This window comes from Microtus pennsylvanicus, chromosome 10, assembly GCF_037038515.1.
Source record: "Microtus pennsylvanicus isolate mMicPen1 chromosome 10, mMicPen1.hap1, whole genome shotgun sequence".
NCBI classification, from domain to species: Eukaryota; Metazoa; Chordata; class Mammalia; order Rodentia; family Cricetidae; genus Microtus; species Microtus pennsylvanicus.
In genome coordinates, this window is record NC_134588.1 from 102,360,174 (window position 1) to 102,431,647 (window position 71,474).

Genomic DNA, 71,474 nt, shown 5'->3' on the forward strand with positions numbered 1-71,474 from the left:
TGCCAGCCCTGCTGCTTGCTGCTATGCCTCTGCCCATCATGATGGACTTTTATCCCTCTGTAATGCTGAACCCAAATAAACTCTGCTGTAACTTGCCTTGGTCCTGGCGTTTGATCACAACAACTGAGAAGTAACTAGTAGAGCCAAATCCAAACCCATGAAATTGCTCTATTTTGTGTGTGTGCATGCCTGCTCGTATATGGGCGTGTTCATCACTGAGGGTGTGTGTGGAGGTCAGAAGTGAATATTTGGGTATATTTTTTTTAAAAAAACTATGTGTATGGGTGTTTTATCTATATCTATCTGTCTGTCTGTTTATCTATCTACCTATAGATATCACATGCAAGCCTGGAGGCCAGGAGGTCCGAGGAGGGCACTGGATCCCCTGGGACTGGAGTTGTAATGGTTGTGAGCTATACAGTATAGGTGCTAGGGACGGAATTCAGGCTCTCCAGAAGAGCAGCAAGTGCTCTAACTGCCGACCCATCCCTCTCTCCAGCCCCTGGGATATCTTCGTAACTCACTTCTCTACTTTGCTTTTGGGGGGTAGGGTCTCTTAGTGACCCTGGAGGTCACTACTTCAATTAGATAAGCTGGTCAGCGAGCCTCCAGGATCTGTCTGTCTTTGGCCTTCAGCACTGGGGTGACATGCACACACAGGGTTTCCTGCCTGTCCTTTTAAATGGGTGCTGGGCATCTAAACCCGGTCCTCATGCTCCACAGCAAGCACTTTGTCAGCAGAGCCATCTCCCCAGCCCTCATTTACAGCTCATAAAGATTTTATTATTTTGTGTGTGTGTGAGCGAAGGGGTCCTTAGAGGTCAGAAAAGGGTATCTGAGCCTCTTGAACTGGAGTTAAATTTGGTCATTAGCTTCCAGGCATAGGTGCTGGGGACTGAACTCAGAATCTCTGCGAGAGTGGCAAGCATTCTTTAACCACTGAACCATTGCTCCAGTTCCCTCATTTATGTTTTATATAAACCTTAGACACATATCCAGAGGTGATAGTAGAAACATTTTTTAATACAGTTGCGTTTTGAAATTTCCACTTGTGACATATTGGTATCAAGATTTATTTAATTTGGGGGCATTTTGGATTTTCAGACTAACAATGCTTAACCTGTGTTAGACACGAAGCAGTACCTGGGGTGGTTAGCCATGCTCACGGCACATTTCCCTTCTGGTGTCCTACCTCCCTCCTCAGTAGGATCACACTCAGTTCTGAGACTAGACCTGCCAGGGATTTCTAAGAATGAAACATGATTGCTCAGCTCGATGAAGGGGGAAATGTGACAGTCTTTGGTGTGGTCACACACAGTAACAATTAGAAACCATCAGTTCCATCTGAGGTGTTGCTAGTGGTCCATGGCTAATACACTGGGTATATATACAATCATGACCCTCGGGCCTAGCCAGAATACTCTTCTGATGAAGAGCAGGTATTTGTGACATCACAAGGCAGAGGCAGTTTGGAGAGCACAAGGCAGCTTTAGAGAAGGGGGTCTTGTCTAAGTGCAGACAGGGAGCCTATGACTCCCCTGTCCTGCTAGTCACCTCTGTGTGGCCAGTGGAGGCCAAGCCTGAGTTTTGAAAAGATGTCTGTGGCCAAGTTCCAAGGTCAGACACGGCTATATCATCTCCATTCTCTGGGCCTCTAATTGCCTTATGGGTAAACTGATTTCAGAGATTCAGAAACAATACAGACTCTATCTTTAAAAGAAAGACTGTCTTGTGGTCTCTTGAGTAAAGAATTTCCAGATCTGTAGATCTAGACTCGTATCAAGGGTGGAGTTGCGGGTGTGGTCACAGAGATCCACAGCAGGTCTCCCCTCTCACTCAATGTCCCACCTCTTCTAGATCATCCTAACAGAGGCTCTCAGGTCCTGGTGGAGTGATCTCTGGCATCCACATGGCTTCAGATTAAAGCAGTCATGGCAGGTTCTAGAATGGTGTCATCCATTAGAAACAGGCAGTGAGTAAAGTCATGTGACATGGTCTACTAGTCACATTGGAACTAAAAGATGATTGAAATTAAGTTTAATGACATGCCATCTAACCCAGCATATCCGAAATGTCAGCAATCCACACATTAATACCCTTTAAATGTTCCACAAGTTTTCAGAACCCAAAGTGTGTTTTCAACTCAGTGTGTCTCAGTTCCAACTAACCACCTTTCGAGTGTGCAAAGTTACAGTGAGTGGCCACTATAATAAAACAAAATGACAGGAGCAAGAATTCTTCCCACTCATTTACAAAATGTGCCCTCATTACACCATTAGCTCAGAAAGGTGTCTACCCTTTGAGGAGGACTGAAGCTCTCAGCAGAAAGGCCTTCAAGGCTACTTCCTCCAGGCGCTCCTCCTAGCCCTGCCCCAGAATGACTCCGGTGACATTACCTCCCTACCTCCTCGTTTCTAGTCCTCAACACATTTCCTACTTCTTACTGATTGAATATCACCTTTATTGTGGGATTTAATTTTGCCAAATTTCCTGGAAACCTCTCCCCAACTTAATTACAGAATCTCCTGGAATCTCCCAAAATCAGGATGATTTTGAAGGGCTCACCATTCTGCCATCAGACACCTGATGAACATTAGAACAAGTCCACCTCACACTATCTGCTTTCTGTCTCGGATCTTAGCCACAGTTAACTTCAGCCTTCCGCTCGCACACAGCACAGGGCTCTGGTAGAAACCCAGGGTCCTTAGAGTTTGTAGGAATTAGGCTACAAACCAACACAAACATGACAAATCCCGAGGGCAATGAAGAGGCTTCACTCTTCCTAGGGGACTGAACACAGCAGCAAGGCTTGGCTGTGCATTTGACACAGGTTGTACTCATGGCCCTTGGCTGATTCCATGTATTTAAACTCCAGAAAGTATTTTCACACTCAGGATCAATCAAAATCACCTCTCTCTGTATAAAAGCGTTGTAGAATAGAGAGGGTAAAAATCTCCCTGATATCTGACTTCTTCCTTGAGTATAAGCTATGCAAACCGTGCTACCTAATTTAAAAAGCCTCTATATCTTTGCACATGTTAGTAATCTAGTAATTACTCTATGATTCAGGTGTGATTGATGATGACTAGTTTTGTCAGTAGTTCCCCCCCCCCTTTTCTTCCAGCTTGGATGACTTACATTTTTATTTAACCAAATTGCAATAATATCTAAGGTTGAAACTATAAAACAATCATCTCATTAAATCTCTCTCACATCACCTCCTCCTCAGGGCTTTGTGAATGGCAGTTCACAGGCTTTTTTTTTTTTTTTTTTTTTTGGTTTTTTCGAGACAGGGTTTCTCTGTGGTTTTGGAGCCTGTCCTGGAACTCTTATAGACCAGGCTGGTCTCGAACTCACAGAGATCCGCCTGCCTCTGCCTCCCGAGTGCTGGGATTAAAGGCGTGTGCCACCACCGCCCGGCAGTTCACGGGCTCTTAAATACCTTTAGGCAGAGGGTCCCTTCTAAAGCAAACTCACCCCTTCCAATGCTTTCTGTCTACATAGAACCTCCTCTTACTCTCCCCCAGTTATTCACACAAGTACCTTTTTACCTCCCGCCACAGGGAAATTCACGTTTTATAGGTACACATATAAACACAGGGAATCTGACTGGACAGACAAAAGTCAGATTCAATACTTAGAACTCAAAGCGTGAATGGGGCCCTCCACCGCCTCCAGTAACTGTACTCAGATAGTCCCCGACATTTCAACTACAAGCACCTACAAAGTCTGGAAACTTCTTTTCTGGCCTCTATGAAAAGCACATACAGCCTATCTCGCTATCCTGACCTTACTGGTTCTCAAAGATCTAAGGACCAAATGGTGTGTCCTGGACACTCATGAGCTGACCTTCAGGGGTATGTGTGTGGGTATAGGTGTAACAAAGGGCTACACAAAAATCTTTTTGGCTGCCGGGCGATGGTGGTGCACACCTTTAATTCCAGCACTCGGGAGGCAGAGGCAGGCGGATCTCTGTGAGTTCGAGACCAGCCTGGTCTATAAGAGCTAGTTCCAGGACAGGCTCCAAAGCCACAGAGAAACCCTGTCTCGAAAAACCAAAAAAAAAAAAAAAAAAAAAAATCTTTTTGGCAACACCAGTATGCACTCAAGGGAGATCAGTCAGTCCATAGAGGGCCAGCCAAGGTGAGGGTTCTGATTCTAGATTCTAGATCGACACTTAATTCAGTGGCAAAAGAATGTTTGGGGTCTAAAGCATGCCTTCGAACACTTCTCGTTCGTTAGTAAGGACAGCTGAACCTTCCACAGAGCAGATAATGTTTTATTCCACTACAATTACTTCACATATTGGTCTTCTTCTCTGAGCTAGGAGGGGGTAGGGAGGTATAAAAAGCTCTATTGCTTCAGGATTTTTTGATCTATCTTCGTCATAGTTCATCTAAGCTTTTCCACTCCTTTGAATTCCAGGGTCACTCTTCTGCAGGTTCCCTGATATTTTTCTGCCGAGGCACGGGCAGACTTGTTCAGTTTCCCATTTCTCTTCCCTGGACACGGTCTGCGACCAGGGACCCCTCTGATGGCCAAAGATCGGGGAACAGGGAGACCAGGCGTTGGCTCCTCTACGCTCCTCAAGCGCCGCTCATTCTGGCTGTTCATCCGAAACTCGACGTCCTTCGCGCTTGCAGTTCCAAGCTGGCGGTCCTTAGCTCGCGGAGGGTCCTGCACCACCAAGGGCCGTCGACGGCCCAGCACCGTGGGGCGGATGGACTGCGAGCGAAAAGACACCGCGATCTGGGAGGAGGGTGGGGGCCGGTGCCGGGGCTGTGGCGCTTGCTGGACGCACGACTGGCCCGGCCACGCCCAGCCCTGCGGGCTGGCTCCCCAGCGCCCCCTGTGGCCCCTGGAGGGGAGCCAAGCCTCCTTCTCCGCGTAGCTCTCCCGGGTGCCACCTTCGGGTTCGTAGTCGGGCTCCTGCGAACAGGCTGGGGACGGCGGGGGAGTGACCGGGGCACGGAAGTAGGGAAACAGGAGCACTGCGCGCAGCCTCCGGGCAGGAGAGCAGTAGGGCAGCCGGAGAGGCAGCGACATCTGCGGGCCGGGCCAAGCGGGGCTGCGGGGAGGCCGGCCCTGTGCGCGCTCACGTCCCGCGTGGCGCTGTCACGGCCATGGAGGCACCCGGCTTCGAGTCGCCCCCGGCCTCGGGAAAGTTGGCCGGACACTTCGGAGCCTCCACCCCGAGTCACGTGGTAGAATGGAGACCCCCCGCGAGGCCCGTGTCCACACCGGGTGGCTTGGGAGGGTCCGGTACGCAGAAAGAACCAGTTTCAGCCGGAGCGGCCAGCGCAAGCCATTGACACTTCAGTCCCGGGAAGGGTTAACCGGGTCCTACCGCCTAGGTTTACATGTAAATAGAGAACTGCTGGTCCGCGCGGGCCCGGGCTGGCTCTTTTAAGTTTTTGATTGGTTGCCAATGACATCACCACCCGCGTTCTAACACACCAAACCCACAAGCGCGTCTGAGCGGGCCGCCTTCCCGCGGTGAGGCCACGCCCCTTTCTCCGCCCTCTCGGCCGCCTATTGGCCACAGGCCACTGTGAGGTAGCGGGCGGCGGTCTCTGTATCCTCATTGGCGCAGTGCGACGTCGCTCGGCGGAGGCCCCGCCCACTCCGAAGCTTACATTTACGCTGTAGCAAAAGAGAAAGTAACTCTGTGTTGCTGCTGGGGATCAATGAAGCTGAGTGAATGGGGGCGCACTGCGCGAGCGCATAGCTGGAGCGGGCGCCAGATGGTGGAGGGCTACGCTTATTGATGAAGTAAGTGGAAGTCATTGCGGCCACTCAGAGCCCGAGGCTGGAGGGTCCCGTGTGGTTTGTGTGTGTGTGTGTGTGTGTGTGTGTGTGTGTGTGTGTGTGTGTGTGCGCGCGTGTGTGTGAGAGAGACAGAGACAAATCCACATCAGGTAAGGAAGGTCCTAAGGTTTAGGCTCTTGGGTCTGGTTGCCGTGGGATAAAGAGAGGAAATGAGTTTTGGTTCGGTTAAGATGCTTTGTGGCAGTTTTCAAAGCCTAAGGCTTTGCTGATGCTCAGCGGTGGCCAGGAAGGGGGATGCTAAGTGCCCCAGGAGTGGGGAAGAAACATTCTCTAACCACTTGGTTTTTTTTGTTTTTGTTTTTGTTTTTTCCTCCAGTCCCCGTTTTGTGGTAGAAGGGAGACTAGCGAGGAACAGAATAAGGGGAAAGCGCTATTTTTGTGGGAGGTTTCCCCTGGCCAGACTGGATGGCTTTGGAGCTATCTGCTGCAAGGATGCAGATCTCGGTGCACTCTGTGCCTGTGTGCAAGCCGCGCACGCACTCAGTGTGGAGGTGCCGGTCCCAGCCTGTCTCTGGGAGCACATTCTTGGGTCCTGCTCCTAGGGAATGGGCTACTGATCCCCGACGTCCCCTACAAGATACCACGATAGCAAAGACTTTGACTGCATTCATGGTCTAACTGGGACACAGTTAAGCTTCTGGAATAGTACTCGCCCTGAAAAAAAAAAATACTACGCAAGGGAGGCAGACAAGCTAGGAGGGAAGTGGGGAGGGAGGGAGGAAAGCAAGAGGTTGAATCCTTTGCTCCCATCCAAAGGTGGGTGAGAGAAACCTGAGTCAGTGGGGATATACCGACACGGGTAGGTACGTGCTCCTGTGTGTTCTTGTGTGGATTCCGCCGGTGACACTTTGGCTCGGTGTCAGAGAACTGTGACGGTCATGAGTAGACCGATGATCCATGCATGTTTTTCCAGACCAATTTTAAAGTTCGTTTAGGTGAGTGGCTCTTGCTTGGGGTTTGATTTCTTTGCTGTGTGCATGTCTAGTAGAGGAGTCAGAACGGCTGTGCCTAGGAAGAGGGAAGTGACCCATTGCAGGCACCCTGGGGGGTGGCAGAGGTAACCCTGTGGGCACCACTTCCCAACTTCTTAATTGGTCTGTCTGAGGTGAGGGACAAGTGGAGTTGCCCTCATGGAATCCATACTGTCTCCAAGAAGGATATCAGTATAGGACTGAAAAAAAATCTCTTATTAGCCGGGCGGTGGTGGTGCACACCTTTAATCCCAGCACTCGGGACGCAGAGACAGGTGGATCTTTGTGAGTTCGAGGCCAGCCTGGTCTACAAGAGCTAGTTCCAGGACAGGCTCCAAAACCACAGAGAAATCCTGTCTCAAAAAAACCAAAAAAAAAAAAAATCTCTTTTATTTGTCACTTAAATGGAGATACAAAGTCTGTACCACCCGGATGAAATCCAAACCCTTCTTTGCTTAGGTGCTTAGGGGTGCAGCACAGGGAAGGGCGAGCAACAGTGAGAGGGGGCAAGGGAGAGAATGGGTCAGCCTGGGGTTCCCAGACCTGCCTGACTCATTTGGAGACATGGTTTTAGGACAGTTGTTCACATTGAAAGGGGGATGTAGGACTTGATTTAGAAGAGGCTCGCAGAAGACATGTAAGCTTTGAATAGGGCCGTGTTTAGCTTTTCGAAGGAGCTACTAGAACTGGAAAGCAAGCAAAGATTTGTGGCTAGCCTTGCCGGCTGACTTAGGGAGACACATTCCTGATTTGCAGAAAGTTGACATCTGCCCCGATGTAAATTTAGCTGCCATGCACTTCTGTGCATCTCTGTGAGCCCTGACAATGCGCTCGCTTATCTCTTTGCCTTGGCCATGGGTAAAGAAATGAAATAGAGTGCAGGGAGGACAAATGCATCCATCACAGGTGTAATACCCATCACAGGTGTAATACCCATCACAGGTGAAATATCTTTCTGCCCAGGAGCAGAGGCTCAGAGAAAATCTGCCTGGTTCTTTGTACCTTTACCTTCACTAAGGCTGAACTCTGATTAGAGTCCATGAAAGGATGTCCATTACCATTTCTGGCATCACTTCCAAATTTAACCTTCAACTTAGTATAAGCATGGATGGGGGTCCCTCAAGGATGCATCCTCTCTGAATAGATCAAAGTGAATTTCAGGCCTTGATAATACCATGACCAAGGACACCTAGGAGGACTCTGACTTTGCTCAGAGATATGCAGAAGTCTTTCCCAGGGATTGGATGAGACTGCCTTTTGTGTCACGTGACTTTATTCTTTCTTTCCTTCTTCCCCTTCTTTACAGACACTTGAGTTCTTCTTGAATTGCCAGTTTTCAGCCTCCTCATGCCTCCATCTCCTTTAGACGACAGGGTAGTAGTGACACTGTCTAGGCCTGTCCGACCTCAGGATCTCAACCTTTGTTTAGACTCTAGCTACCTTGGCTCTGCCACTCCAGGCAGCAGTAGCCACCCTTCCGTCATTGCCACCGCCGTTGTGACCCTCAAGGCTGCGAATCTGACGTATATGCCCTCATCCAGCGGCTCTGCCCGCTCCCTGAATTGTGGATGCAGCAGTACTAGCTGCTGCACTGTGGCAACCTACGACAAGGATCACCAAGCCCAGACTCAAGCTATTGCCGCAGGCACTGCCACCACCGCCATAGGAACCTCGACCACCTGCCCTGCTTACCAGATGGTCAACAGCAATGAGAACACAGGCTCTTTAAGTCCATCGGGTGGGGTGGGTAGCCCTGTGTCAGGGACTCCCAAGCAGCTAGCCAGCATCAAAATCATCTACCCCAATGACCTAGCGAAGAAGATGACCAAGTGCAGCAAGAGTCACCTGTCCAGCCAGGGTCCTGTCATCATTGACTGCAGGCCTTTCATGGAGTACAATAAGAGTCATATTCAAGGAGCTGTCCACATTAATTGTGCCGATAAGATCAGCCGGCGGAGGCTGCAGCAGGGCAAGATCACTGTCCTAGACTTGATTTCCTGTAGGGAAGGCAAAGACTCTTTCAAGAGGATCTTTTCCAAAGAAATTATTGTTTATGATGAGAATACCAATGAACCAAGCCGAGTGATGCCGTCCCAGCCGCTTCACATAGTCCTCGAGTCCCTGAAGAGAGAAGGCAAAGAACCCGTGGTGTTGAAAGGTAATGATCCCCATCCACTTCCTCAAATACTGTCCTGGTCAGCTAGGTTCACTCCAGAGATTCTCTTAGAAGTGGCAGCCTTCTCTTTCCCCTACCCCCAGACACCATGAACCAAAATCGCCTTTCTTCTTGTCTTTTCTTCTACCCTTTTTAAAAATGTTAGTATAGTAAGAAAATCCAAGTAGCAATGAGTTGATATCCAGATCTGAGTCCCCAGCCTTGATCTGACTTATGTTTTGTTCATATTTCACCTGATATGGTTTTCAAAAATGCTTTGTATTTGTACAACCGAGGTGGTATCTCAAGTCATGGCTTCTCTGGGAGCTCTGTTTCAGTCTGTGACTGGTTGGAAAGTCTTTGTTTCTCAAGAACTAGCTGAAGTGGATGGCCCAGAGGAGGCAGTATCTATGGCACATACCAAATAAATCTGCGGGTGCCAGTTCTTTGTGTGAGAAACTCTTGATGTTTCTCACCTGTCTGATTGTCTTGACTTTCATATTGCTTATAAAGTTATCTTCAACCAAGGCAGAAATTTTTATTTTAAATCCATATTGAAATTGTGACTTCTCCAAATAAATCCATTCCTTAAGGAAAGCTCCAAGGGGATAGAGATTTGAAGTGCCCTGCAACCTTTTGTTCTTTCTGGCGTCAACTGACAACAATTGACTTCTGGTTCTTCCCAAGGAGGAGTCATGCATCACTTTCCCTTCATGTGATGATTGGAACCCCCAAAAGGAATGAATGACCCACTTGTCTCTGAGCTGCTTCCATAAGTGTTGCCCTGACCTTGCCCATCTTGTCCTCCAATGCTGTCCTTTGGGCTCTAAACATGACTCTTTTGATAGCGTCTACATGGTCGTGATGGAGAGTGATAACTGTCTTTGTTTTGTTTTGAGCCACTGGGGAGTGGGTCATGTCGCAGCCCACTTGCTCATCTTTGCTCTTCAGCACTGTCCTTTTGGAGTCTAAGCATCGTCCTTCTGATAGTGTGTACTGGTCATGGTGGAGAGTGATAGCTACCCTTGTTTGTGTTTTGAGCCACTGGGGAATGGGGTGTGCTACATCTTCAGCCAATGTCCTAAAGTGTTGTTGATATCAGTGTTGCTAGGTTCCTTTGAGCACTTTTCATATTTAAGTTGGAGCAGGCTGCTTAGGTAAGCAAGTGAGGATTTGTCTTTGTGGGATAGCTATGTGCATTCTCCTTTTCTCTCAAGTGATGGAGACTGTCTTGCTCTCAGAAACACAGTTTAGTTACCTTTTGCTATGTGATGTACCTTCCCGCTTTTGGTTATCTCTGCAGACAAGTGTCACGAAGACACAGCTCTCCTTGGGGCATGTGGGTTCACAGTTATACACAGTTCTAGAAGCCCTGGGCACGGTTATGATGGTGGCAGTATGTTTTCTTAGAGTCACAGATATGTTAGGGTTCTGCAGTGGAGCTCTGTTCTTCATTCTGAATTCTTATTGGGTTGGCTTTTAGAATCCCCCAGGGACTTTAACCCTGCCAGGCTTCTCCCAGCGTGGTCTTGTCTTTTTTTGCAGATGAGAAAACACCATCTACAAATTCCCCAACTGTAAACAGTTTGTCTTGGTTCACCAAGACAAATAGCTTTGCCGGGCTTCTTTTTTCTCCCATGGTTGGGATAGGTTTGGTAAAAATCAGCCTTTTTCTATAGGTTATCTAAGAATTAGCAAGAAACCTCACTTTATGATGACCCTGAACTTGAACACGGGGCTGATTGGGAGGTGTAGTGAATCGTATCCTCTCTCTGGCTATGGAGCTTGGTGGGTGAAGGGTGACCTATCAGTTGCTGAGAAAAGTCTTTCCTGGGGACCAATGAGGAAGAAGGGGTTCCTCCATGCCTTTCCTGTAGACACATCTGAGGATCCCTGCAGCCTGGACTTGCTTGCTCATCAATGTCAGAGTAAGACTGCCTCAGTGGGGCGGGGCTGGTCACACAGCTGACCTCACCACCAGGCGCCCTGGGCAGCTGCGCTGAGGGCTAGTCATTTCGGATTGGTGCGACACCGTGGCGGCCAGCTTGGAAGACGCTCTGGTGGTAGAGGTTGGGTTATTTGTAGTTTTTGGGGGGAATTTTTCTTCAAATACCTTGGAATTTGATTGAAGATATGTAGTTCATGGTCTGTTGTCTTCCTTGATATCATTATTAGTTTGGTACCTTTGGGAGGAATGGCCTAAAATCAGGATCACATTAGGGAAAAGGAAAAGGAGATGGACTATTGAGTTTCCCTGTTGTTCTCTTGTCTGGTCAAACTGGAGGTTAGTTTCAGGGTGTCTTGGAAGTGAAGGATGAGGTGTGCTTCTCTCAACAAGCATGGTGTGTAGCTTTTCCTAGGTTCTTGAGTGGAAGAAGCAGACCATCCTGGTCTTGCTTGTCATCTGAGGTTTATTTTAGGGTTCCTCTTGTTGGTGATCTAAGATCGTATTTCAGCTAGTTGGGGAATGGAACCATTTTGGGATTAGTGCATTGTGTAGGGAGCGTGTGGCTGATGGGGTGGGACTAGATGGCTAGAATGTATATGGTCGGAAGTCCTCAGGCCTTGTTGGTTTATTTTCAGAGATGCCGGATCCATCTGAGACTTTGGTTCGTGTTTGTAAACACTGGTTGCTACCCTCCCGTTCAACTGTTATGTCCCTCAGTTTCAATGTCACGTTCTCCATTTCTGGAGCTGCCCATCTGGTCCAGTGGCGGCTGGGTTGCCATTTTAGTCAGGCAGTGTCAGGTTGGGGTGAAACTGAGCAGGGGCACAGAAGCCCCTGGATTAAGTTACAGTTCTAATTTATAGTCCCCGCCCTACTATGACCTACGTCCGAGTCTGTGTCTCGTTCTTAACCACTGAAGGGTACGTGGCATCAGACCCTTGCTTCTGGTCAACTTCATCTCAGTGATCCAAAAGAATAAATCTTTAGGGACTTAGTCTTTGAAAGAGCTGCACCCTTTTCCACCCAATGCTGGGTGTTTTAATCAACTACATACAACTTGGTTTCTGGGCTAAGAAAGAAGGCTGGACAACCCTTGACCTTCTAAAATGAGAATGGCTGTTTTTTGCTGTCCTGTTAGTAAGGCTACCTTCCTTTTCAGCAATGCTGGCTTCAGGAAAATTCTTTGTCCTTTATGTGTGTGGGAAGGGCAAGTCTCCTACCACCCCCTCCCTCGGGGCAACCTAGGTCTTTAGAATTTAATGATCAAAAACTTCAAACATTCAGAAAATTATTGACGTGTACAATGAACACCTTTATACCTACCAACTAGATTAAACTTGTGTTTTCCCCATTTGCCTTCCCTTCTTTGTTTTTGTAATATTCTATATTTCAAAACAATAGTCTGATGTTTAGAGTTAACATTGTATGTTTAATCGAGCTGGGAGTATTTTACAGGTTGGTATAGACATTTTTCCCTGCTAAATAATTAGTGTCGTATACCTGCCTATGAGTATCCTTAAAAAGGTAGCCACTGTTAGTGACTGGCTCTAAGTCTAAGGAAAAGCTTCCCTCCCCCTCCAGGAGACCCCTCAGGGCCTCTGTCTCTGCCTGTGTAGTGGTATGTCAGAGGCCAGGCCTGAACATGCTGCGTGCTGTTACAAAGCAACGATAGACTGTCTGCTGCGGATTTTTCCAGCTCTGCTCTCTTCCAGAGGCTTTTTGAAGGGGCCGAGGGGTGTGTCGGGGGGCGGTGACTGTAAAGACAGCTGACGGAGTCACGGGGAATCAGGTCGATATGAAAAATGTCCTATTCTCCCCTATGCATTTGCATATTAGAAATATTTTATGTTAAGATATACAAACATGGTTGAACCATTTTTCATTGTAAAGATGGCATGTGCATAAAAATCTAGTCTTAGAAAAAATATGTAAGTTCATGTTACAGATACCACTCCCCCCCCCAAAAAAAACCCCAAACCTTCCTGAATCTCCCCTGAACAAAGAGCAAAGTTGGTCTAACATTTTCCCTTACTCAAAACTGATTCTGGAATATGCATTAGGAAGCGGAGTCGCATGGCACTGAATGGCTGTGCTCAGAAATCAGAGACCCTGTGAAGAAATTCTTATTCTGCTTTCTTTTGGGGAAGCACTGGATCTCCCTCCCCTTTCTTTGTCTGGGATGTGATGATGCTCCTTGAGACACGTCTCCATCACAGACTTATTTTATTCTTGTTATTCTGAATTCCTGACGAATGCTCAAGAGTAAATGCCGAACACTAGCTCTGTCAGAAAAAGCAGAGAACTGTACGGAGAAGAGCCCGAGGTCTCTGGGTTCCTCCATTCTGTGTCCTTGGGCAAGTTGCTTCAGCCTTTAGCTCGCTGGCTTCCTCATTTGTAAAGGAGGGGCACCCAACAGCGCTTAGGAATTCAGTTAAGTGAGGGCTTGCTTGCCAAGTGTTCAGTAGATCTCTGTGTCTGTCCCTACGTACAGCTCAGTATTATTTCTGTGAGTTGAAATGTGTCAGGGAAAAGAGAGTTTGTGCACTTCTCTCGAGGGAGCATAACAGCCTAGGTATAGCTCTCTCTCTGTGTGTGTGTGTGTGTGTGTGTGTTTGTGTGTCTGTGTGTGTGTGTTGCTAGGGCCTAAAAATAACTTGGTGACTGTTACCTAATTTAAGTAGCATACAGTTGTGCCAAGTAATTGCAAAAACATGTTGGGTCAAGAGGCTGAGTGATTTGGGCATACCCTAGAATTATTTATTTGTAGGGGACTTTAGGAAAGCGGGACGATAAATCTGTCCGGCTGATGTCCTAGGGAGAAGAGTGAAAGTAGAAAACTTTTCAACTTTGTTTTCTCTGGCCTCGCCTCGATTTATTTTTGGAAGGATTGTAGTCTGCCTATAAAAGGGTAGATGGAAGGAGGAGGGGGTGTGGGCTGCTGCAGCCCTGAGTGGCACAGAGGAGCTGGAGTATGGGGGAAATGGGGGGAGAAGGGGAGTTGATGCTTGCTCGTTTTTCTGAGTGGGTCCTGAGTGCTCCCCTGAAGGACTACAGACTTGCCGCTGCCCTCCTCTGCCTCACTGCAGTGCAAGTGAAAGACCAATGGACTTGCGCGCTCCCCCCTCCTCACACCTGTTCTTACTTCCTCTGCTCCTTAGAGTCAGGTTTTTCCCATGATACTACAGTGCATACACTTAGGGAGCTCAGGTGGCCCCACAAGAGCAGTCTCTCAGAGGCTTGGGTTTGCTCTATGTGAGAATGGATAGGTCCCTATGATGTAGGATAATGGAGAGGAAGCACATATGGAGTGGTCCATGCAGTTCTCACTAAGTCAGGCCCCATGGCCTTTGAGATGCTTCTGTCACTTTAACAGAGGGAAGGACGAGTTGGTCTCGACTCAGGACTGTGGGTCTTTACCAGTTCAGATCTGTGAACTGAACCGGGTTCAGCCACCTGGCTTATCAAAGATGAGTTCAGGAAACTTGGTAGAGGTGGGTAGTAGTTACTGATTACAAACTTTAATCACAGGCAGGAAACCAACAGGAAAACAAGCTACCTAGTTTGAGTGCCTGTTTCTCCAGCAGGCACAAGCAGGGAACAGGCTGAAAAGGTGCGCTTTGCTTCCCTGCTTAGTCCACTTGGGACAGCCTATCCAGAGGTCCGACAAGATCATAAGGGTAGAAGAGGTCCCTGGGCAGAGACCGTCAGAGGCCAGAGAAGCCAGAACATGTTTCTTTACATCCACTGCTGGGATCTATAGTCATCTCAGTCCTCCAAGATCCCCAGAGAGCAATTTAGACATAAATTATATCACGAGTCAGTGCTTAGGCAACTTCATCACTGATACCAGAAGCTAACTCCACACTGAAGGTATCCTGCTGGTTTTTGTTCTGAGACTGAGTCTCCGTGGAGCGCAGGCTAGCCTTGAACTTGCGGCAGTCATTCCCTTGCCTCCTCTCCCAAGTGCTGGGATCATGGACAGGTGCCCCCATATCCAGCTCAAGGCTAGGAATCCTGACCCTCAGAACTGTCATCCAGTCAGCTCTGGAGGGGCTTTGAGTCTGTGGCTACCCAGAGCTGCCCATGCTGTCACATGACAGCCTATCAGATGGCCCCTCCCAGAGATTTTGATTGAGTTGGTCTAGGGTGCCTTCTGACACGGCAAGATTTTGAAGAGCTCCCCAAATGATTTTACTGCACAGTGAAACTGGAAAACCATTGATCTAGTTCAAGCTCGTTATATAGTTATGGAAATGAAGCCTGCAGAGGTTTATGACTAATCCAAGGTCACGTGCATTGTTAATTCCACAGCCTTGGTCCTTGCTGCTAAAATAGGTCTTGCTGGGCCCTGATATATGTGTGTACATTATCATCACATAGTAGCAACATCCAGTGTGTCGGGTCAAACATTAAATAAAATAATTTACGTAGTGGTTTTGAAAACTAGTGCCTGTCTTTTCTGTTTTCAAGCTTTCGTTCAGAACAGAAACAACAACCAAGACGATGTCCAAGGGTTTTGGAAACCAGTGTGCTTCAGATTTCACCTGGGTCCTGGAGATATGGGCCAACTACTAGCACCGACTCAGTCCCATCTTCTAAGGAACTTGATGCTTTAAGAAAGAACTAAAAAAAATGCCAAGATACATCTGAAAGTGATATCTAGGTGTAGAGTAATTGCCCAGGAGGTGCGAGGCCAGGGGTTTGAGCCTCAGAGCTGCAAGCCAAAAACAAACAGACAAGTAAAGCATTTCAGGTGCTAACAGCTCTTTATGCAGCTGGCATCATAGTGGTCCAACCTGGTGGGCAGAGAGATTCAGCCGTAGGTCTCATAACTCCTAGTAGTCCCTTCTTGTGTGAGGCGCTGTGTGGAGTGGGAAATCTGCTGTCAGTGCCTGCGGTCTGCATGCTAGGAAGAGAACATCCAGACAAGGCCAGACTTCCTGTAGCCATACATTAGATGTGTGTGTGTGTGTGTTTGTATGAGTGTGAGAGTGTGTGTGTGTAAGCGTGTGCATGTGTGTGAGAATGTGTGTGTATGTGTGTGAGTGTGTAAGAGTATATGTGTGTGAGAAAGAGTATGTGTATGTGAGAGAGAGACCATGTGTGTATGAGTGTGAGAATGTGTGTGTGTGAGAGAGAGAGACCGTGTGTGTGTATGAGTGTGAGAATGTGTGTGTGTGTGTGTGTTCTTCATCCCCAGCTTGTTCGGGGAATAGTTTATCTTCAGGAAATGTTCTGCTAAGTACATTTGTATTTTCTTAGCTTTCTTTTTCGAGAATGACTTTAACTTTCTCTAAGCACACTATGGGCCTACAGCATTTCTTTCCAAGGCCGTGGCCTGAAAAGAAAGAATTTGCTGTTTTTTAATGATGGAAAGGGAAATATTACATGCTCCTTCTGCCTCCAGAGTTCGGGGTAGACAGGGCTCCTCTGTGTAACAGAGTGGAACTCTGTCATTTGAGCCTCGCTGCTTTGGATGTGTTTCTGATAGAGACAAGACCTGTATTTAATTTCACCATGTGTCCTTTGTGAGAAAAAGGACGCACGAGGTAAACAGACCAGCTCAACAGTGCTTCAGAGACAGGGTTTTGGCCTGTTCTTATTTTTTTATGTTTTCAAGTGCCATCCCGAGGTAGGAGGCCAGGGTGAAAATGCAGTTCTCTTGGGCTCCTCAGCCTCCTTTGTTTCTCCTAACTGATGAAGGTTCCGGTATTCGTTTCTTTTTCCTGTTGCTATGAGAAGATGCTCTAGCCTGAAGCCAGGGAAGGTTTGTTATGATACACAGTTTATTGTGGTGGGTGGTGGCCGAAGCCTGAGGCAGCTGCTCACAGCACGTCTGCAGTCTGCAGTCAGGAAGCAGCGAGCTTGGATGCTTGGAAGCAGCTTGCTTTCTCTGTTGTCTCCACATACTGTATGTGCTACTGATTTAGATTCCGATTTTACTAATCCAGAAAAATTAAAGGGAAGAACAAACAACAAGTATGCATTTGTTTTCAAGTTTGTCTTGTAGGTAGTTGAAATTCTGTCTCAAAAAAAAACTTTTATTGTAGAATAAATAAAAGGCGTGTTTTGTATTCAGCTTGCTAATGCTTTCTGATCATGATGTCTTTCATCCAGAACCAAAGAACAAAATCTTAGCATCATTTTTGTTTTGAGGATCTATCTGTATCAGATATCATTACTTAAAAGTTAGTGAATTTGTATTCCCTCCTACTGGCAAGATCCATATTCTGTCTGACTTAAAGAAAAAGAAGGTTGAATTTGCTTTGCATAGGAAATAAGCTATGGCCTCTTAGAGCTTTCACAGGAGAGAGAGGAAATTACCTCCTAAATATCTGTTTCACGTCTCACCTCTCACCGCTGGAATGAAATAGCCCGCAGAAGGCAGTGCGAGGGAGGAAGGCTCTGTTGTGGCTTCCAGTTTGACAAAGGCTGTCGTGGTGAGGGAGGCCTGGTGGCAGGAACATAAGGCTGCTTACTCTTGCTGGACTCTCCAGACTCTTTCAGGTGGCCTGGTCCTCCTCTCTCCGTAGTTACAGTAGTTACATCTTTGTGGAACATCCTTCCGGACACATCAGGGGTGTATCTTCCCAGATGATTCTTAATCCAGCCGTCCCCAGTCTGCCCCTCATCAGCCTGGTACCCCACACATCGCTAGCAAGCCATACATCCTTGTTCTTCCCTGGCAAAGCGGAAGAAAGGAAGTGGGTGTAGACCCCACACATTATCTGACTTCTTTAGTGTTTTAGTCTTGTCAAAAGTCTCCTCACAGCCTCACTTGAGGCTTGAATTTCATGGAAAGCAAAACAAAGTCCAACTGTTCTTTGTATTTCCAGAAAAGGTTTTACCTTCTTGTCTTACACAATGAGAAGGACCCCACTGATCATCTGTTGCTCACTTCTGGTACCAAGTGTAAAGAAAACACGCCTGGTCCAGGGGTGACGTCAGGTCAATTTTGCTTGTGAGGACGTTTAATTTATCTCATACATTGCAGTAGGCACTCTGCTGACTTTATCTTGTGTCTGAAGTAAGAAGCAGGGCCTTGCTGCCCAGTTCAGTACCTTAAGGAATAAATCTCACACCCTTTGAGTCATAGCCCTGAGCTCCACTACTGCTGTGCGAAATCGTACCAGATGTTGCTACTGGAAAGAGAGAAGAAGAAATCTGATGAAAAGGGGGTGGGGCAAGAGGAGTGGCAGGAAAAAGCCAACCTGAAGATAAGAGGTGATAGCTACGGACCTCAGGGGTCAAGACTGAGCTGACTGCTTCCCTCTTGAAATGCTAAGACTAGAGTAAACTTCTTAGGGGACCATTACTGAAGAAAAGAGAACCATTTTCTTGGGTCTTGTCTTTCTTATTACAGCATTCTGTTTTTTAAATGGTAAAGTTTTGGAAAATGAGTCGTGTGATTCTCTGAATGTGATGTTTTAATGTGCCATCCCAGTTACCGACTGGCTTGTACCAGGTTTTGAGTTCAATCCCCAGAGGGGGTGGCGCAGGGAAGAATAGGGGTGGGATGCATATTTGGTGGTGGAGCATCTGACAAGCATGCCAAGGACCTTGGTGAATTCCCAGCAAGCTGTTCTTTTGATATCAAGTCTGAGGTCTATCATATTCCTATTTGAAAGTGGGCTGTGGGTCTTTTGTTTTGTGTTTTTGTTTTTTCCGAGACAGTGTTTCTCTGTAGCTTTGGAGCCTGTCCTGGCACTAGCTCTTGTAGACCAGGCTGGTCTCGAACTCACAGAGATCCACTTGCCTCTGCCTCCTGAGTGCTGGGATTAAAGGCGTGCACCACCACCGCCCGGCCGGCTGTGGGTCTTTTGGATGAGAGTTTTATCTCAGAGGTGCCTTCAGTTAAATACCTCTTCCCTTCCCCCATTTCCTTAGCTATCCTCAAGGGAAAGTGGCCTGCTCTGTCCTTAGAGCTAATTTTGCAAGTGCTATTAACCCAGGTTATATCCCAGACTCTGGGCATGTTAACTTATAATGTGTCAGAAGTTTTTGGTTTTTTGTTTGTTTTGGTTTGTTTTTTAGTAGCAACTCAGAGAAATTTTGAAATGTCAATGTTATTTCTCATGTTTATGAAGTGTTTCTGTACTGTCAATGTCCTATGCCATGAAAACACCAGTGACTAAGACTCAGGTCCTTGACCTGGTGGAACCTGGGCATTTTATGATAGGACTTAGTGTATTTTTAAATGTTCGGAATCTTAATAATATAAGGATATTAAATATTTCTGTATCACACTCTCCATAGTGGGCATTGGACGGAGGAGAAGAAAGGCAGGTGTGAAGCTAGTCGAGTCAGCAGAACGTGTGCTTGGTCCCTGAGACTCCATCCCTGAGTGCCCAGCTCTGTGGCTTGTGCTGTCTAGATAGTGGGGATTGGGATGCTAAAATTGCAAGCTTTCCATTCTGGGTCTGAGGCTTGGGTGTCTAGCAGGCTTGTGAATTCTCGGAGACAAGCCCCCAGAGTCACACCATCAAACTGTGGTCTGGTTGCTGGGTTTTGACGGCTCCATTCCTGTTCTTTCTGCTCTCCCCTTCTGCAGTCCAAGGCTGAGATACCACTAGAGGGTGGAGCGAGTGGGTAGACAGATGGTCTCGGGAGCCTGTGTTGAGAGTCGCATGGTCTTAGGCTGGCTCCTGCCTCTGGATCAGGCACTCAGCTTCACATATTGGAAACAAGGGTACTCAGAAACTACCTATGAGTGTGACTCAGTCACCCCAGACACCTCAGGTCCTGCAGAGGTAGGGTGGAGGGAGATAAGTGCCTGACATCATCTGCAGGGGTGAAGGGAGGTGAGTACAAGCCATCCTGGGGATAGTGGGACGGGGTAGAAAAATCTAAAACTTTAAAGTTATCTTTAGTCGGAAAAGTAAAAGTCACCCCTTTAATAAAGTTTCCAGTAGACTTGGGGTTGGGAAGTTTTCACATCTGCGTGATGTTTTTCTGCACATGGCGGCCTCTGCAGCCTGTGAAATCTTCAATGCCTCTGCTGCTTGTAGTCCTGCCTCATCAAGCATGTGGTCGCTATGTATGCTAGGTTTAAAAAAGACAACAAGGTATTTTCACAAAGTATGTTAGGATACAATTAAAAAGTCCCTCTTGAGATCTCTGTCTCTTTCTAGATCTGGAAACTGAATATTTAATATTTCCCCAAGAAGATACAGGTAGCTTATAGTTCAGAATGTTTTAAAGCCTCCGGGGGAATATCATTCTTTTGCATGTTTCTAAGTCATATTAAATAGGCAAAGCCTGTTAATCAGGTCACTCTGTGATTTCTTTACTTTTTTTTTTGTTTCTTAACTCTCTTCATCTTCCCCCTCTCTTTTCCCCTTTTCTCTTATCCTTCCCTTTCTTCTTTCTCCCTCTTTCCCTCTCTTAGACTTCCTTTCTCCTCTCTCCCTCTCTTTTAACAAGTTTTCACAAAGCCCAGGCTTGCCTTGTATTCTCAGTGTTGCTGAGGATGGCCTTGAACCTCTTTTCCCCCTGCTTGCTCCTCCCAGCTGCTGAGGCTGTAATCACACACTACCACACCACCAATCACACACACACCACCGCACCACCGTACCTGACCCTCACCGATAAGCTATTGAGTGAATCATGACTCTGCCTTGTCTCCCATACTGTTCAACCTCCCTACTAGAAATGTATTTATTTTCTTCAGAGGAAGTGGAGCTTGGTGGTTAGGAGCCAAGATTCTGGGGCAGATTGCTGACTTGGACTTCTGACCATGTGATTTCACACTTGGCCAACTGAACTTCTCTGTTCCTCAGCTGCCAGCGTGTCTATGGAAATGGGGATGGTGATGATGAAGTTCTCACAGGATGGGGATGGGGAGGATAAGGCAAGTAGTTGTATATTTAAGTGCTGTAAACAATGTCTGTAAAAGCTGATATTGGTTAAAAAGCCACTGTAATTATAGTATAAAATATCTATAGTAATAAGCCGTCCACCCTTTTTTTTAAAATGAGTAATATTAAGTAGCTTCATTCCATAAAACAATCTGACATCACTACTAAGCAATAAGGAAACTTTGCTGCTTCCGGTATCTTGTTTCAATGTTTGGGAAAGACTCAGCATTTTGGTGAGGAGGACAGACGACTACACAGGTCCCCCCCCTTTTTTTTTCTGAATTGGTGCTATGCTGGAGAAGTACATGTAATTTCCCTTTAAGAAAACTGCAGAAAATTCAGAGCTAGTAAAAGTCGTTGATACACACTTACTGTTAGAACATTAAGAACGTTTTAGAGTGGAAAAAAAACAGAGCTGTGCTAATCCTGCCCTGACCACCCTGGTTTCATTTTTACATATGCTCTTCATTCCTTACCCATATATGTGCATGTTTGGCAGATTCTCATATAGAAACTCCGGCTGATTCTCATTCTGTATGTTACAGGCCCTGACTTCCTGCATGCTCGTCATAGAGTTTCTTCTCCAGTGTTGGCATCTGCCTGGTGGCCACATTCTGCTTAACCAATTTGCCTTTTAATGGAAGTTACACTTGTAGCCAGGTTTTTAGACAGAGAACATTCTGGAGGGAATTCGCTGCTTCAGAAGCTTCTCCACGTTCCTCCAACCCCTCTTAGAGAAAGTGCTAGCCTTCAGCCTGTTGGGAGTTATCTGTTCTACTGACCTAAGTCACTTTCGCTTTTTAGTTCCTGCTTTCCCCCTTATAATGCAAGATCTAGCCACCAATCAAAGTCCTCAGCTTTAAGGGAAGTCCCCATCGTTGACCCATTGCCCTTTGGGTCAGTTCTGTGTGTATGGCACATATGCTCTGATATGTGGCCCATGATCCTGAGTTTGTTCTTTGGGCGTGGCACAGCGAGGCAATTTGGATGTCCTAAGCAACCAGATAGTCTATGGAAATAAGAGCCAGGGCCACAGACAGTCCACTGTCTGAATCACTCACAGTTTTACACTGTTGATAAAACACATTATTGCACGTATGTGTGTGTGTGTGTGTGTGTGTGTGTGTGTGTGTGTGTGTGTGTATACATACGTACACAAGTCACAGCACAGCTGTGGAGGTCCAAAGACAACCTACAAGAGTCTGTTCTCATTTTCTATCATGTGGGTCCCAGGATCTCAGGTTATCAAGCTTGGCAGCAAATTCCTTTACCCTCTGAGATATCTCATTGACCTTGATAAAGCACATTAAAAAGTCAGTGAGAACAGGAAGAGCTAGACTCTGTGAGATGCTAAGTCTATACATATATTTCCCCCATGCTCCATTTTTGGGCACACCACTAAAGTCCCCAAAGTCCTTAAGCAAATACAGAAACACAAGAGCACGGATATAATCAGAACGGAAAGAATTCCCATCAGTTCTTTTTTTTTTTTTTTTTTTTTTTTTGCAAAGGTAAAATACCTTTAAATAGGAGCTAATTCTCTAACAGATAATTAGCTTGTCTTCCTTGATAAAGTACAAGTTGGGTTAAATTTATTATAATTAGTTTTGCATGTCATATAAAAGTCCACTTACCTGCCCTTCTTAGGTGGATCTCTTCATTCTTAGCTGAAGGACAGCCAGAAGTGCAGTCCTCTGTGCTGAGAGTCCACGGACCTAGATGGAGGCAGGGGAGGATGGTGCCTAGCAGCCTCCCACAGATAGGGGCTGTGGATGTAAAGTGCTACCGTCAGCAAGCATTGAGCTTTCTGACTGATAGAGGGTGTGCGCATGTGTGTGCGCCTGTGACTCAGTTGGCCCCAGCTCCTTCCTACATCTTCATTCTTTCTCTTTAGCCATCCAGAGCTCTTGAGCCTTCTGCATCTGGCCACACGGGGCATCTTCCAGGGGTCTTTGCACATCAAAGGCCTTTATGCCTGGCTACTTGATTTTCAAGGGTTAAAATAATTTGCTGAGGAGATATGAGGACCTGGGAACAGAACACACTGTAGTTAATGAATTGGAGTGTTATTTACCAGAGAAAAGAGTGGCAATTTCACATCTTGGGGGAGATAGCTGACTTTCTGGTACAGCGTAGCTGATAGAAGTTCTAATTTTTGCAATTGGCTGTTAACTATATTGAGTTTTGTTATTGGTCATTAGCTCATGTGAACACATATACATACATACATAAATACATACACATGTTTTTTCTACTAATATGGGCAGTTTATGGTGGTACTTGGGAGGCAGAGACAGACGAATCTCTGTGAGTTCGAGGTCAGCTTGGTCTACAGAGCGAGTTCCAGGACAGGCTCCAGAGAAACTCTATCACGAAAACGTCTGCCCCCACAAAAGGTGGGCAGATAGTAATAACTTTGGCACTCGGCAGAGACTCACTTAATATGGACGACACCTGTACCCGAGCCATCTTCTCCTGGTAGCTGTGCGCTACCTGACTCTGGGGTATGTGGAGACTGGCTAGTCAACAAGGCTAGTCAGCAGCTAGTCAGCAGCTAGTCGGAGCTGACCTGAGTCATACGTATTGGATTTCTAAATATGGGTTGCAATGTAAGAGACTCAGTTGAGTGTTAAAATGATAATAGTTTGGTAAAATATATTATTACCGTTAATTTTGGCCTGTTTCCTTTTTACAATTTTCAGTGTCGTGACTAGAAAAATAGTCTTTCTGTGTAGTAGCCTGCTTTTCTATTCAGCGAGGGTGATCTTTGTATAACTGTTACCACTACTTAACAGAGGCTGGAGCAGCTAAAGGACTCACTCAGTGTCACATGGGAAAGTCACATGAAGCCTAGACTGACTCTTGGGTCCGTGGTCTTATCACTATGGAATTGTTGTAAATCTACTTTTCTGCCCTTTGCCCCTGATTTCTGAGAGATGACCTCTCACCCTCTGGAATCTCCAGAGCGATAAGGGTGCCTTCCTTGCTCCTGCCCAGCCCCTTGGCTCACACCTGGGTTTATGGTAATGAGATGACTCAGGGGATGAGCTGGTCCTCTATCTGGAGGGCCAGCCCTGTGACTGGAGGACTGGAGGCTTGGAATGTATCCAACCTCTGCAGAAGAGGCAAGCTAGATGGAGGATTAAGTTCAGTCACGGGCGGATGATGAATCTATTCCAACTGCACCTAACGAAACACTAACACAAACCGTGGCCTCTCGCGCTTGGCTGTGTTCCCTCTTTGTACACACAGGGACACACCAGCAGGATGGAGCGTCTGGATTTCAGGGCACAGACCTTCCCTCTTTGGAATATTCTCAGACCTGCACTGTGTGCCCCTTCCTTTAGCTGGTCCTGATTTGCATCCTTCCTAATGAAACCATAGGCACACGCCTAAGTGCAGTTCCTGCATTCGGTGAATCTTTCTCGTGAATTCTTGAACCCGAAGGGAAGCAGAGAATTCATAACGTGGGTCAGTGGCCTGGCAAAGCCCTGCTCTTGCTCCTGGCATGTTTCAACGTGAGTGCAGTCATGTTGGGGACTGTGGCCTTCAACCAGAGTCAACCATGGAGTCTGTTGTCAGGGCTGCATTGCAGTATTTTAAGAATAAACTGCCTCTTGGCGTCTGCTTGAAGGTCCCGGTGTTATGAGAACACCCCAGCACTTGGTAAAGTATCTAGACTTGCTTGTCTCCGTAGCCCCATTTCCTTGGTGACAACAGTCAGCTTGGGACTACTGCTTCAGAGTGCAAGGCTTTCGTGACAGCAGGCAGACCCATGATACTTCCGGGCCCAAGACCTTCCAGGCTGCAACCTTTGGAAGCTTCTCTATTTCAGCTCCCAGGTATCACCACATGGATGTGGTGCCCTGTACATGCTGGCCTCTCCTCGTTAGCAGAAATTCTCGAATATTGATGTTGAGATTGTGTCCTTTCAGGAAACTGATATAAGGGATTCTCCTTGTTTGATCATTTGTACTGTTAGGGTTCATACTTCATGTGGTATATCTTACTATGTTTCGTAAACACAGCATCAAATCCAACAGGGCCTGCCTTCTGTTTGGACACCCCTGTTCGGCTATCTTAGCCATGATCCTGAATGTTTGCTCTTGTCTCTTTTGTTTTGCTTTCTCCTTCTGGTTAAAATAGACATGGTCTCCCCTCGTGTTGGAGCTAGCCATTATTTTTCAGCCATGCGCAGACCGGTCTTGTCCGGCAAAACCTCTCTTGGCCCATGATGGGGCAACCCTGGAAGGTTGGTTTTCTAAGAAACGAAAAGAAAAGCTCTGTCATTAATAGGAGGCAGAGTTCCTTCCTAACAAATGAAACAAACAGGTTTTGGAGTTGTGAGGTCTCCTGAAACACTGGTGCACAATGACTTACAATCTGCTTAACTTGTGCTGCCCCTGGGCACTTTGCGCTCTGCTACCAATGCAGGTTTGCATTTTAAGTCCAGCCTCTGCCTCCCAGGGATGCTCAGATTTTTCTGTGGGTGCTGGGATCGGAACTCGCATTCTCATACTTACCCAGGAAGCATTTTATCCATTGAGCTGCCTCTCCTTATCTTTGATAATGTGATTTTAAGTGACCTCACATGTAAATAACCAGCCCACAGGTTCAGGGTTAATAAGGCAAATAAGAGGGATCCTGGAAAATGCCTCCTGGCAGATCTGGTATTGCGGTTCTTCAGTGGGAAGTGGGAGAATGAACTGGAGCCACTGAGTCAGTGAAGACTGTCCAAAGTGCCTGTGATTGTTGATTCTGTTTAGGTGGAAGAGCTGCCAGGTGAATGCGTGCCTCATGAGTACGTGCTGAACGGACTCCAGGGCCACCTGGCCTGTTCCCTGACTTCTCTCAGCCTATGCGATCCTCATGAGCCTTCTTCCTCACAACTTCTTTCCATCCATCTCTGTCACCCATCGCTCATGAAGAATGTCCAAAGATGAGAGGCATAGGAGAGGAAGGAAGGGGCTAGGGGCCACCAAGTGTGATGTATGCAGTTCTCAAGTCGCACCTGGGGGTCCTTCGTAACACAGAGGGCTTGACACTGGCCCTTTGCCTCCTCCTCAGCCTGGAGCAGCAGGACTCACCTGTCCCCCAGCTGCTTGCATGAGTCATGGCCTGTGGCATCATCCGGGCCAGGCTCCTAGTGTTCTCAGAACATTCTGGCGTTGATGCTTTGCTACGGTTTCTTCTAATGTTCCTCATTCTCATCCCTTCTTTTCTCTCCAATTAGATTTATCTTTGGGGACTATTTTTAATCTCCCAGATCCCTAGCATAATGCAGAACAACACATAATTAATGGCCCTTTCTGGCTCATTCCGATGTTCATTTCATCTAAAAATATTTAATGAGCACTTGCTATTCAGAGCAGACGGTACAGAGTGAATACTCGCTATCTCTCTGAATAACTCATTTAGTAGTAGTTCATTTAATTATTGCATCAACCCTGCTTCCCATTGATGCTCTACTTTACTCAGAAGGTACCTAGGCTATGAAGATGCCAAACAGCCTTCCCAAGCCTGGACTGAAGAGGTGTGGGTCAGCCTGCCACCAGCACACTGGGCGGACATGCCCTGCTTCCTCCGAGACCGATAGCACCTGGGCTTTCCTGGGCTCCACTTCTTAGTAATAATAAAAAGTAAAAGGTGACATCAATAATTTCAGATAGCGGCAGATGTTCTGAGGATAATAAAATGCCACGATGTGGTCAAAGAGTGAGCTGAGGGCATAGTTGTAACTCAAATGCCAGGGAAGAGCCTTCTTGAAGACCATATTTGCCAAGCCCTGTGTCACCTGCGTGGGTCACTGAGGAAGCCTGTGTCTTCATGCTGTCTGCTCTTCTAGGGTTAGGCTATGGTGGCGTGTGACCCTCCAGGGTCCATGTGCTAGAAATGTCTTCCCCAACTTGGTGATGTTGCAAAGTTGTGGCACCTCATAGGAGGTCACCTTGGGCCACTGCCCTTGGAAGAGCATGACGTTGGTTTTGTGGAATCCTGAGGGAATCGTTATAAAAATATAATAAATAAAAATAGAATAGGAGGAGGAAGTATCAAGCCCAGCCCCTCTGTTACCCTGGGATTCTGTCACCATTATTCACTATCCCACCTGTCAATGATGTGACCCAGCCAAGGTGACCTTCACTAGAGGTAGTGCCATATACTGTTTAGAACTTTAGTCTCTGAAACCGAGAACTCAACAAACCTCTTTTCTTTACACCCAGCCTCAATCATTTTGTTCTGGGTACAGAAAACAGACTCCTACCCACTTCTCCCCCATCCAGACTGCTTCTGTGGAGGCCTTCTCTACTCTTCAAACAGCCTGCAGCCGGTAGCAGCTGGTTGCTCTAACATTTAACACAATTATGACACCATCCTTGGAGATGGTGTCAGATCTCACAGGCCAGAGACCCCAAACCACAAGAACTCCCCAACTCCTGGTACCAGTTTGCAAGTCCCAGGCTGTGGCTTGTGCTTGTGACCAACTAGTCATAAATCAAAGTTCCCACACCTCATTCTCTAGATTTGATCAGTTTGACATGACAACTCACAGAAATCGGGGGAGCATCTATATGGCCTTACAATTATAAAGGATATTGTAAAGCATGCACATGAACAGGCAGATAGCAGGGACATGTTAGACAAAGTGAGGAAGGGACATGCAGCTCTTGTGTCCTAGGCAGGGATGCCATCTCTCCAGTCATTTCCACATCGCCCGACCGTCTGGAAGCTCCCCAGACCTTGTTCTTTTGCGTTTTTATGGGGTTCTCATTAAGTAGGAACAATTGATTAAATTCTTGGCCATAGGTGAGCAATTCAATTTCATCTTCATCTTTCGATCAAGATTGAGGCCTGGAGCTGAAATTCCCTAGCCTCTAACTCTGCTTTGTACTTCCCGGTGAAAGCAGCTCCACACGGAGGTGTTAAGGGCTCCCAGACCACCAGTCACTCTGTTAGCTATTAGCATATAAATAGTCACTCTTGCCTCTTTGGAGTTTGAGGGGTTGTAGAAGCACGGTGGATAGCAGGAATTAGACAGTGTATTGCTTAGTACCACAGTATAACTTTGAGGGAATCCTGGAAGAGCGACCAGCAAACACTGAAGGCCCTGGAACAGTTAGATCATGCTGGCCTCATACCTCCCCAACTGTCTGTTCTTGCTATGGACCTGGTTTGTGCTGCAGCAAGGCTTCATTGCACTTACAAAATGCTCAAGGGGAAGAAACTTAAGGATTGTCCATGGGCTTGATTCCAGAGGTTGGCAATGCATGCCATAAGATAGAACCCAGGGTCCCTTCAGTCTGCAAAGAAGAGCTGCTCCCTGAGTCCTGCCTTGAGGGGGTCTTCCTCTATGTGATGTGTTGGGCATGGTCTCCAGGGATGTGCCTGTGAAGTCCTATAGTGCCTGATGTGGAGTGCACACCGGGTCAGTTCTCTCTTCTTTGTCTCCCAGGCTGCAATGACTGTTACTTGTGTGCTTCTCCAGTAACCTTGAGACCCTAGCACAGCTTCTTGGAGACAGGCAGGCTTTTGTGGTTGGGCCATAATGCAGTAAACCATATGAGGACATCCCAGCTTTTGACCTGATACTATAATCTGGCACTACGCTGCCCAGCATCAGAGGTTTCCAGACCCTCCTTCTCTTGCTGTAAACAGATACTGTGCCTCACTTCAGTTTGACCTTGCCAAGCTCAGCCATTGTGGGGTGATCTCACGGTGGCACTTGGCTGCAGAGACAGCTTCTACCTTCTCTTTCTGGCAGTTGATGGTTAATACTTACCCTTGCTAATTAGCCTCGCCAAATATAGACTTTAGCCCGGACTTAAGGAAACTGTTGTTATACTTTTTGTGGACTGAACACACTGGCTCAAGAAAGCACACAGAATTGTGATAGCCATTTGAGTCTTTCCCTTGTCACTTCCTGAATTCCCCAAGCCAAAGCCCTTTGACCTTCAGAGCATTTCAGAATCCACGGTTGTGCGCCATTCTTGGAGTGTGGGGTGTTCTTCAAAACAAGTTAAGTGGCTTATGCATTTGACTGGCCATTTCCATACATCACCATAACCATGGGTTCCAATCCAGACTTCACTTACAAACCTTATCTCGTGTCCTGCTTCTCCCCCCCCCCCTTCCTCTTATCATAGATTATTTTTGATGACCTTCTCCGAATGCAATTTCCATTGGGAATATTTCACGGTAGAAGAATGTAGTCTCTTGAGGTTTACTCTTGACATTTCTGGGGATTTATTTAATCGGACTTTACTTTAATCCCGCTGGGAAACATATTTTTACTATGAAGTTGTGATGTGTTTAATTTGAGGCCTAAGATAAATGTGGTCTTGGGAGAGGAGGCTGTGCATCATAGATAGTGAAGCAAGTTCTCTTTTTGTGCCGCGGGCTAATAATGGCTGGCATTAGCCGTTTGTTTGTTTAGCAACGCTTTATTATTTAAGCTGCTTCTTCCCTGAAAAGCAAAGAACGTTTGCCCCCTCTGCAGAGAAGTCAATGATCAGTGTGGAGTGGGGCATGTCGTTCAGCTCTGGAAAAATCTATGGCTTTATTCTCTAGCACCAATAGTAACTTCCTCCTGTCAGCCTTGTGGTGTGCCCTTGGTGTGCCCCTTCTCCTCTCGATTAACCAGGGAGCACAGAGTTTTGACACAGTACAGAACACTTTCCCAAACACACAAAAAGTCTCTATCAAGGACTATTCTTGGCTCAGAAAGATGGCCCAGGGAAGGCGTGAGCTGGGGTTGGTCCATGATGACGTTGAGGAATGTCTTAGAAAAAGGATGACTTCTGTGATTGCTGCCAGCAAGTGAAACTAAAGTTCTAGACGGTTCTATGAGCTTGCTTCTTATGGGCTTGCCAGGTGATTTAGGTACATCTCCCCCTTCCCGTGCATCTTGGCCTTGAACCATTTCTGGCTTGAATTGACCCTAGGAGCCTTGTTCTTAGCACACGAGTTCTGGTGTGACTCTTGAAAAGTAGGTACTATAATATACGTACATATATGTAGGTAGAGGCGTACTGATGTCTCAGTTAGAGTTTCTATTGCTGTGACTAAACCCCATGAACAAAAAGCATGTTGGGGAGGAAAGGGTTTATTTGACTTACACTTCCACATTGCTGTTCACACTGAAGGAAGTCAGGGCAGGAACTCAAACAGGCCTCCCTATCTGCTCCATTGTGGGGTGGGGTGGGGTGGGGTGGGGTGGGGTGAGGTGAGTGGCTGTTTACTGGCTTTACATGACTTGCTCAATCTGCTTTCTTGCTTTTCTTTTGTTGTTGTTTTGTTTTGGTTTGGTTTTGACACAGAATTTTTCTGTAGCTTTGGATCCTGCCCTGGAACTAGCTCTGTACACCAGTCTGGCCTTGAACTCACAGAGATCCACCAGCCTCTACCTCCCCGACTGCTGGGATTAAAGGCGTGTGCCACCACCGCCCTCCTGGCCTTCAGTCTGCTTTTTTATAGAACCCAGAACCGCCAGCCCAGGGATGGCACCACCCACCATGGTCTGGACCCTCCCTTGCTGATCGCTAATTGAGCAAATAATGCCTTACAGCTGGGTCTCATGGAAGCATTTCCTCAATCGAGCTCTTTCCTCTCTGATGACTCTAGCTTGTGTCAAGTTGACACACAAAACTGGCAAGTACAACTGGGAAATAAAGTGAAAAGTGGCATGGTATTAGTATGTATTAGTCAGTTTTGTGTTGCGATAACAAAAAGCCCAGAAGCTTTACAAAGAACATTTTTTAAATTGATTTCATGGTTTTAGAATGAAGACTTTGTTGTGGATAGCATTTCATTGTGGAATTATGTGCAAAAGAGATCATATGCCAGGAATGGAGGCCAAAGGCCAAAGACGCTCATGACCTAGGCCTGCCTTCACCGGCACTGACTTGGGTCTATGAGAAATATTCATCCCTTGCAAGTCCAAGGCCTGTTGACCTTATTCCCTGCTGCTGTGCCCCGCCTGTTAAAGGTTCTGCCACCTGTGGGCATCACCACACTACAGACAGAGCTCCTAGTATTTGAACTTGGAGGATTTGCTCAAAGCCTATCCAAACCACAGCAGGCTGCCCTAACTAAACAACATGGGCTGGGTAACTTAAGCAACAGGAATTAGTTCTCTCATAGCTCAAGAGGCCAGAATTGTTAAGACATGCAAGGTTGGAGAAGCCAGAACTTGGGTGTTCTTCTGTTACCTTTTTGTACCCATTTCTTCACTTAATCTTTTTGTTGTTGTTGTTGGTGGTGGTGGTGGTGGTGGTAATGGTGTGTGTGTGTGTGTGTGTGTGTGTGTGTGTGTGTGTGTGTGTGTGTGTGTGTGGTGGGTGTGCACATGTAATGATGTACTTACTATAGAGATCAGAAGTGGGGAAACAGGAGGCAGAGGCCAGCTGCAGGTGGATGGGAAGGAACCCAGGTCGGGGGAGAGCTGCTCCCCCTTAGAATCACAGTGATTTGAGCAAAGCCTAAGTCAGTTCCTGGCACAGGGACTCAGAGATCTTACAGTCTGAATCCGGTTCACATAAAAGTCATATGTGCGTGAAAGCAGGCCTGGAGCGTTTTAATTGCCGTCGTTGTGGAAAGTTACATGACTGTCATCAGCTGTCGCTTCTGGCTGTGCTTTCTGTACGAATGTAAATAAATGAGGTCACAGGTTTAAAGGAGCAGGCTGTGTTTACATACTTGTGAAGTAGCCTTGATCTGCCTGTTATTCAAACACACACATTTCATGTCTGGCTTCCTGAATGCAGGTTACTCCCGAAAGCCTGAAGGTTGTAGGCTGTGAAGGGGCAGAAGGACGCCTCCCTTCATGGGGTTTTGACCCAAGACCGCCTTTTTGGTGAGGACTGGCTCTCCTCTGCAGGCCGAAGTTTAATCTCCAGCTCTTTTCTGTAGCTGTGGATTTGAAGAACCCTGGGCTGCTTCAGAGATGGGAGGGTGCGGCGGTGGGGCGGAGAGAAATCAGGCAAACTCTGATAAAACATTCCAGCGTCAACATGTCTTGGAAGGCTTCCAAAAAAAGTTTCAGTTTTTATAAATCACGGGATCCTTGTGACTCAGGTCTACTTTTTACAGGTAAAGTTTTAGGCAAGATTTTTTTTTTTGAGAGGGAGCGGTGTTTGTATATATCTGCATCTGTGTGTGTGTGTGTGTGTCTGCGCACATGTGGAGGTCAAGGTTGACATTTGGTGTCTTCCTCAACCACTCTCCCCCTTATTATTTGAAACAGAGTCGAATCTTGAGGCTTACCAATTCAGTTAGGCTTGCTGGCCAGGAAACTCTGGGGACCCTCCTCTGCCTGCCTTCCCAGTGCTGGGATTCATGCCACCTGGTCGTGCTTCTTGTGTGGGTTCTGGGAATCCAAACTCAGGTCGTCATGCTTGCAAAGCAAGGACTTTTGCTGACTGAGCCATCGCTCAGCACCCTAGAGCACGGTTTTTTAAAAGCATGTTCCTGTTGAGGTTTTTGCAAAGACATTATCAAAGGAAACATATGACAGCAGCATCGTGAGCAGGATGTAAGCATCAGTCCCCTGACTGCTGGTGGATGGGCATAGTACCACAGTTTGAGAAGCCAGCCTCTTGCTGAGCACACAGGGCTACCAGGAGGAAGCAGTTGCTGGTTTGTAGTCTCTCAGTGCATTCCCAGCCAGTAAGGCTTCTTTCCAGAGGCTAGGTTTTTGGTTTTGGTTTCTTAACACAGTTGAGGCAGAGGAGTGGCAGTCACTGGGAGGGTGGCACAAATAAACAGCGTTCGAAGACTGTTTCAGTGTCTAGTTCCTGGAAATGTCCAGGGCATATTCTTTTGTCCAACACAGAAGTCCAAAGAAATGATTCAATGAATTCCCAATTCAAGAAAATTCTGGTATAGATTTACCAGATTTCCCCCCTTTTCTTCTTTTAAAATAAATGTTATCCGACTGAGTCAGATCAACTAAAGCGAGGAACACAAATGACCTTTTGACTGGGGTAAGAAATAGTTTGTGAGGGTCTTTGGTTTTGTTTTTGAAATGGGTTTTTATGTAGCCCAGGCTGGCTTTGAACTTTGATCCTCCTACCTCTAGTCTCCCTAGTGCTAGGCCCACAGGTGTGTGTCACCGTGACTGAAGTGATCTCTGCCTAAGCTTTGTCACTAGATATTAGGGAGACACATTTATTTTGTGTTTCAGTTCTTTATAAATGATTTCATGAGATCAAACCCATAGCTCTCTACTTACTTCCCCTAAAGCTCTTGCTATACCTAACATCGCAGCAAGTTGCATGCCCCCCCACCTGTAGGAGATGGAGAGATCTATGTACAAATTAAGAATTAAGAGCTCTTCCCAGGAAAGCCGCTTCCACCAAAGCTGTTAATCTGGAAACATAAATAAGAGAATATTTTACAAAATATAATATTGTATAATATAAAACAAAAACAGAATATTCTAGCCTCATTTTACACATCTACATCTGGTTGCTGAAGCTTTAGGGGAACAGCTCTGAGAAAGGTTGTGAACCCCCAACTATTTGAGGACCTAGAGGTCCGTACATTCTCTAGGGATATTTTCTGTGCGTACGTAGTATGTGTTGTATACTTTTTCTTCAGATTACCGTGTCTTAATGGACTGAGTTGCTCACAGAAGTTTATAATTGTGTGCATGTGGTTTTATTTCATAATTTTATGTGTTTATTTGTGACAGGGTCTCACACGACCCAGGCTGACCTTGAACTCACTTTGTAGCGGAGGATGACTTTGAATGTCTGATCTTCCTGCCTCCTTCCTTTCAACTGCTGGGATTACAAGTCTATGCCACTAACCCCAGTTTATGTGGTGTTGAGTATAGAACCCAGGGCTCTGTGTGGCTCTGTGTATCCTAGGTGAGCCATCTACCAACTGAACCATAGCCCTAGGCCATCATAATTTCATTTCTATAATTTCTGAGACCATATATCGTAGTCTTAGATATCATTTCTGCAAATACACTTTCCCCCCCATATATCCTCAGCAAGTTTGTCAGGAATACAGCTTTTGCTACTTGACCCTCCTCGGTTCCTCTGAAACACTTGGTCGTAAAGGGCTAACTGCAGAGACACGACATCTCCAGGGAAGCCCCTCCCCCCCAGGACACAGCCCCCTCTCTGCTTCTAAATGGGTTTTACAGTTTAAAGATGCCTCCTGGATTATGTCTCTTCATACACTGGGCATTTTACTGCCACGGCAGTCATGATGGTTTGAAGAAGCCACTAAATGGTTTACATGTAAGAATAGTCTTCACCCAGTACTCGCCCATGCTGCTGGACTCAGCCCCCTTGTCGCTCCTCTCCTGTTTCTCTTTGTTTCATCCCTCTGCTCTGGGACATGATGCTTTCACTCTCTTCCTCTCTCTTCAGTATAGCTTCCTGTCACTCTCCTTGGGAAAGAAGTATAGTTTCCCGCAGGACAGGACCCTAAGACAACTGATGCTTCCTGGTACTCAGCTTGAAATTACTGGTGCTCCCAAATAGCCAGTCTTATCTATGGAGAATATAAATCAGTTCAAAGACAATGAAAAGTAGAAATCCTTTTTATCACTGTAGCTGGAACTCTGTATATTTCTCATATTAAGGTGGGTGTGAGATGCTCTGCTCCCCCCCACCCCCAATCTCTGGACGTCTCTGCCTTAGACACTTGACATCAGCTAAGCTTCAGTCTTTCATCTTATCTTGTGCCTACAGAACTTTAGGAGACTGCCCTGGTGTATTATTGTTTCTACTGGGGGGGGGGTCTACAAAATAATATTTCTCATATGCCAGGAATTCTGCCGTCTGTAAGATGTATCATGTAGAGTTGTGTCTGCGCTCAGGTCTGTGAGATGGATTTGTTCACATTGCTGATGTGGACTGAGATGCAGGTGAAATAACTTGCAGCAGGAGGTAATGCAGACCGTTAGGGCTGGGATCCGGTTTTCATTCAGACTCGCTCTTTCCGGTCCCTGGTCTTCGCTGCTACCAATGTCCTGACTGAGAACACAGTAAGAAAAGCAATATTTTTGCCCCAAACAGCAAGAGTACAGTTTTAGAATATTACCCTCCCCCAGCCCCGTTCTCTAGATGCTAATTCTATTCATTGACCTTCAGGCAGTGTTCTCCTTATATTTCTGACTAAGCCTCTGTAGAGCCTGGCCGTCTCCTGCTTATGGATTCTGCATGTGAGCTTTGGTTCTTTAGCCCCGCAATAAGAGAATCACACCACAGAAGGCATCGCCGTAGCTCATAGCAGCAGGAGCAGAAGTTTGGCTACAAAAGCGGGTTTTCCCACCAAAGTGAGAGTCTGTCACTGTCCCAGGCTGCCCCTGAACTCACCTGGCCATAGCAGGTGACACCTAGCTCTATATTTTTCTTTTAAAGTACCGGATATTTTCTGGTCACCTTTCAAACTCATGGACTCAAAGGCAGCAGAGGAAACCCGATTTTGAGACGAGGTTTGAAAACGCTTCTTCTTGGCATTGTTGTGCGTGTCTCAGAAATATTTGCGTTGACAACTGCAAGCTGCTTCTGTGCAGGAAGACGGCCCAGTTTGGAGTGGGGACTGGGGAAAGGATAAAAACTGTTTCATATGTGAAAAGCCCAGTTTCTGGCAGAACAGGGAACCCCAAGTCTTCACTGGGAAAGCTAATCCAGGGGAAAGTCAGAGCTGTTGTTCAGGAAAGATGGATCCTGCTCTGTACTTCAAGATAGAACTGTGCCATTCAGACTTTAAAACTCCTTGGATAAGTTAGCTCCTAGTTATTTCATAAGTAAAAATTTAAGCTGGGCATGATGGTGTAGCACTCAGGGTGGAGCCTGAGGCAGGAGGATGGCGATGAGCTTGAGGCCACCTTGGTAGACTTAATTCCAGGTTAGCCAGATATACAGAGAAATATCAAATAAATAAATACTAAGATATATTTATCTATTTATTATTTACATTCACTTGCTTGAGTTTTTGTATGACGTCAGCTCTTATTTCATGATTTCGACAAACTTGGTATTCATTAGCTTCTTTTGTTCTTAGAATAGTGTCGGGGTAGGCGCTACTGTTACCTCTGACTTGGTAGGAGACCTGAGGAAGAGACAGATGAGGAGCCTAGGGTCTCCTAGTGAGGCTCTGGCAGGGCAGGGCAGGAAGCCTAGGGTCTCCTAGTGAGGCTCTGGCAGGGCAGGGCAGGCACCAACTCCAGCATCTTCGCTGTATCATCAGATTGGGTGTAGGTGAGGACCAAGCTGATGACTTAGGCATGAGATGTATGGAATGCCATGTGATGTATCTATAAACTTCACATAGGTGTCTACTACCCCAGCACGATGCATAGGCTATATTATGCCTGATTTATGGTAAGCTGATCCTTCCCAAGGGCAAGTTCCTAGGAGGTGATGGTCTCACTGTAGACTGGGCCCATGTGTCTCCATCCACCGTACTGGACTCCCTCCACTCTAATAGTGTGGTAGTGATGCTTTTATTCTTGTGCATGTGCATGCCTGTGTATGTGGGTGTGTGCGCGCACCCACACGTGTGTGTGTGTGTGTGTGTGTGTGTGTGTGTGTGTGTGTGTGTGTGTGTGTTTGCTAAGCTGGCCAGTGAAGTACAAGGGAACCATCTTCTCCTCCCCACTGTGGGGGTTACATATACGTCATTTCTTGCCTTCAGAATGGTATTGGGGATCTGAACTCAGATAATACATGTGCAGCCGGCCCTTTGCTGACTAAGACATCTTCCCAGCCCCTTGTAGCTCATATATAACCTTGCCAAACATAATTAAATGATTGGATAATCATTTGATGGGGTCAGAGGGCCAAAAATGACATCCTTAGCGCTACTCTTCCTTTCTGCTGCTGCTACCAATCCCAGGGCCCCACGCCATCCCCACACTCACCCCTAAGAGGCAAGAACAACCTCCATGCAGATTTCTCTGAATTTCTGTGAGATACTACTGTTTCAGACTGCTGTAAAGGCCATCCAGGAGAGAGTCTCCACTTCCGCATGTTCCTGCACACGACCCTTGTGTGAGGATGGGTGCCCTGCATGAGCAGACTTAACTGGAATCTCCCTTTAGACCCTCAGTGAGAGCTTCCTTCCTTGTCCAGCTGAGATGTTTGGGTCACATGGCCTTTCCCCTCTTCTCTCCGTACAGATAGCCTTTCCCACGTCTCACACATACAACACACACCATTTCACACAGGCACACAACATGCTATGGTAGAAGCGTCCAGTGTGTCGGCCTCAGACTCCCTCTGACCTGCCCCTGCCCCTCCCCCATATTCTCCCCCCATTAGGCAAATGGAAGGCCCCTTGCCACCTGTTAGCATTACATCATTGGCTCCCCAGAACACAGTTGTACCCGAGGCTTTAAACAAAGTAGTTCTTCTTGTATTGTTTGCATTCAAAGAGCTGATATCATGCCAACTGATGTCATTGTGTGTCTTTGTGTGACTCTATGGCAACTGGGCAGGTGGGGAGCCTCCGGCTGATGTCACTGGGAAAGGAGGGGCTGAGACTGAATTTTAAAAAGCTCTATGCTGGGTATTTTGTGTGGGGGGAGGTGGTAGGAGGGGGTTGGCATGCTTTTATTTTTATTTTTTTCTAGCTAGCTGCTTTTAAGACAAATTACTGCTTGAATACACTAAATAAGAGCGAGAATCCTCCTCCCCCACTTCCCAACCTCCTCTTTTGAGTTCAGTTTCCCAGTCCTTCCCCTCAATGTATATGAAAAAAAAAATGTTGCCAAGTGCCTTTTTCTTAAGGGAAAAGTGAACCGGGCTCCCCTGGCAGATTCAGCGTGGGATTGTTTTCTGTGGGATTTGTGGAACCCAACAGATTTCAACACAGCTCTTTCCAGTGTCCTCTGTGGAGTTTGGGGAAGTGGCAGGGAGTAGTTTTTACGTCTTCACTGGTGATGTTTTCTAGTGTCTTGCTTTTTTTTAATTTTTTTTTTTTTTGTATTTGAAGGCTCCCTCTGGGCTAGTCACCCGGGTATACTGATTTCACAACAGAAGACCAAGGGCAGAGTTTAATTACAGAAGCGAAGTCAAAATGAATTTAAAGCTCCTATGTGCTCGCCTCTAAACCATTTTTTCCCCACTGTTCTCCTTTTTGTCTGAGCACAGCATAGCCCTCCTGAGTTACCTGTGGGTCATTTCCATTTCCTACTGGTCTTCGGTCACACAGCTGGCCGTGCCCATCGGCTGGGGACATGCTCCGCTTGGGTCCCCTGCTCTAGTGGTCAAAACTGAGACGAGATGAGGAAGAGTGTGGTGGTAGACAAATGGACTTCCTGCCCTGTTAGCACAGCCATAGATCCTATTCAGGGTTTGTGCTTTCAACCTCATGCCCGAGGATTGTTAAGACCTCTGGGACTGGCGAGACATGACTTCTGGGAACTTCACCTTGCCTCTCACTTTCCCAGAAGGCTTTGAGTGTCCTATCCTGCTCTTCTGGGATTTATGCTCATTTGATGACCCCGCCCGAGGTCTCTTAATGTCTCCCATGTACCTTGTAGAATGTGAGCTTCATAATCCTTCAGATTTGTTTATGCATAATTGTGTGTAACATAAGAATAGACAAGTCAAGTGACAAACTCCGATCCATAGATTTCTGTAATTCTTCTTTTTTTGTGTATAGGGTTTAGGGTTTCTGCAGAAAGTTTTGAATTAGCTGTTTGTCACTTAACATTAAATGGAAGCATTTTCTTTGATTTTTATATTCTTTATAAAGTTATTCCTTTAATGGCTGCATAATATTCTATGGATGAACATAATTATTATTGAGTTTTATTATTGTATTTACTTAGCCTTTTATTTTTTAAACTTACTATTATTATGTGTACGTTTACTGTGTGTGTGTGTGTGTGGTGTGTGTGTGTGTTGTGGAGCCAGGCCAGGTCTCTGCTTCCTCTGCTTCCACGGTTAAGCAGATGATGTTGCACGAACATCCCCACGTGTCTACTCACACACCTGTGGCCGTGTGATTTCCATAAGTGACTGTACTATCACAAGGCCTTGTTTGCATGCTGAAAGTGGGGGAGCAGGTGCAGCCCAGACCTTTGAAGTGTTTCCGACCCGGCTCTTGGCGTTAGAGCAGAGCCTCCAGCTCAGAGTGTGCGTTAGGAGATCCATCAGGGTCACCGTTAGCGGGTTAGTGTGCTCACAAACCTCTAGAAGCTAAGGACAGGAAAACGGACCACTCTCACGCGCCACTCTCTTGGAAGTCAAGAACCAGTGTGGAAAGTCAGGTAGATCCTGAGCTGCTCTCCCTGCGCTAACTTCCCTTGCCCATCTCCCCTCTGCTGTTTCTACCTTTGGGCAGTCATAGCAATAACATGAATAGAAATAGTTACTTCATGCAGAGTGACCATGCAAGCCTGGAGGGGGAGGGTGTATTGAACACTTGGCCTGTGTTTATGCCTATCTCAGACTCACACGCAGAGAGACATACTATGACACACTTGAGACACACACTGTATGCTCGTGGGGTTACCGAGACACACAGAGAAATGATCTTGCTCAACTCAGCAGGCAGGTCAGCTGTGGTAGTAGGACCACAGCCAGCACAGCCTGGCTTTTCCACGGCACCTGCTTGTAACTGCTCTGCTACATAGGGAATGAACTTGGCTTTCACTAAGGTGAAGCTATAAATGGTACAGGACCCGTGTGCACAGTGCCAGGATACAAGCAGACGTTCTCTGTAGGACAGTGTCGTCCCTGCTTTTCTCCCCTCCCAAAGTGCAAGGCTCTATATAGGCCAGGGACCTTGTGTCTGTTAGAAGCAAATAAATATGCAGTTGAAGAAATTACTGGGCTGTTGTGTGGAACGTGTTCCCAGGCATCTTGGCCCAGTTTGTGCACTAAGGGAGCAGAGCCCTCTGAAGCCGCTCTCCGTACCCAAACAGACTCCTGGTTCTTGTTTTTATTCTGGAAGTGTTCAGAATGGACCTAGCCACAGTGGCACTCATCTTTGTGGGGAAGCCAACCTTTGCTGTGGGCTCTGTCGTCTTACTCACACGTGCTCTCTGTGTTTTCCTTCCAGGAGGACTCAGTAGTTTTAAGCAGAACCATGAGAACCTCTGTGACAACTCCCTCCAGCTCCAAGAGTGCCGGGAGGTGGGGGGCGGCGCCTCGGCGGCCTCGAGCGTGCTACCTCAGTCTGTCCCCACCACCCCTGACATCGAGAACGCAGAGCTGACACCCATCCTGCCCTTCCTGTTCCTTGGCAATGAGCAGGACGCTCAGGACCTAGACACCATGCAGAGGCTCAACATTGGCTACGTCATCAACGTCACCACTCACCTTCCCCTCTACCACTATGAGAAAGGCCTCTTCAACTACAAGCGGCTGCCCGCCACTGATAGCAACAAGCAGAACCTGCGGCAGTACTTTGAAGAGGCGTTTGAATTCATTGGTAACTATCGCCTGGGGTGTGCGGGGAGCTCTCCCTTCCCTTGAGCTCTGGATTTGATTTTAGGTCCAAGGTTTATTCCTAGGCCAGGGGAAAACAAGCAAACTACTTAAACCATTGTTCTTCCTTTAAGTCTCAGAACTATCTGGATGGACGTAAAAGAATAGTTGAATTAGTGAGGTTTCTGTTTCCGTGGCTAAAGTACCTGAGAGGCTGACCCGAAGGGAGCAGTTATCTTGGCTTTTATGATCTCAGAGGCTTTGGTCCTCAGCGTAGTTGATTCTGGGCCTGTGGTAAGAAAGACAGATAGATCATGGCAGTGGGAGCATATGTCGAAGACTGCTGAATTCATGGTGACTAGGAAGGGAGTGACCAGGATAACGTATTGCCGTCAGTGACGCACAGTGGGTGACCTACTTCCCAAGGCAAGGGTTCTCTTGTCAAGTTTTAAAGACCTTCGGAAGCGATGCCACCAGCTTGAGACCAAGCATTTGACACAAGTCTGTGGAGCCATTTCATGTTCAAACTAAAGAGATAATCTGTCTTTGTCCAACATCTGTTTGACCACAAGTTCCTGTCTATCCCCAGGAAACAAAGAGCAACGGTGGAGGTTGGCAGTTAGATTTTGTTTGACCAGGAGAATGAAGGGGAGCATGAGGAACTGGTCAGAGCTAGTCCATGCAGCCCTGCCCCTCTCCCCCACCATGAAGGACACACCAAGTAGAGACTGTGACATCACCTCTTAACTGTCCTCACCTTCCTTCCACCTTGTTCAGCTTTATTCGCTCAGCATAGGGAAGAAAGTGATTACCACTCAGCACCGCGAATTATGCTGAGTCACAGTGTGTGTGGCCTCTTCTCTTGAGGCCAAGGCAACATTTGTGAAAGGGTTGGTCCCGAAGAAACTTCTTCAGAAAGCTGAGCACGCCATGCTGACTCTCCTCTCATGTTGCATCCTTACAGACAAGGGAAGGAAGAATTGGCCGGATTGTGTTCTTCCGCCTAAATGATCTCAGTTCGTTGAGTGACGAGGATTGATGTTAGTGTTCCTGAGAAGGGACATGTTTGCTTTGACATTTGGTCTCAGGCTCAGGGAAGCCAGAAAGATCAGGCCCCTGTAGGACCCAAGAAGGGACATCCTAGCAACTCTAGACTCTAACCTCAGAAGGATGTAACCACCAGCTCGATGCTGACCTTAGCTTTGGTAGCTCTTGCCACATTGTGGCCAGACTCAGGGTGACTAGGACAATATGGCAGATGAGAGATGCTCACTGTTGTTTCCCAGAGACTCTGGCTTTTATCGGCCCAAAGAGGTAGCCCAATGCTTTGAACATTACTGCCTCAGGTTGTCACGGGTCTCTGTCTCAAAGTCACTCATGCTTGTCGCTGTTTTGACAGAAAAATTGTCTCTAGTTGAGCAGCCACAGGGTGATGGATATGTTGGCAAGCTGCCAGTTCTGGACTCGCGCTTGCCTGTTTTCCTTCCCAGTTTGTCCTCCAATGCTGGGCCCTACCATGGACACGCTGGACAGATAGCCAGAGTGTCCTTTAAACTCAGAAGTCAGGTGACCTTTCCACGTCAGGAGTTCTAGTGTCCAGAGGGAACTGGTGGTTGAGGAGACGGCACAGTAGGGAAAGTGAAGACCTGAGTTGGAATCCATCCCCAGAACCCAAGGAAATTCAGGTGCAGGCATGCATGTTTATAATGCCTTCTCTCCTATGGGATGGGAGGTGGACAACCCCTAGACACTCACAGGACAACTAGCTTGGTGTAGGCTCAAAAAATTTCAACTCAAAGGAGGTGACAGGCAAGGACCCACATTGACCTCCCTTGTGTGCTGTGGTACCTATACACACGGCAGGGGGGGGGGATGATTAGTAAAAAGAATCTAGACTCCTAGCCAGGACTCCTTATCCAACACTCTGGACCCATGTTTACCATGCCCCATTAATTAATTCCTAGCATTGGGTAAAGATGCCCTGGATCCTTTATCCATAAAGTTCAAGCCAAGCCTTGAATCATGAGTGAGAAATGCTTGTCCCCAGGTAGACGAGGAAGTTCCTGGTCAATAGAGGCTGTTAGAGAAAGGAGAGTCCCTCTGACTTAATTCCAGGTGGAGGAAGTTGGGAAATTGTTTTCCACTTAGTGAGTAGCAGGGGATGGGCTTGTTCTAAGATTACAGCCAGGGTGCTCACATTCCTTCTGGATTATTCAGGCTTACCTGCTCTTTTAGAAGAAAACAACTAATCACAAGCAACATTTAGCTTGCAGGGCAATTCAGGATCATGTGTTCAGGCTCAACTTTGTTGTTCTTGTCCTCTGATTGGATAAACTGAAATTTTATAGTATGGCTTGGGGGTGGGGGGAGCACAGCAGGGTTCACAGTGTAATAGCATTCTCCTGAGTTTGATCTAAACTAAGCAATGCCCAGGTTTAGGGTTTAACGATGCCAGTTTAACTGCTGAATTTAATCGCCACAGTTTCAGAGGCTGGTGAGCTAGCATCTTTGGAATTATCCAAGCAGGAAGACTGTGGTCTTGGGGGTCAGAAGATTTGCGAGGTCACTCAGCTAGTGGGTTAGTGGAACAGGTGGTCAAACCCGCGATGCACCTTGGTCATTCTCTAACCGCCATGTTTGATGTTCTTGGTTTGGGAAGTAATTTAGGGTGTGCCAAGGGGAAGTCAAGAAAGGGAGATTTTTCTTAAACCATTGTTCTGGGCTCTCCTGATCCAAGCTGGTCTGTAGGTTGGTAAGAAAGAGACTTACGTCCTCTTTGTCTCTTAGTCTTCTGGTAAGCAGCTGGTGCAGATGATTTAAGCTAAGGGATGAATCTCTTTACCCCCTTCTCTTCTACCTGATCACTGACCTGCATTCCCCTGGGGACCCTTTCTGGGGTGGGGGGTGTGCTTTAATCTAGAAGTGTCACTGAAATATTGTCCAGTGCTCACAGGCATCTAAAGCTTTTAGTATTAAACCTTCCACTTTCAGTTGCTCTCGGTTCTAAACTACTTGGGAATCCTGCCTTCTAAATGCTTGCCATGTAGGAACAGTGTATGTGGGGGTGAGGGGTTGAAGACATGGGAGAGGGCCATGCAGTTGTTTTGCGCTCCACAAGACGGTGAGAAGCTGAGTGTAGGAACTTCCTAGCTGAGCTTTATTTCTCCCCTTCCATGGAGATTTAAGTAAATCCTACACATTAAATGCTACCTCTTAGAGAATAACCTTCTATAGGATGAAGAAAGGCAGGATGTGTGTCTAGCGTGTAGACGATGCATTGCTAATAGCACTAGTTTTTCAGTCATATAATCATATAACCTGGAAAGTGGAATTAACATTGTTAAATAGAAGAAGAATTTTATCATTCATGATCATTGGTGTATGTAACATAATTTTCATTTCCTCTGTTGGCCTTTCCTTACTTTTCCTTCCCTTTTAGTCAAAGGTATGATTTTATAGAAGATAGAAAAGGAGCAAGATGGGGGGAAAGAGAGGTCCGCTCACATTTATGGCAAGCATAGCAGCTTGCTTGTCATGAGTATGTCAATGTGTCCTGTTGTAGGTATGGTGAGCGTAGAAACTTGCTTGTCATGAGTGTGTCAATGTGATAGGTTAGCTTCTGTCTTCCTCCATCTCCTGTGACAGGTGCTGTTCCCATAGATGATGACTCCCTTCCTCCATCTTCTCTCTAAATGTAGAACTCTAGGGGCAGGGCTGGGAAGATGACTCAGCAGGCATGAGGATGGGGTCTTGGATCACCAGAGCCCACATAAAGGCCATGTAGCTGAGACAGCCTGTCTGGAATCCTATGGCACAAGGGACTGAGACGAAGCACCCTAAAGCAAGCTGGGTATCTGGACCAACAGAAATAGTGAGCTCTGGGTTCAGCAAGAGATGCTGTGTCATATAACATGGAGAGTGATCCAGAAGACACATGACATCAACCATGGCCTTCTACAGACACATGTGAGCATGCACCGAGATATATGTAAACATTCATCTACGCCCACATGCAACACACAGACACATACACACACACGCCTCAAAAAAAAATGGAGGATCAGTGAGATAGTTCAGTGCGTAAAAGGAGCTCACTGCCAAGAGTGACATCCTGAGTTCAATCCTCAGACTCACAGTGGAAAGAGAGAACTGACTTCCCCAAGTTGTCCTTTGACCTTCCCATGCACCCTGTGGCATGTGTATCCCCCCAATGTTTTTTATAATAATTTAAGAAAATACCTACCAGCATTCCTGCTTATAGCCAATTTCTGTAGCTCGTGACTTGAACTTGTAGAACTCACTGGTACCTTATGCTGTAAAACCGTTGAGTCCATTCTTTCTGTACCAAAGGAAACCCTGACCTCCCTCTGCCCCCCTCTTTGCCTCCCTCTCACCGCCTGTCTCTCTGCCCCACAGAGGAAGCTCATCAGTGTGGAAAGGGCCTTCTCATCCACTGCCAGGCCGGCGTGTCCCGCTCCGCCACCATCGTCATCGCCTACTTGATGAAGCACACGCGGATGACCATGACTGACGCCTACAAGTTCGTCAAAGGCAAACGACCAATTATCTCCCCGAACCTCAACTTCATGGGGCAGTTGCTGGAATTTGAGGAAGACCTAAACAATGGCGTGACACCACGGATCCTGACACCAAAGCTCATGGGCATGGAGACGGTTGTGTGACAGCAAGCAGGACGGAAAGGGCCTTGGCTCTGTGAGATGCCGGACAGGAGTGAAGGGGCGGGGTCTGGCTTTGGTTTTGTTTTCTGTTTTTCTTTTCTGTTTTTTTTTCTTTCTTTTTATCTTGGGGGAATGTTTGTGAAAGGCAGCAGACCTGTCTAAAGACTATTTTTAATAAGTGTGAGGAGACTAGAACTTCTGAGGCCATTGAGAGCCACTTCTCTTCGTCTGTTTTTGCAAGGAGGTTAAAAAGGTCATTTTTTTAAAGCCAACAAATAAAAAGCTTCTGAAACTGTTTCTCCCCACTTCTCCTTGTTAGCTGTTGTAGGGTTTCTGACTAAATCGTCTGTGCGGGCTCATAGACCGAAGATACCACCCTTCAGTTACAAAGACCCAAAAGTAAGCGGAAAAGACATTGGCTCTCAAAGACCTGGAACCTACCATGGCCAACAAACTATGCCCTGTTGCACTCACTGGTGCGAAGAGAAGGGCGGGCAGCCTCAGTGGTCTCAGACCCCCTCATGCGCTCTCTGGAGAGAGCAGTGTTGATTTGGTGTGTTTCATGCTCTGGGTAGTTATCCCCCTTCTCTGGGTTTGAGAGAACTTCCTTCCTTTCTTTCTTTTTTAATAGAAGGAAACTGACCGTTATACCTTGTGCCTTTGCTGGCACTTGTGCAATAAAAATGGTGTTTGGAGTGTGAGGGTGAGCGAGAGCTGGCAGCGAGGACAAATCACACCAGCTTGGAGAGAGGAACTCAGCAATACCGGTGGCTTTCCCTCCCACCCTCTCCCTCTTTTCTTTCTTTCTTTTTCCTTTCTTTTCTCTTCTTTCTTTTTCTTTTTTGATTTGATTCTGGTTACAGTGCCATAAACCTTGTTACATATGTATATCAGAATGTAAAAAAAAAATGACAAAACTTTATTTAAAAATATTTTTCGCAAAAAAAAATCTTGGTGTGTTTTTGTTGATGGTGTAAAGTTATTTCATTACATAAATGAAACTCTTTTGGGGATGTGTCGTTCTTTGCACTCACCCCTCTTTTATCTGGCTAGGATCACACTCCTCTTGCCTCTGGTATTATACACATAGCATAGTTAGGAATAAAGCATGGGCTTTCACATAGGGAGATGGAGATGAGAGGGGTGTAAAGCAGGAAGAGTGTGGAGGCTACGGATTCCAGAACCATGCCCTTTCTGTACCTCCCATCCTCTTCTGGCAGGGCAGTGGATTTGAGAGGCTCCCATCAGACATGAGGCTAAATCATCGCCAAACTAAAGGTTTAGAATACAGTTTTCTCCCTGGCAGCTATATGTAAATATCAGTGACATCTGTCATTTATGATTCTCACAGTCCCACCTCCATTACTACCAGCTCACTTGACATTCCTTAGGGACATTCACACGGTAGTACAAGTTGCGACATGTGCTTTGCCCCTATTTTTTCCCCAGTCAATAGAACCCAGCTCTTTGTGTACACTTGGTGGTGACAGTGCTGGGTATTCATCCTGCAGACTGTTGGAGGTGCGATGGGAGAGGTGGAGAATCTCAGTGTGGTCTGTGTTTTATCAGAGTGCATAGCTAGAAGGACTTAGCCACCCGGAGGACCTACAGCGCTCCAAAGCTTGCTCGGTGTGAGCAAGCGCTGAGGATTCCAGCGTGTCTGGCTCTGTGTGACTACATTTGGCATAAACATTTTTGTCTTTGTTTTTTTTTTTTTTGGTTTTTTGAGACAGGGTTTCTCTGTGGTTTTGGAGCCTGTCCTGGAACTAGCTCTTGTAGACCAGGCTGGTCTCGAACTCACAGAGATCCACCTGCCTCTGTGCCTCCCGAGTGCTAGGATTAAAGGCGTGCACCACCACCGCCCGGCCATTTTTGTGAACATTAGCATGCAAATGTTACACAAGAAATATTTTGACATTGATTTTCAAATAGCTTGTCTGCCAAGAGTCATTTAAATTTTCCTTTCATTATTAAAAGTGGAAATTCAACATAACAGGAATGAACTGAGGCTAGAGGAATTATTGGGTTCTAATATAAAGTATGAAGTAGGCAAAAAGTAAATCTACTTAGTGTTTCTGTTCTGTCAACAGTTTTTTGTTGTTGTTTTTTAACCGTCAACTAGAACATTGCTGAAAGAGTCAACTTTTGATCCACAGTGACTTAGACACACACAGTGACTTAGACACAGTGTCACACGGTGACAGACACGGTAGTGTGGCAGGCTCAATTTCAAAGTCTAAACGTTGAAGTTCTGATAGTGTATAAAATTCTCTCTTCCCTCTTCCTCTTCTTTCTCTTTACCTTTTCATCATTTCTTCTGCAAAAGACATGATTTATGTGTTTGGAAATTTAGGGGCTTAAGAGGCGGCCTGCCTCGAAGGAGACAGGAATCCTGCCAACCAGCATACCAAGGATTCTGAGAAGGACTCAGGTTTTTATTCCTTCTCTGCTCTGAGTCACTGAGCCTCCGTTCCGTCATGAGGAATGTTAATCACTCATGAACACACTCGAGCAGCCCTGCCCTGCCATTGCTCCGGAGAGTGGATCGCCCAGCATTCTGGGCCTCGCTTGCTGCGGGCAACTTTCAGGATGGAGTTGAGAAATGATGGTGTCTTCTGAGAAAGCAGTCTCCATCCTCCTCCTGCATCATTCTCAGGGTGCATGGGCCATGCTGAAAGAATATGATTTAATAGAATGAACCTGTAATATATCTAATGAGTTAGAAAGGTTGGATAGCTTCATTACCTTGGTGCGAACAGAACAGGTCCAGATGCTCCACGTGGATTTTAGTTGCTGGCAGGTACTTTTCCAGTGAGTACCAATCAGCGTAGATGGCTCAATTCACAGCAGAGCTCTTGCTGGCTACCTTTGGTCTGAGGTTGGTGAGGTGAAGGAGAGGGAGGAAGGAGAAAGACAAGAAGGTGTCTGTGAAACGACGGAGAGGAAGAAAGTTCATAGGACTCAGTGACCCCCATGCTGGCAACAAGTGAGAGATGACCCCTGAAAAGCTAAAGAGACAAGAAACAGGAGAAAATGGGGAAGTGGAGTACTAATGTGGAATTAGGATCCAAATCTTACTCCAAAAGTTGAAAGAGAGTTCTGATTTATCCGGGTCCTCTGAGGGGTAAGCCTGGTGGGCCCAATGGTAGATCAAGCAGTCTTAACCTTCACCTCACTTGTGAACTGGATCTTGGACATGACTATATAGACCTATATGTGGTATTGTTTTTAATCTTGAGTCTCATGTTCTATCCTCTGATCTGGCATTGGTTATAGGTGGATCCTGGGATGGGACGCAGTAGAAAATGCAGAAGCGCTGGTACACAAAAGGATGAGTAATACAATATTCAAGGACCATAGTGTCCCCAGCTCTACCCACCTGTAGAAGAGCTGCCCTTTGGAAGGGGTGGGTATGAAAATGATACTGTCACTGGTTCCTGATTCCTGGCTCTGTGCTTACCTTACCACTGGTGTGAAATAATCAGGATCTGATCAAAAGCAGAAACAGTGGAAGACTCAGGGCAGAGTCTTGCTACTCTGTGATGTGGCCTGAAGTCTCTGTCAGTAATGCCATGAGAGAAAGACTGGACATGAAATAGAGGGGTGCAAAGACGAAATTACAAAGGTAAGCTAGGATTCACCTGAGTGTGGGGTGCATGAGAACCTAGCACCGTTTGCTGAAGAATGTGTACAGTTCGCCTGTGACCTGATGGTTCAGGAGACAGGGAGAGAGCATAGGTGCTGAAATCATGTCTTCTGCTAAGCCCAGGTAAGTCACAGGGTCAAGGCAAATGCATGCTCACTCTATTCTCCCCAGAACCCCCTCTAAAGTATGATGGCTACTTATCTTTGATTCTTTCCCAACTTAATTCATACATTTTCTAAGACTTCTTGACCCAGTGTGGCCATGGCAACTGAATTTGAGGAAAGGCGGTTCCTGTCTTGGCTGGTTTTATTGTCATAGTGTTTATAACCTCCCTCTTTCCTTGTTCATCTCATCCCTTTGTCTTCAACAAGAGCATCCTTCATCGTGATTCTGAAGGGCCCAGACCTTGACAACTGAGATTGTTTTTCTTTTCTTTTCTTATAACAACAAAAGCAATGACAGGGCACAACAGTCCAAGAGACACTCTGGCATTCCAGATGTACTGTTACTCTGATAACCCGATAGTCCAGTACCAGTCCGATTTACTTGTGGATGTCACAATCTTGTCAGTCTGTTTAGCAAAATCTACTTTATTTTTGACTCTTAAAACTTATACTTCCTTTTTAATTGTGGGGTGTTGGGGGGCTGGGGGGATGTGTGTGTGTGATGGGTATATACAGGTGAGTGCAGATATCTTCTGAGGCTAGAAGAGTGTATTGGATTCTATGGAGCTGGAGTTACAGGCAGTTATGAGCTACCCAACACGGGTGCTGAGAACTGAACTTGGGACCTCTATAAGAGCAGTGTGTGCTTTTAACAGCAGAGCCATCTCTCCTGCCCTCCTTTTGATTCTGAATGTAAGGGACCCAAGGTAGCCATCAGTGCCAGCTTCTGGCATAATGGGTCCATATTGCATCTTCCAGGAGAAATATTTCTACCTTAGGATCTAAAGCTTCTAACTTTGAGGCTGGAAAGAGCAAGTTTTGTAAGTGGATTGGTTCACAACAGCAGCAAGAGAAGCTTGTGCTTGTCTATCCTTTGATTCCTGGAGTTAGGGATCTTGGGTAAGGTAGAAACAACATATACTGGCCGATGACTCAGACTTTACTGGATCTTACGGGACATTAGCCCAGTAAAACATTTCCACTTGCTAGCATAGCAACAGGTGTGTGAGAAAAGCCGCTCCGACTCTTCTTTTGCTTCTAGGCAACACGATGGGCCTGATGAATTCTGTGAGCACGCACCTGTTTCCATATACCGCTCACCACAAAGTAAGTTCCTCAGTCAGAAGCAAAGCATGGAGTATCATGGTGGGAGGGAAGAATAATTCTGTGAGTGTCTGAATCTGGCGAGATATTTTAAGTAGGAAAGGCAAATCCATATGAAAAGTTAAGAAGAAACGATTGCCTTCCAGGATAGAAGTGGTTTTGTCATCAGATAGATGAGTAGTTCCCCTGGAGGGTGGCTTGCTAGTTCTGGAAACCAGTATTGGCTCATTTGGAGTTAGTGGGACACATTTGAGTTGCTATAGTCTGACTCGGCAGGTGAGTAGACGACCGTGTGCCTGGTTGCATGTGCACACTCCATATTGATCACCATGGCTACTTTGCTCAGGAGCTTATTGATTAGGATAGAGGAGATACTGACAGGTTCTCAGAATCGGTAAGCTTGACCAGTTAAGATACTTCTATCCTAATGTTGACTGTCGGTGGGCAGGAGACACTCTGTCCCCACTAAGAGAAGTCAACCCCTTTAAGTTGGTCCCTTTCTTCTAAGTTTCTTTTAAGCGACTAAAATAGACAGCTACTGCCCAGGAAGCAATGAGCTTTATAGCTTTGTTTCTCTCTCCTTGTAGAAAAACAATCAACAGTGAGATTTACTGTTGGAAATTCTACCGACTGGGACATTTTTCCTTGACCTGTCTTTCTGGATCGTCAGAGAGTAGAGCTACAATGATGGAATCTTTTCACTCTGGATGACAAGCTATTATGCAAAGCTTTCTTTAAAAAGGTCAAATTGTTTTTTAAGGACTCCTTACCAAGAACTTTCCATGACCCCATAGATACAGGTTCTAAGATTTAGTGGAGCAGAACCACGTGTCTGTGGGTCAGTGCTTATTAATTTTGTTTTGCTCGATAGTATGTATTCCATGCCCCTGGATGATGAAGCACTATTTGTATTTATGTAGGTATATGCTGGGCTCAACAATGCTTAGTCCACAATAAAAAATTCAGGTTGCATTGTAACTATGGTCCCTGATCAAGCCTCCACTATCAAATTGATATCTAAAGGAAGGGTAGATTTCCTGAAACAACAGTCATGGTGTTGCTCCTAAATTCTGGATGTGTATTCTGATATCTGTTTTGTGATTCACATAAAGAGGAAATGGCTTCATATAGGATTGCTGTCTCATACAGAGATTTTTAATGGCATCAGATCTTTTTGGATCAAAATATAAAAGCATTGGTAACCTTAAGTCACAGTAGAGACTCCGTTTTCTGGATTTTACTCAAAAGTAAATGACCTTTCATCTCAGTAAGTTGATGTTCTTTTCCAAATCTAAAAAGGTCCCTTATGCTCCCTTCTCTGGGATAGGAAGTATAAATGGTAGAAATCCATCATTTTGTCCATAAAGGAGATATACTAGCATTCTTAAAACCACTAGACTTCTAGAAGTTCTCTGGCTGTAGGCCTCTGAATGTTTTTAGGGTGTATTTCTCAACATTTTCATTATCATACAGAAGATAGGTGAGAACCAAACTAAGTTCATAGAATAAGACGTGGCTCAGGTACCCATGGTCCGTGACAATCCATGCTTTATCTTAGCAGCTTATCTATGCCACTTTTTCATCCTTTTCACTAGGTACAATCACTACTGTCATCCTCTACATGGTGTCTAAGGGGATGGATACACAACTCAGGTCCCTATGTACTGGATTGTGACATAGGGCTTTCAAGTTGAAATAGCCCTAAGGTAGGATAATAATAGTAATAATACTCAATATGAAGGTAAATTGCTTCTGACAGCCTTGACTAGTGCTCCAAAAACCTTTTGTGTAAGGAGATAATAAACAATTTAGGATTTGAAGGATATAGGGTGGCTATCCAAATAATCCAGATTTGTAACACAGTGATACTCATAGACAACACATAGAAGAATGTAACTATCTTAAAAGAATTCATTTTAACAACACAGCAGCTGGATTGGGTCTACATACTACAATTTACTAATTCCTATTCTTTCTTAACATATACAACAACTATAGAGAAATACATGTTTGCCATATCAGTAGGTACTTACAGGTTACAAGAGCCATGTGGAGTGGCTCCATTAATCAAACCACATCTGGTGCAGCATCTGTAATGGGAGCCAACATGGAAGACATCTTTAAAGTCCCCACTGTCCTTCCAAATTCATCTCTTTTCTACATAGGACAAAAGGCTGAAATAAAAGGAGAACATAGAAGAAATCACATCTTTGCATTTTGTTTCTGTCCCTGTTGCTGCCACCAATCCCTACAGTCCTTTAGGAGATCAATATTGCTCTTCTGTTTATTACCTTAGTAACTGTGGCTTCATAAAAAACCTTGTCAAAACCTAGTGATTTAAAAATTCAGAATGTTGGGTTTGTTTATTAATTTGTTTCAAGCGTGTTCAACAAACAGTTCATTACAGTCCCTAAACTCGTCAGAATAAGGGCTGAAGCAACTTGTTGGGCTGGAGGACATATTTGCAAGGCCTTGCAAATGCTGCTTTAACTGACTGGGAATTCAGCCAGGTTTGTGCACTAAATACCTTGGCTCCTCTCCTCAGGGGTTCTTGGGTTGTCTCAAGACATGGTAGCTATCTTCCAAGTGATGGAGATGAAAGTTGCAAGGCTTCTAAAGTCACATAAACACGGATGTCTCAGATCACATCTGCAAGATGCTGTTATTAAATAAATCACACACTCCAGCACAAATTCAAGGGGAGGGCAGTTGGGTTCCACCTCCCAACAGCAAGAGCAGTCAGAAACTTGCAAACATGTTTAATACACTGGAGCTCCCTTTGCACAACTAAACCAGTGTGCGGAAAATAGTTTACAGGAGGCAGGGCTCTTGGAATGACAATAAGTCAGGCAATGACATCAGCTTCCTCCAAATATTGCTTCAAATAGTGTTGTAATTCAAGGCTAAAGTTGAACTGCTCTTTTTGCCCCAAACTACACCCCAAAGATAAGGGTAAAGGTCACAAGGGGAGAGTTGCATCTGCTGACGATTGCTGCCCTGCTTCTAATGGGGTGCCAGCTCTCAGGACCACCCCACACTGTCTTGGCTCACCCAAATCATACTTCAACAGTATACTAGCTTTTTAAAACCACTGATCCGAGAGGCATTTGCTACTCCATAACTCAAGCCCAAGGCTTTGGGCATCTTTTCTCCCTTTGCCTTGCTATATTTCAAAGGCAAGTCCAAATACTCCCAAAGATAAAAAATAAAGATCATCCTCTATGAATTTGATCCATCTATATATATTATGTGATGCCTGAGGATATGGGCCATTGTTGGTGGATGACTGTCCCACATGCCCACACAGGATAAACTTTTAGATACATCTACAGGGTCTTGTTTTTTTATTGGCCCATTGTGTGGCAGTGGCACTAAACTTTCTGAGGCCGAACTCAAAGTATGGATTTTAAAGGAAACCATGGACAAAACCATCCAATGAACTGGCAAGGGAGAGGAGGACTGAGGCAAAGATTTAGGGAAAGGAATAGATAAACAAAACATAAGATCTTATTTGAAATGTAGAACATGACAGAATTATCATAGTCCAGATGGGAGCCTGTGCATTTGCTCATCAACTCTCACCAGTTGTTAGATCGAGGTCCCCTGAGGAGGTGAGGGCCTGTCAATCCCCTATACTTCCAGTCTTCTTAGAGGGAAAGCACAGTGGCCAGAGAAAGTCCTTAGAGAATCAGATTCTACCTCCCGTGATGGAGGAGGGTCATCTTTCTATCTGTTGTTTCATTGGTTAAGTAATAAAGAAACTTCTTGGCCTCTGATAGGACAGAAAACTAGGTAGGCCCAACTAGGTAGACAGAACAGAATGCTGGGAGAAAGAAACAGAGTCTAGGAGTTGCCATAATTCTCCCACTCCAGACAGACGCAGGTTAAGATCTTCCCTGGTACGCCACCTCTTGGGCTACACAGATTATTAGAAATGGGTTAGATCAATATGTAAGAGCTAGCCAATAAGAGGCTGGAACTAATGGGGCAGGCAGTGTTTAAAAGAATACAGTTTCCGTGTAATTATTTCTGGGTAAAGCTAACTATGCGGGCGGCTGGGCGCTGGGAACGCAGCCTGCAGCCCCAACGCTCCAATAACAACACTCCCAGAAATGGTGAGTGATAGAGAAACAAACTGAGCACAATCCTCTGGGCTACAGGACTTGCAATTGGTAGAGTTCACCGAAGCCCTCCACGCTTCCAACCTCTCAGTCCCAGTGAAAATTGGTTCTGTGGAGGCTAAGGGGAGGCATTCCTACATTTTGTAGGAGACTCCTCTTATTTGCTTGCCTCCCCTCTTGCTCAACTCATGGACATTACTTCTTACTAACAGCACTCTGAACACTTTATTCTTTTATTTCCTTTTGTTTTTATCTCTCTTTATTAATATTATCATTATCATTATTATTATTGAAAGAGCTAAACTTGCTGCAACCCAATCTACTTCCGAGGAATCTCTAGTCTCTGATGATTGGCTTCCTGCATCAACAACCAAGGCTGTCATATTTTTCAATGTCTTGCTCATCCCACACCTGTCTGCTTCATCTGGCCAGTATGCTTTCAGTGACTTAGGTGTATGTTTGTTGTTACTGGAAGGGGGAAAAATGGGGATAGGTGCTTTAAAAGAATTCCTACGAAGCCACTTAGGTTTGGTAATAAACTAAAATTGAAGCTTTGATCATGAAGCTGCTGAGTGCTCCATAGGCATATATATCAGAGTGATGATTACTTTACAAAATGATTAAATTATAATTATTTCAACCCAACTTGAGAGTAGATAAATCTGAAGTTCAAAGTGAGGCATGAAAACTCGAGTCAATGATCTTTCTACATTATCACATTCATCCTGTGATACGGAGGGTTTTGCCTCTAGATAAGTGCCCTCTGAAGTATTCTGGAAGATTAAGTACCACACTTTTTTTTTCCTTTATGAGTTCCTTTTGAATAATAGAAACTCAAGTCATGAATGCTATGTATCATTTGCCAAGTCATTTCAGTCCTCTGAGTCTTATTTGCCTACATCACATTTTTGGAGGGTGAAGTGAGCTAATGAGCTCATATGAGCAAAGTATGTAGCAAGTGACTAATACAGAACTAGAAGTCAGACAAATGTCACTTCTCCAAGATGAAACTTAGTGAGACAATCATCAACCCTCACAGATACTTCTGACTCATGGGTGGGCCACTGGGCAGAAGTTCAAATGGCTGGTCATCTAAAAGAAGACTAAGGGGAAGGCTCCAAGGAAAGAACATGAGGTTCCATCTATAAGTTACCAAAAGTTCAATATATCTATATCTATATCTATCTGTCTGTCTGTCTGTCTGTCTATCTAATGTGGGATTCCCCTCTGTATGCTGTGATTACTATTGACTAATAAAGAACTGCTTTGGACCTATAGCAGGGCAGAGCTTAGCCAGGCAGGGAAAACTAAATTGAATGCTGGGAGAAAGAAGGGCAGAGTCAAGAGAAGCCATGTCTCCCAGCCAGAGACAGAAGCTGGAATTTTAGCTGGTAAACCACAGCCACGTGGCGATGCACATATTAATGGAGATGGGTTTAATTAAGATGTAAGAGTTAGCCAATAAGAAACTAGAGCTAATGGGCCAAGCAGTGATTTAATTAATATGGTTTCTGTGTGATTATTTCGGGGCTGAGAAGATGGGAACTAACTAGCGGCCTCCCTACAACATCTATGTATCTTCTGAAATGCATTATTTTTCTTAATCTCGATACAAATGGCTGGAATTTTTCTGGGAGTGATGTTCCCCAATGCCTTAGCATCTGTCCATTCAGCAAACACTTATTTCTAAGTAGCTGTGGCCAAATGCATAGCCAGACTAGACCCTTGAGGGGAGCCCAGTGAGCCCCAAACAGTGTATTAGCCTGCATAATTCCACAGGACATCTCTGCCCATCACCTCCAGTGCTGTTCCTTGATGGCCATATTGTTCATTATTATATTACTGGCTGATGAGAGCATATTTCCCCATCAGTGTCTCCCATGTGAAACAGTTCTAGGCTCACTAAATCCCAGGATATTTAACTATTAGCTCTCAGGAGTTCTATGAGTTTTCAAGGGCCAGGTTGTGGGAGCAGGTGGGACTTTGTCTTTGACTTAAGCCTGTCCTTTGTTCTAGAAGGAAGGGTTAGTAGTGAGATGGGGCACAGTACTAGAACGGAAGCAACATAATTATAGTCGGGATTGCAAACTCTGTATTTCACTGTCTCTTTACTTTCAAAGGGTTCATAAAACTTTTACAAATACGTCCTTTAAATTGAAAAACATTTGCGAAGAAAGAAGAGCAAGTACAATGGAATTTTACTCATAAAATTTAGTGCATTAGAAATTTACTCATGGGTGTAATTTAGTACATGTAAAGTGAGTTTTATTGGAAATTGAACTGCTAAAAGACTCAGGGATATTTTAATGATGCATTTTTGACAAAGGATGTCCAAGGGCATGGGTCTTCAAGGGGAGCACTAAAAATAGGTGTTAATGGACTGTCACATAGTGGCTAGAGACACAGGGGACAAAGTTGTCAGGGCGCAGGCTAATGGAAATCACCAGCTCCTCATTCTAGTCCAACACCCTGTAAGAGGTATTTTAAATGACATGGCTCTGGGATGCCAATAAAAGACACAAGACAAAATCTCTTGCTGTAACAATAACAAGAGAAGCTAACAGACATCTAGTAAGATGGCAGACAGGGGGTGAGGAGGGCAAGGAACATCCCCTTACCAGAGACAGGATGTCCACAACCCAGCAGGAGAGAAAGCGACATGGGAAGCCACAACCATGGGGGCTGTTCCCCTAAAGTTATTTTTTTGTTTTGTTTTGTTTTGTTTTTCGAGACAGGGTTTCTCTGTGGTTTTGGAGCCTGTCCTGGAACTAGCTCTTGTAGACCAGGCTGGTCTCGAACTCACAGAGATCCACCTGCCTCTGCCTCCCGAGTGCTGGGATTAAAGGCATGCGCCACCACCGCCCGGCTCCCCTAAAGTTTTTGAATCACAGAGCTTATAATCCAGCTTCAGGGTTTTGTTGAACCCCAGAACCAGTGTGCAAATCTGCACATGTGTTCGAGCACGCTCATCACATTTCCCAGTGTCCTCTGAATCGAATAGGTAAGGAACTGCCTGCCCAGAGAGATGCTTTGAGAGGTGAGGGGTGTGCTTTTCCTAGAAGTACAGCCCAAATTTCACTCATTCTTGGCATGTTTGGCCCTTGCCTTCTCTTCCAGTTTCAACAGAAGAGCAGCAGGAAGTATATACAGGTGAGTTTGGAGAAAGACCTGGGTTCCGATCTGTTGCCTCCTACTTGGCTCCATCCCTCTGTTGCCCGGGCTCCTCGTGCCCCAAACAGTGATGATAACAGCAGTTGAGTGGCACATTCTTGGACTAGAGGCACACAAAGTCCCACCAAACCGATGTCCCTTCTCATTGGGCATCAATTTTATTCTTGCCCTCAGACCAGCTTATACTAGTCTCTTGCCTAGAAAGAACCCTGCCTTTGCTCTTTCCCTTGGCAACTACAGATGCCCTGTCTGGCAGGCTCAGTTCTGACTTTACTACATCAGGAATACCCTGGAAGTCATAAATCTGTTTGGGTCATCTCTGATGTTCCATGTGGTCCAGTGGAGTGCTGGGGTGGGGCTCAGAGTGACTGAAGGAAAGAAGTTTGTTAAATATTCTAGAGATTTTTGACCTAGCAATGGCTAATAGCTTACCATTAGTCACAGAAGCTGGAAGATGCTACTAATTGGTAGTTTGAGTTTTGAAAAGTGGTTTAACAATATCACTCCATGTAGCATTATGTGCATGTTCTTTGTGGTATATATCACAATGTTAGCCATGCAATCCTTTTATTACTTAAGTCAGATCTGCCTCTGCCTCCCTCACTGACCTAGGGGCTCAAGAAAGCTCTAAGTGCTATTCCCCCTTGGGGTTCACTGTCAGTAAAACTGCCCATGCAATGGTGTCACTGGGTAATACAGTGTCTGCCACCTCTGGGCACTTTGTAGCTGAGATGGTGACTTTGGTTGCCTACCCTCCTAACCTGGTAAAATATAAAGAATTAGGATAATGCAGTCCACATAACTGCTCTGAAATGAAACACTTGACTCAAAAGCCGGGCTTCAGAAAGTCTGAACTCTGGCACTTGTCCTAGTGCTCCAAGCCCTGAGATTGAGCTTCATGGTCAGCAGGTCCCCCAAATACCCATAAAGTGACTTCCCTTCCTTTCTCAATGGGAGCAGTTTCCACCAAAAATCCACTCCTGACAAGCATGGTTCCGGTCACAGCACAGAGTTTTTGACAGAGCCAAGGCAAGTGGCATGTCTAGAAGTTTGACTACTTGTCAAAGGGCATGAGATAAATAGTTCTGGGACCACCCTGAGCTTTGCCCCTGTCTCAAGGATCAATTACTGACCTGTGGAAGTGGTACCCATTACTGTTTGGAATCAAAGACTGTTATGATCAGCATGCGTTCCAGCCCTCCTAACCCACTCCGGTCTCTGTTTTTCTCTCTGAAGTTGTTCTTGTTTAAATATAAGAGATGCAGGTGCATAACACCCCCCCCCCAATGGCCTTAGCTAAAACTGAATTGTCCTTTTAATGGGCTGATGTCAAGCCCATGGCTTGGTTGATCTGGATCCATGAATGTCAGGATGTTTTCCTAAGATCGATCAACTCTCACTCCTTAATTGCATGTGACAACCCAGCCCAAGTTGCATGCAAAGGCCAGGGTGCTTTTCTGCAGGTCGGAGCTAAATTCCCTTCTTTCTCTTGGGGTGCCAGCTGGGGGCATCTGCATAGATGGGGCTGCTCTCTTTCGAGTCTCCTATATTTAACAGGGCCCTAATTGCCCACAGGTCTCTGAGTGTGGAGGGCTGATGAGCAGTTCAAGCTCCCTGCATAGAAATAGCCTGGGAATAGTTGTGCTGTTGTTTCTAATTGCAATGGATGAGCAGACTGGCTCATTAATCCTTCTCTAGCAAGCGTGCAAACTGGCTGCCCCAGAATAGCCCTGAGCTCAGCCAGCCCACAGCCAGCTTTGGGACTGCTGGTTTTGTACATATTTGGAGAAGGAAAGATGTCCCCAGGGATGAGAAACGTGTTGGTGGGGGAAGTGAGGAGCACTCTATAGATCCTGGAATCTTAGGTTAACACAAGAGCGCAGTGGAAAAGTGCAGGGGACCACATTATATCCAGGCAGGAGTGATCTCCATAAGCTATAGCAGGACTGAAACATGTCTGTCAAATGTCCCCAATCTGCCCTGATTTCTCTTGCTTTTCAGTGTTGATATTTTACTTTTTTCATTGCTTGGATCAAGGATCTAGTATCAGTCTTTCAGACCATAGTGCGAGCACATCCATCACAGGCTCGCACAGAAGGCTAGCTTTACAAGAAGCCACTATCGTTTTCTGTTAGACCCCACAGTGACTTTATGAGGTGAGCAAGGGCAGTCATAATTCTCATCCTATGAGGGAAGCATGGCACAGCAGGTGACAGACTGGAGGGGGTGGTTAACAATGTCAGATCTTAGATAAGAAGCCGAATCGACACCTTAGCTATGGTCCAGGTGATGCAGTTAAAGGAGAAGACATTGGGATGTCTATCTCTGTCTTCTGCCAAGTTGCTTAAATACTTCGGAGACCCAAGGGGGTCATGGTTAGATGAAGTAACACACAAGAAGTAGGAAAGAGGAAATAAACCCTTGGGAGCTCCTAAGCTACCTTCCACCTTCCTTTGGGAAGGAGAGAAGTCTTCCAGAGTTCATAAGGTGACAGATAGACTTGGTTTCTCTCCTCTTCCTCCTTCTCCTCCTCTTCTTCCTCCTCTTCCTCTCCTTCCTCCCCCTTCTCCGTGCTTTCCTTTACCACCTGTTCACGAAGATAGCCTAGGAACATTCCAGGCTATATGGAAGATACAGTAATATGGCCACAAAATTTCTCAGAATTCCTACCTCTAGTAGCTCTATTCATGTGTCTTATCTATCCAACTGTTTCTACCCTGTTGACACAATGAAGAAGGCTAAACAGGTTGTGACAAGCCGACAACAGTCACTACACAGGACACACCCGTCCCCGGAAAGTCGGCATTATCAGACCTGGTTTTGTTGGGTGAGACACAGAAGCTCTATCAAGTCCAGCTCCTCACTGCCACCCAAAACCTTGGCTCTCTAATAGCAGCGCTGAACTTGCCCTTCTGTAAACAGACCTTGGCTTTCTTTGCTGCTTGGTCAGCTGGCTGAGTAAGTGAAGGCAGAAGCAAGGAGCTGAGGCTAGCAGTAGCTGTACTGTGGAAATGCTCAACACTTACCTGCCAGCGCTCCCATTCTGTGTGCTAACCATCAGCTGCGGTGGCCATCGACCTCCCAAGGCTCCGGAAGTCCTTGCCCAGAGCTGAGAAATTTGGGGCACGGGTCATGTCACTTTAGCACTATCTGAAAGTTGGCTTGGTTTAGGTCCCACCCTTGGAGCAGACATTCTGTTGTGTGCCATCAATATGTTCTTTTGGATAAGCTGTAGATGTTGTATGTAAAGTCACTGGGTGCCATTCAACTCCCCAACATGCCCATTCCGCACAAGTTTAAGAAATGTGTTAACTTACTGTGGCTGTGCACCTTAAAGAGACAGGGGTTTATTCTCATAGAGAGGATAAAAGTGCCGCATCAATAGGTTAACGAGGCTGCACTCACCTTAGGGGTGAGGCGACACTTTGTTCTTTCCCTTCTCCAGTTCTGTAAACTGCTGGAGTTCTCTGGCATCCTTGGCTTTTGGCCAAATTGCCGCTCTGTCTTATCCTTACCTCCAGATGTGTCTAGTCCTCTTCTGCCTGTTTTATATACTAAACTTTATTAAGTCTTCAATGGACCACTGGAAGCTGCTCGAGAGCTTTCACTGAATCCAGCCTGCAAAGGCTAACCCAGCAGGAAGCAATCCCAGGCTCCACGAAGCCAGGCCTGATGTCTTGAGATGCATCGTGCGAGTACCATCCAGCTCACTCTAGGGAGTCCTGAGGAGAGACACCCACACAGTTCCTCTTCCAGGGGCCCAGTCCCCAGATGATTTAGAAGGATGGGTAGTCCAGTGCATTGCAAACCACAACCTACATATACAAAGATCCTGAGAGAACTGGATATGGCAGGCGCTGAGGAGATTTAAGAAATCCTCAGCAAGTTTCATGCCCTGGGTATCTCTTGGGGGTGGGGCTGAGGGTGAGAGCTAGCCAGACAGAGGGTGGGAGCTAGCCAGACAAGAGTCCACCTAAAGACACTAAGAAGAAATGGAGGAGACCAAACAGGGGGTAAGAACTGAAGGAAGATGAAGAGCAAAAATCAACTTGCTTCCATCCGTGCAATCACGTGTTTGCTGGACAGGGTTGTGCCACCACGCTCATGAACTTGTGAACTCCCAGAAGCTGGATTGCACACGCAAGACCAAGGGCAAGCCAAAGAAAGTCCACGCTTTGATGGGGGAAGGGCTATTGGCGGCTGATGGCTTCTGGGAGGGGGAGAGTCAGCTTCCTTCAGGAGTGCAGCTCCTAAGAGGTTATGCATGTCCCAGTCGATAAACACACACACACACACACACACACACACACACACACACACACACACACAGAGACACAGCTCTAAGTGGACTCTGTGGGCTTATGAAAATGAGCACATGAAGATGGGAGGGAAAGCTGGGGGAAAGGGGATACAGGGTGTTTGGAGGGGAGCGAAGGGGGTCAATTTGATCAAAATATACTACGTGCATGCATGAAATTCTCAAGGAAGTGACTCAGAGCTCTCCCCTAAAAAAAGGTATGCTCCCCCCCCCCCCCGATGTGTTCCATCAAGTGATTGGCCTTTCTGACTTCCTCAAGTCCTAAATGAGTGGTAATGGGGCAATTTCTACCTCGCGATGATCCTACAAAGACGAAGGTGATGTGTGCAGTAGGGGTTGTAGATGCATGGTCTATGGTACATACGTAATACATGTGAATTTTTCTCCCATTTAACCAATTCTACCCTATAAAGACTTCTACCTTTGTGAGTCTAGGTCTTTTTTTCTTTCATCTTTTGCATGTTTATGCATGTGGTATAAGTGTGTGTGTGTGTGTGTGTGTGTGTGTGTGTGTGCGCGTGTATGTGGGTTTTGTGTATTTTGCGTGGGTACATATGTGTGTCGGTGAGTCTGTACATATGTGCAAGTAGGGGGAGGCCTGCTCTTCTACCTTAGTTATTGAGGTAGGATCTCTCAATCAAACTCAGAGCCAACAATATCGCTAGTCTCCCTCTTCTGTCCTCAACAGGCACTGCACACATACACTCACACACACACACACACACATACATATGCACACACACATATACACAGACACAAACTGACACACACACATATACACACAAATAACTTTTTCTGAAGGAAAAGAGTATTAACAACGTCACTCTTAACCCTGTAATATGTTGTTTGTTTTTAAAATAGGACACATGTCCTTATGGCTCTTCTGCTGTTTCATGTTTCAAAGAGCAGGTTTGTCACCCACCTCACTCCTGCCATCCAGGCCATAATTAAGAATTCTGATGTCGCATTTTACTACTGAGTCAAAGAGAGTTCCATGATAGTGTGTGTGTGTGTGTGTGTGTGTGTGTGTGTGTGTGTGTGTCTGTGTTAGTGCTAGTACAGCTGTGTGCATTCTCCAGTTGTGGTCTGTGACTCAGCATCTCTTGCCAAACCCGGAGCTCATCAACGGCTAGACATGCTGGCCAAAGAGCTTCAGGAATCTGCATGTCTCTGTCTCCCAATACTGAGGTTACGAATATTCAACCCAGGTTTTTATGTGGGTGCTAGGGATATGAACTCAGGCCCTCATGTTTGTGTGGCTGACATCCTGATTGAGGCATCCCCGGCCTGTACCAGGATGAACTAAAAGTCATATATTATAGAATTGAAGTACTCTGTCAGAGGAGATCATATTAATCAAGCTGTGGTGTTTGTACCGTTGAAAATGTACATCATTAATCCGGCCAGACCTGAATATCATCAGAGTCATGTGGTTAAAATTAGGCTCCCTACACTCAGTCCTGTATCCCTTCCTAGTGTTGATACATTCCATTATCAAATATTTGAAAATGACATTTGGTCACATCACCACTGACCCTATCAGAAAAAAAAGACTTTAAATAGTGAGAATTTGTCAAGCTAAATGTCATAGCCAAAAGAGCTAATTTCAAGATAAAAATTTTCCAAAATACTAATTATCCCATAAAATCTCAGGGTTTTACCATTAGTATTGAATACTCTGAGTTACATCCCTTTGGTTAATAGGTTATTTTTGTTTCCAAGAAAACAGCTAGCCAGCACTAACATGGGCTGATTGTTACATCTAAAACTCAAGCTCAAGGGGGTCATATGTCATCTTCCAGCCTTTATGGGAACCTGCACTCACATGAACACACTCATGCGCGCAAGCACACATACACACACACACACACAATTAAAAAATATCTTGTTTATAGTAGTAGTATTTAAAGGACTAAGAGTTGTATTCAAAGGCAGTTACATAAACCACTAGTTACAGAATTAGTGGGAAAATTTGAATTTTATTGTCCCAAGGAGAGGTATAGTCGGAGAGCAGCAGACTGCAAACCATCATGTGTCCTTCTGCATGACACGAAGTCTGCTGGACCATTTGCCAGTGATGTACTGGAAAAGAGCCATAATATCCCACTAATACTCTGTTACAACTCCTCTCAGAGATTAGAGCTGGTATTAATGAATTATAAATAGATCCAGAGGAGTGATTCTTTTAACACCGCTATAAAACAAGGAGAAAGGTTGCCTTCTACAATATACGAACTTGAATAGTATTTAGAATCTGTCAGCATGCCCTGCATGTAATGAGTAGAATAGGCGCAGTGAGCATGGAAAGGAAGGGTGAAAAAAATATATGTGTGTATGTATGTATATATACATATATATTTCCCTATAGAACCAAATATAAGAAGTATCACATGAGTCTATTAACAACCATTAATCACATACTATGACAGTAAAGAAGGCTGCTTGGAATTGCTGGAATCCCCTCTTACTGTGTTATCTCCAGACTTCAATATGAAACAAGATAAAATTCCTTTGGAATGTCAAATGGTCTAACAACACGAACATGTCACTGTCTGCCGAATGAAGTAGACCAGAGGTCATTAGCAGAAGTGCACGAAGGAGTAAGGAAGAATCGAATAAACAGGAACTCAAGTGGAAGACTGTATTCTATGAGAAAGGCTGGTCATCCACTGGGTAACAGTGGCCTACGGACAGCACGGAAAAGCACAGCGGCTGCTAGTGAACAGCCCCTCCACAGACACCCGGATAGAGCCGTGCGGTCTTTAGAAAGAAAGGAGTGCTGTTTGCTGCACATAATCTAGTTCTGCTTAGCTTTCTTGGCTCCATTTTTTTCTGATACTCGGCCCTGAGTCCTGCCGGATGCTCAATTAACATATGTGTGTGGTTTGAGATGATGGCTGGCCTGGGAAACTTCCTCTACCTTACAACTTCATCAGAATTTTCCTGGCTCTTCTGGGGGCTAGCCTCAAGTCTTGCCTGTCATGTGGTACTACAACAAGATCCTCAAGGCTGCATGACTCTACAGAAGAGAAGAGGTTAGTTTAATTTATAATTTTGGAGAGCCATGATTGTGACTCTGGTCTCGGTGTCTAGGACAAGTAAGAGAAGTCACATTCAGAGTTAGGGAGCGCAGTAGGACCTGGCCTTTTTCTTTTACAGCACCCTCTCTTGGACACTAATTTAGAACCTAGAGACTTGACCTACTCATAGAACTTAAAATGGATCTATTCATCTGCATTGATTCTTAGTGACCTAACTACCTGCCTCTGGGCTTTAGGTCTTCAAAAATTCTCCACCTCAACACCACCCCAATGGGGCCCAATTTTCTAGCACAAGAAATTTGGGGGGTACATTAAAACCCCTCTAACCCATAGCAACTAGAGTGGGAGGTGACATCAAAGTCTCTAACCCTGCCTAATAACCTAGGAAACCAGAGGCTTTACTTAACCTACTTTGTTGAGGCTTCTGTTAATCCAGGAGCAAATTACAACTGGTTGTTGATGGTGTAGCAATGAAAAGGGACCTGATTGTTGTCTTGTAAATGCAAGTCACTCAGGTAAACATCATGGAAGATTGAATGAGCAAGAAAGACAGTCTTGTGTTCTCACCATCTCTCCAGGACAGTGGTTCTCAATCTTCTTCATGCTGAGACCCTTTAATACAGTTTCCCATGATGTGGGGACCCCCAACCAGAAAACTATTTCATTGCTACTCCAAACCTGTAATTTTGCTACTGTTATGAGTCGTAAGGTAAATATCTGATCTTCAGGCTATCTGATCTATGACCCTGAAGGGGTTGCGATTCAAAGGTTGAGAACCGTTGCTCTAGGATGATAAATAATATCTAAACGACTAACTTCTCTCTGTTTCTTTCTCAGATTTCTCCCTCATTGTTCATTTTTCTCTCCTGGGATGCTAAAGTTAAAATGGCCGGCCTTCCTAATGATTGATTATTTGAGAATCTCATTTATTCCCCTAACAAATTTTTTGCTTAGTGCCACTGTGCTCCTGGCCCTGCCCTAGGACTAGGAAACGACAGAAATAGATCATGCTGGCACATAATGTGATTTATTTAACTACTGCTTTTGAAGTTCTTGACTTTTCTTTACCTTTTCTTTTTAAAAATCATGTGTATGTGTGTGCAAGAGTGAGTTCATGTGCGTGATCCCAGTGCCTTCTGAGACCAAGGGCATTATATCCCCTGGAACTGGAGTTACAGGGGGTTGTGAGCTGCCCCCCAATGGATGCTAGAAACTGAACTCAGGTCCTGGAATAGAGCAGCATGTCCTCCCAAACACTGAGCCATCTCTCTAGCCTCCTGTTTTTAATTTTGAATTTCCTGGTTTCCTCCCTCCTCTCCCTCTTATTGTACAAGGCAAACATGAAGAGCACACGGCACATGTGCTCTCTCTCTTGTGGCCTGATGGAAATGCATTTCTACACCAGTAACCCTGCCTGTGAGGACGGTTAGGGATCCCAGCAGTAGCACCTGGTGGCGTCTGTCCAGGCTGTGGGTGGTTCAAGGAAGGATTTCAGGCACGCTCCCTGGAGCAGTTCCAGCCCACTGTCCTTAAGTGGACTCCTATAGACATCGGCAGTGTCCCTGGAGGGACATTGGGTTGAGTCACACTCAGCATTCAATTAGGTCCTGGGATTATTTTACAATTCTTAGGTATTCTTCCTCAGAAACAGAAGAGATGACTAATGCAGTTTGTACCCTTGTCCTTCAGAGTGACCTGCCAATGCCCTGTCAGCCAGGGTGATCAGACCCAAGGGGTGACACTAACATGCTTTATCACGAAACTGAAGCTACCATGAGGGTGCCCTGGAAGGACAGAGAGGGCTCTTCACTACTGAGTCATCTCCCTAGACCCCACACCTGACCTTTAAATGATTCATAATAATACAGAGTAATGGAAGCAAAAATGCTTTGAGTAAACAGCTTCCTTGATACCCATGAAGCCAAGAGGCCTCACATGCCCAGACTTGAAATGCAGAGATTTTTCTGGGAATGAGCTGGGCAATGGGTTGTCAGAGAGGGGCAATTGTTTAACAGGCCACATCTCATAGCTGTTACCAACTGGAAATGGGGAGGAATATGACCGAAAACTATTAAGGTCCCAGTCTAGGATACATCAGTTTTGAATATTCACCTCCCTTTGCCAACGGCATTGAGCTCCCCCATTGGGAGAGGATTGCAAAGGCTGTTCATGCATTTCAAAAGAACATGAGTATTTTCTTTTCCCCTGGCCTTCACTGGTTGTATCTATGGAGGAGGGCGGGTCAGGAAGCAATGTAGAAAGACTGGAAAACAGAGATGTCAGAGAGCAAAGTGGGTGCTGTACCAGCTCTGTCTTCTGGCTACCGAGTGTCCAAAGACTACCCTGGATTGCATTTGCCTACGTGTTTACTGACAGCAGTCTTTCTACATTTAGGGCGGAAAAGGGTGTGCATAAGAAAGTTTATAAAACTGTGACCAAGTACCTGAAAAATTCAGGAAGGGTGTGTTTTTGCATACTATTTCAGAAAGTTCAGTTTGGGACTGCCTGGGCCGGACATGGTGGTCATGGAGGGACGTCTTCACGGCATGAGGGACCGGAAATAGAGCAAGGGATGGACGGAAGACTAGGTATAACCTGCCATGGGCATTCAAAGTCTGAGCCTGTGGGCAGCGTTCTGGACTCAAAGCCCAGTAACTGCCAACACTAGATGTAATGGCTGTCATCAGGTTGCTCCAACAGGCACATGGTGAACATTGGTGGCCGCGGGTCTAGCTTCGGATGTCAGATGCTTACGTTTCTTCCGAATATAAGCAACGCTTTGAGCCACTTTCTGAGGTTTTTCTTAGCCCCACGTTTTCATGCTAACTTTCACTTTTCCCCTTTCCCTGTGCCAAATGTCGCAGCACACACCCAGGCTTCCAGGCCTCTCATCTCTTGCTTAAGTCCAGACGTTTGGAGACGTGACATTGCATAGTGCAGCTGGTTCATGGCTCCATTCCCGGGTCAGTGGGCAGTGACCTGAGTTGGCTCAGGGGTAGAAGTTCAGAGCAAGAAATTGTAGTCAGCGACTGGGCTCCCAGTGCTCTTACCATGTGGTTTTATAGTAAAGAGGGTTCCCAGAAGTACTGTATGTGTTGTCAGGGGGTAAACTGAACAGAACCCCACAAGGCACCTCCTGACTTAAAGCGTAAGTTTTCCGTTTGACATGGATCTCGTTAATGGGTTAGGCAGTCACTCTCCTGCTTTCCTTCCTCTGGATAGTATGATCTTCTAAGCTGTCTGAGGAATCTACTTGGACCAATTATCTGTCCATGTCAATACCCTCCCAGTGCCGTTTACAATCAGGGCTTGTAGGGGCAACAGAACGATATATTTAAAATCCATAAAAGCACACTACGATATGAAAATAATGGGTAGGCAGTAAAAACGAAAGTGGAGTCATTAGAGGCTGTCCCAGATGACCTTTAGCTCCCACCCACATAGAGGAACAATCCTGGCGAAAGCCTGGTTCTTGCTGTGAGGGCTCAGCTCCCCTTCTCCAACTAGACTGCCAAAACTCAGGCTTTCCTCTGTCTAAATTCTAGAGCCATGTCTGCGACCTATCTGGTTTATTCCAGGGTAACTACAGTGTGACTCTATTCAGCAAACAGTACTAGAGACACCGAAGCGGCCTGAACTCAACAGCATCTAGCTAAGCAGCATGCGCTCCTCAGCCAGCTCATCACCCCGGAAGCTCTGTCCTGCTCTCCCGCAGGCTTGAGGTCTCCTTGATCTTATCGGGTGCACCTGCAGGATGTTGGCTTCGCGAGCTCATTCGAGATAGCGGCTTAGAAACATCTGCTATTCATACCAAGGCTGAACATGCAAAGTGGAGAGTTAATTTTGAGGACCCCGGGGGATCTCCACCAAGCTGTGGCTAGGGACCCCTCTTTTCTCTCTCCCCACTCCAGATTAAGATTTCTATCTTTGAGTTTCTTCAGAAGCCCCGCTGTCAGCAAAGGCGTTTGATCGTATTTCCTATAGCAGGAAGGGGAGCTTTCGAACTGGTAAAAGTCTGAGGCTGCCCTCACTGTGCAGAAACAGAGAAGAGCAAGGACTTCCTGCACCTTTCACTTGTACACCTCCTTCGGACTACAGCGACTGTCACAGTTTCAGTATGAAATGCCCCTCTCAGGCTTAATATGTTGAACACTTGGTCCCCAGCTAGTGGCACTATTTTTGAGGATTCTGGAAACTTCAGAACACGGGACCTAGTTGAAAGTGGTACGTCTCTGGGGCACCTGCTTCCCGCTCAGTAGTGAAGTAAGCTGCCGTGATGTTTTCACCTAGGCACTGGTACAAACACCCGTGGATGGAACCCCTGAAAACCACAAGCCAAAAGAACTCTTTTTTTTTCCTTTCTAGTCATCTACGTCAGGTAATTTGGTGACAGCAGCAGAGGAGCAAGCAGCACGGGCAATCATTCCTAATAGTTAAATTTCAGTTTTCAAGATCGTGGGTTGAAGAAGAACTAGACAGATTGTCTAATTCATTGGTCTATTATACCAATGGAACTTTATATCCTGAGACAGACCTAGCGCTCTTGAAGATGAGCGACAAACCTGTGTGCAGCAGCGAGTGCTCAGACTCTTCAGTCAGCCCGACACCGCTGTTTGTTCTACTTTGTTCATCCCCATTTCCTCTGGCAGCTGCCGGGTGGAGTTGTTATGAATGAGTCCCCGGTCTCCCGCCAGCCTGTCCTCCATCCTGCAAGAGAATCACAGTACAGGAAACCTCTCAAGCCTTAGCGAGACGAAAGATTTGATTGAGGACATGATAGATGCCCACAAAACATGAGGTTTGAAGTAGAAGACTGGAAAAAACAACTATTCCCTAACCTGTATTCTAAGGTCTTCTTAGATCCAAGAGTGACCATGGTGTTTATACAGGTTTGCAATTAGGCCTCTTGTTTAACATAGTATCAAAAGCCTTTCTGGAGTTAGTCATTTTAATGGCCACTTAAAATGATAATAGATTGCAGCAGCTTGTAAATAGATATTCTGATTGCTAAATGTGATACATTGTTAAGTATTAAGATTTTTTTTTGCCATTTTCACAAGTATTAATATTCCTGGGGCGTCTGCTTCTACTTATCAACCCCTTTGGCTGTACGGCCTCTTCTCTCTTATCTTCCAACCCATCTCTCCCGCTTCTTTCAAGTTATTCTTTCACCATTGGCTGGCAACTCGCCATCATTATACAAAGCTAGAGTATTTCTTGTTGGCTCTCCATGCCCCTGAGCTCCTGACTGCAGAGCAAATTGCATGTGGCATTTGGGTGGCTTTGCCTGCTAGTCTATAATGTTGTACTCATCAAAGGACTTACTATATGATTGAGCCTATGTGTCAGTACTTTATTGTGGGACAGAGAAAATGACCTAGCATTTTCTTTTTAATATTTGTGTGTGTGTGTGTGTGTGTGTGTGTGTGTGTGTGTGTGTGTGTTTGTGCTAGCTGTGTGCAGGTCCCATGGAGACCAGGAGAGCATAGATGCTCCTATGGAGCTGGAGTTACAGGTGGTTGAGAGCCATCCAACATGGGCATTGGGAACTGAACTCAGGTTGTTTGGAAGAGCATCAGCTACTCCTAACTTCTGAGGCCTCTCTCCAGTGCCAGTTGCTTTGATTTGTTTTTTGAAGCACAGTCTCACTATACAACCTAGACTGCCCCCAACACGGTGCCCCCCCCACTAAGTCTCATGCGTGCTGGAATTAGAAATGTTCAGTGCAAAACTGGGCTATTGTTTTCCTTTCTCTTTTTCCTTTTTTTTTACAGTTCTGGTGCTGGAACCCAGGGCTTTGCATATCCAAGCAAACACCCAACCATTGAGCTACACCCCTAGACTCTCTTACTGTTTATTAATTCTTCACTAAACCAACTTATGACTTTCTGGTTCTTGACTGTGCATGAACCTCGATGTGTGACAACAGGTACCTAGCCCTTCCTTACTCTTATGCTGCCATGGTCTGTGGTTCTCTTCAGTGGGTGGCTTCCTGTCTCAATATCTACAGATTAGACATATATTACTGAGGCATCTCACCACAGAAATTTACAAATTTAACGCTTTAATGAGACCCCTCCAAATAGACATTTCACCAATTTCTTTATCTAAGGATAAGTAATCCAGTCCACATTTCTTCACTCTGAGAGGCTTCATTAATTATTGAGAATAAGATTTTCCTCAGAGTATTTTTTATCCCTTTAAGACTTTGTGTCTACGATAAACACTAGGTGCTAAAAAGGCCACCAGACAGTGGCGAGCAGACCTCTGACATCTTGAGAAACTGGTTGTATTTTTAAAAGTGAAGCTGCTAAATCCAATTACCAGAAGCAAAGGTGCAGAAGGACAGGCTGTGGTCCAATTAAAGGATAATTACATTGGCGTGGCTATCGCAGGGGCTGTTTGTAAGCAGAGAGGAAGGTAAGTCAGAGGCGGGGAACAGAGCTGTTGCTTGTTGTTCTTCCTGATGGTGGGAGTTCTTCTGTCCCCATCTGTCCATCCCTTAGTGTAGTAATATGGAGCGGCGCGGCAGCGGGGCTGCGTCCCCAAAACCCCAGCCGCCTGCTCCGGCTAGCTTATGCCCCGAAATAATTACACAGACACTGTATTCTTTTAAACACTGCTTTGGCCCATTCCTATCTAGCCTCTTCTAGGCTAATTCTCACATCCCGATCAACCCATCTCTAATAATCTGTGAGCACCGGTCTTACGGGGAAGATTCTAGCCTAAGTCCATCCTGGGTTGGAGCTTCATAGCGTGCGTCTTCCCTGGAGCAGGTAGCATGGCGTCTCTCCTGCGTCTGCTCCGGAGAGGAGAGCTGTCGAGTCTGACCTCACTTCCTCTTCCTCCCGGCATTCTGTTCTGTTTACTCCATCTACCTATGTCCTAACCAATAACATGAGCCAAGGCAGTTCCTTTATTGCTTAGCCAATGAAATCAACAGATTGATATATGACACTCCCACATCACCTTAGGTCCCTGTGACCCACCTGAACTCTACCTACTGAGCCATGTCTTCAGTCCTGTGTCTTTATGTTTTAAAAAAGATATTCTCTTCTGTTATGCTGTGTGTC

At 45.8% G+C, this 71,474-nt stretch overlaps 2 protein-coding genes across 2 annotated transcripts; one reads left to right on the plus strand and one right to left on the minus strand.

Annotated features, from left to right (window-relative positions):
- Positions 1-4,197: 4,197 nt before the first annotated feature.
- On the minus strand, positions 4,198-5,508 carry LOC142859098 (uncharacterized). The gene has a single exon (XM_075989390.1). It carries the CDS (start codon positions 5,044-5,046, stop codon positions 4,393-4,395), a length of 654 nt encoding a protein of 217 aa, XP_075845505.1. The 5' UTR covers positions 5,047-5,508; the 3' UTR covers positions 4,198-4,392.
- Positions 5,509-5,639: 131 nt separating this feature from the next.
- On the plus strand, positions 5,640-45,842 carry Dusp10 (dual specificity phosphatase 10). Its single transcript, XM_075989389.1, has 4 exons — positions 5,640-5,772; positions 8,107-8,958; positions 39,790-40,161; positions 44,574-45,842. The coding sequence occupies exons 2-4, from the start codon at positions 8,148-8,150 to the stop codon at positions 44,837-44,839; spliced, it is 1,449 nt and encodes a 482-aa protein (XP_075845504.1). The 5' UTR covers positions 5,640-5,772; positions 8,107-8,147; the 3' UTR covers positions 44,840-45,842.
- The last annotated feature ends 25,632 nt before the right edge of the window (positions 45,843-71,474 follow it).

Bases quoted from the DNA above. Each gene is read 5' to 3' on its own strand.
- LOC142859098 (XM_075989390.1), bottom strand. From the start codon at position 5,046: ATGTCGCTGCCTCTCCGGCTGCCCTACTGCTCTCCTGCCCGGAGGCTG.
- Dusp10 (XM_075989389.1), top strand. From the start codon at position 8,148: ATGCCTCCATCTCCTTTAGACGACAGGGTAGTAGTGACACTGTCTAGG. The intron at 8,959-39,789 runs GTAATGATCCCC...TTTTCCTTCCAG, and splicing joins AGAACCCGTGGTGTTGAAAG to GAGGACTCAGTAGTTTTAAG. The intron at 40,162-44,573 runs GTAACTATCGCC...TCTGCCCCACAG, and splicing joins AGAGGCGTTTGAATTCATTG to AGGAAGCTCATCAGTGTGGA.